This window comes from Mytilus californianus, unplaced genomic scaffold, assembly GCF_021869535.1.
Source record: "Mytilus californianus isolate M0D057914Y unplaced genomic scaffold, xbMytCali1.0.p SCAF_7, whole genome shotgun sequence".
Taxonomy (NCBI): Eukaryota; Metazoa; Mollusca; class Bivalvia; order Mytilida; family Mytilidae; genus Mytilus; species Mytilus californianus.
In genome coordinates this window covers 72,004,494-72,076,582 of record NW_026262723.1, presented here as the reverse complement: position 1 = coordinate 72,076,582, position 72,089 = coordinate 72,004,494, and the positions used below count along the sequence as shown (strand labels likewise).

Genomic DNA, 72,089 nt, shown 5'->3' with positions numbered 1-72,089 from the left:
TACTTATTCGGAACTGCTTAGACATGAAATGATGTCACAAGACACATGCAACCAGTCACGGCTTTTATAGAACGAGTTGCTCTTCATACACCTTTGACACATAGTCCCACAATGCCCTAATGTTCTAAAGCATAATACAAAATATCTTAAAGTCCAGTATAAAAGAAATAACATAACTAATAATTTTAACCAAAAAATTTGATATGAAAAAAAACCACAGATATTAAAGTTTACATTCATTACAAATGACAGGAACTATATTTGTAGACAATCGATTACGAGCGACCAAACAGGTCATTTTTTGAAAATCAGATCATTTCGTCTTTTTCTATTTTGTTCTTTGAGTCTCATTTTTGCTTTTTTTTTACTTTATTATTCATGACATGAAACCTTAACTTCATGTTCTAAATCATGTACGTGTGCATTGTGATTCAATGAAAAAATATGGGGTAAACGTCAATGAGACAGCCACCTAGTGACAGAAATAACCAAAAGACATGTGCTCGGTTTGACGGTAAACCAGATATATGCGAGATTCCCTCACAGGAGAAAGGAAGAAAGACCATTCACAATTTGTCTTACATTTGTTTTTCTCTCTTTTTATTAAATAAAAAAAAAAAACCTTTCAAATGTTGAGTTCATATGATAATAATATTCCCTGTGGAACAACCCCACCCCCTTTCTTTTTTTTTGTGCTCTCCAATTTCAACCCTCAAATAAGGCTTTCCAATGTAATTAAAATTAAAACCTTGCTTTCTAACCAATCTATTCATGTACCGGACCGGGAACTTTCCTTATTCAATAAGAAAATCTACAGTGCCGTTATATAAATGCATGTTGTCTGCTTGGAGTCCCGCACGAAAAGAAAGAAATAGCCTAACTCCAAGATACTACATTCTTGCATCACGTGATTTTTGCCACATGGAGCTTACATTAGAATGAATACCGAATATGGAAAGTGAAACTACAATTCGAAACATAAAGTCCGAAGGCACATAGAAGGAAAAGAAGGTTTGTTTTTTACAAAGGGTGCCGGGGTAATCTTCTCTGTGTTCATAATATACATGAAATATTTGCCACTGCCCCTTGTCTGTTCTATAAATTCTAACACTGAGTTTTCTATCTGTTGCATGCCAAGAAATCCTCTCTAAAAATTCCGGTGGACTTCCTACGGCACCTATTAGTTGTTAAAGATTTGATTTCATTCAACAAATTAATTTATGACCTGCATGTATGTGTCGCTTAGAACACGGCCATATACCAAATGGTCAATATTAATCATCCATGTAATTTGCTCTATGGGATGTTTGCAAAATTTCAACGGAGGCAATTTCTTGGCATGACGAGACAGCATCTCAGCGATAAAATAATATGTTTGAAAGAACTATGCACTTGGCTACCTTTTTTTCTTCAATTCGTTTTTAAAACGTCTTGGTTTCTTCAATTTGAATAATAGAAAATAAAACTATATACCAAACGAAAACTGGATAAAGTGAGAAACAAGTTTCTTTCATTGGTGAAAATTACTGCTTCATTGCTTGTCTCAGAGTTCGAACTCTACACGTGGTAGGTAGCTTGGTTCGACTCCAATCTTAATTGACTAAGATTGACAGTTTCCTTGTCGAAGGTCAGTGGTTCTCTCCGGGCGTCCCAGCTTTCTACACACAAAAAAGCTGTGCGCCAAGACATAGCAAATAATGATAAAAGTGGCGTTAAAGACCAACAATGAATACATCAATCATTGTATATCTTAGACGTTTCACACACATATCATAGTTTTGTTAAACACGAATCTATTTATTTGAAATTGAATTTGACAATAGCAATTTTCCCGCATCGTATAATGGTGAATCCGGATAACACTGTAATATGTGCCGCTGGACATGAACAAGCTTAACTTCTAATAATTTTTGAATAACTAGAAGAATAGATGAGTTTTAAAGCAGAACAATTTAAATTTTTGTCAGCTATTTTAGGGGAAAGCAATACATAATGAAAAGATATTCAAGATTTCCAAGGATAAGGCAACATTGAAGGGGCCTGTCTTTAAAGGTTGGTGTGTCCATCATATTACATATGTGGCAACCTTTTGTTTAAGGCTTAAAACAAATTAGACTTTTCAAAGTTATTCAAGTTCCATTACTAACTTAATGTCGACACTTTATAATGTAGAATATCTATTTTAAACAGAAAAGGGTAATTTCTATTTCAAAAGATTGCAAAATTTCTGAGAATGAATAGAGCAGTCCCTATTCGAATGCAGCATTCGCTAACTTAGTAGACATGTCTTTGACAAGCAATACTTTGAACCATTGACAGTGTTTTTAACGATCCTATGCGCAAAAATGACAAAATTAAAAAACAGAGTACTGTCCCTGCTAACCTAAAGAGTGTAGGTTTCAGCTCGACAGTTCCCAATGAAGAAATTTTTTTTTCAGTTAAAAAATTTGAGGTACATAGTCTACAAAATGAAACAAACGTTGAAAATCTGATGCTCGTCTTGGCGTATACTCAAGAATTTACTTATTCGGAACTGCTTAGACATGAAATGATGTCACAAGACACATGCAACCAGTCACGGCTTTTATAGAACGAGTTGCTCTTCATACACCTTTGACACATAGTCCCACAATGCCCTAATGTTCTAAAGCATAATACAAAATATCTTAAAGTCCAGTATAAAAGAAATAACATAACTAATAATTTTAACCAAAAAATTTGATATGAAAAAAAACCACAGATATTAAAGTTTACATTCATTACAAATGACAGGAACTATATTTGTAGACAATCGATTACGAGCGACCAAACAGGTCATTTTTTGAAAATCAGATCATTTCGTCTTTTTCTATTTTGTTCTTTGAGTCTCATTTTTGCTTTTTTTTTACTTTATTATTCATGACATGAAACCTTAACTTCATGTTCTAAATCATGTACGTGTGCATTGTGATTCAATGAAAAAATATGGGGTAAACGTCAATGAGACAGCCACGTAGTGACAGAAATAACCAAAAGACATGTGCTCGGTTTGACGGTAAACCAGATATATGCGAGATTCCCTCACAGGAGAAAGGAAGAAAGACCATTCACAATTTGTCTTACATTTGTTTTTCTCTCTTTTTATTAAATAAAAAAAAAAAACCTTTCAAATGTTGAGTTCATATGATAATAATATTCCCTGTGGAACAACCCCACCCCCTTTCTTTTTTTTTTGTGCTCTCCAATTTCAACCCTCAAATAAGGCTTTCCAATGTAATTAAAATTAAAACCTTGCTTTCTAACCAATCTATTCATGTACCGGACCGGGAACTTTCTTTATTCAATAAGAAAATCTACAGTGCCGTTATATAAATGCATGTTGTCTGCTTGGAGTCCCCGCACGAAAAGAAAGAAATAGCCTAACTCCAAGATACTACATTCTTGCATCACGTGATTTTTGCCACGTGGAGCTTACATTAGAATGAATACCGAATATGGAAAGTGAAACTACAATTCGAAACATAAAGTCCGAAGGCACATAGAAGAAAAAGAAGGTTTTTTTTTTACAAAGGGTGCCGGGGTAATCTTCTCTGTGTTCATAATATACATGAAATATTTGCCACTGCCCCTTGTCTGTTCTATAAATTCTAACACTGAGTTTTCTATCTGTTGCATGCCAAGAAATCCTCTCTAAAAATTCCGGTGGACTTCCTACGGCACCTATTAGTTGTTAAAGATTTGATTTCATTCAACAAATTAATTTATGACCTGCATGTATGTGTCGCTTAGAACACGGCCATATACCAAATGGTCAATATTAATCATCCATGTAATTTGCTCTATGGGATGTTTGCAAAATTTCAACGGAGGCAATTTCTTGGCATGACGAGACAGCATCTCAGCGATAAAATAATATGTTTGAAAGAACTATGCACTTGGCTACCTTTTTTTCTTCAATTCGTTTTTAAAACGTCTTGGTTTCTTCAATTTGAATAATAGAAAATAAAACTATATACCAAACGAAAACTGGATAAAGTGAGAAACAAGTTTCTTTCATTGGTGAAAATTACTGCTTCATTGCTTATCTCAGAGTTCGAACTCTACACGTGGTAGGTAGCTTGGTTCGACTCCAATCTTAATTGACTAAGATTGACAGTTTCCTTGTCGAAGGTCAGTGGTTCTCTCCGGGCGTCCCAGCTTTCTACACACAAAAAAGCTGTGCGCCAAGACATAGCAAATAATGATAAAAGTGGCGTTAAAGACCAACAATGAATACATCAATCATTGTATATCTTAGACGTTTCACACACATATCATAGTTTTGTTAAACACGAATCTATTTATTTGAAATTGAATTTGACAATAGCAATTTTCCCGCATCGTATAATGGTGAATCCGGATAACACTGTAATATGTGCCGCTGGACATGAACAAGCTTAACTTCTAATAATTTTTGAATAACTAGAAGAATAGATGAGTTTTAAAGCAGAACAATTTAAATTTTTGTCAGCTATTTTAGGGGAAAGCAATACATAATGAAAAGATATTCAAGATTTCCAAGGATAAGGCAACATTGAAGGGGCCTGTCTTTAAAGGTTGGTGTGTCCATCATATTACATATGTGGCAACCTTTTGTTTAAGGCTTAAAACAAATTAGACTTTTCAAAGTTATTCAAGTTCCATTACTAACTTAATGTCGACACTTTATAATGTAGAATATCTATTTTAAACAGAAAAGGGTAATTTCTATTTCAAAAGATTGCAAAATTTCTGAGAATGAATAGAGCAGTCCCTATTCGAATGCAGCATTCGCTAACTTAGTAGACATGTCTTTGACAAGCAATACTTTGAACCATTGACAGTGTTTTTAACGATCCTATGCGCAAAAATGACAAAATTAAAAAACAGAGTACTGTCCCTGCTAACCTAAAGAGTGTAGGTTTCAGCTCGACAGTTCCCAATGAAGACATTTTTTTTTCAGTTAAAAAATTTGAGGTACATAGTCTACAAAATGAAACAAACGTTGAAAATCTGATGCTCGTCTTGGCGTATACTCAAGAATTTACTTATTCGGAACTGCTTAGACATGAAATGATGTCACAAGACACATGCAACCAGTCACGGCTTTTATAGAACGAGTTGCTCTTCATACACCTTTGACACATAGTCCCACAATGCCCTAATGTTCTAAAGCATAATACAAAATATCTTAAAGTCCAGTATAAAAGAAATAACATAACTAATAATTTTAACCAAAAAATTTGATATGAAAAAAAACCACAGATATTAAAGTTTACATTCATTACAAATGACAGGAACTATATTTGTAGACAATCGATTACGAGCGACCAAACAGGTCATTTTTTGAAAATCAGATCATTTCGTCTTTTTCTATTTTGTTCTTTGAGTCTCATTTTTGCTTTTTTTTTACTTTATTATTCATGACATGAAACCTTAACTTCATGTTCTAAATCATGTACGTGTGCATTGTGATTCAATGAAAAAATATGGGGTAAACGTCAATGAGACAGCCACGTAGTGACAGAAATAACCAAAAGACATGTGCTCGGTTTGACGGTAAACCAGATATATGCGAGATTCCCTCACAGGAGAAAGGAAGAAAGACCATTCACAATTTGTCTTACATTTGTTTTTCTCTCTTTTTATTAAATAAAAAAAAAAAAACCTTTCAAATGTTGAGTTCATATGATAATAATATTCCCTGTGGAACAACCCCACCCCCTTTCTTTTTTTTTTGTGCTCTCCAATTTCAACCCTCAAATAAGGCTTTCCAATGTAATTAAAATTAAAACCTTGCTTTCTAACCAATCTATTCATGTACCGGACCGGGAACTTTCTTTATTCAATAAGAAAATCTACAGTGCCGTTATATAAATGCATGTTGTCTGCTTGGAGTCCCCGCACGAAAAGAAAGAAATAGCCTAACTCCAAGATACTACATTCTTGCATCACGTGATTTTTGCCACGTGGAGCTTACATTAGAATGAATACCGAATATGGAAAGTGAAACTACAATTCGAAACATAAAGTCCGAAGGCACATAGAAGAAAAAGAAGGTTTTTTTTTTACAAAGGGTGCCGGGGTAATCTTCTCTGTGTTCATAATATACATGAAATATTTGCCACTGCCCCTTGTCTGTTCTATAAATTCTAACACTGAGTTTTCTATCTGTTGCATGCCAAGAAATCCTCTCTAAAAATTCCGGTGGACTTCCTACGGCACCTATTAGTTGTTAAAGATTTGATTTCATTCAACAAATTAATTTATGACCTGCATGTATGTGTCGCTTAGAACACGGCCATATACCAAATGGTCAATATTAATCATCCATGTAATTTGCTCTATGGGATGTTTGCAAAATTTCAACGGAGGCAATTTCTTGGCATGACGAGACAGCATCTCAGCGATAAAATAATATGTTTGAAAGAACTATGCACTTGGCTACCTTTTTTTCTTCAATTCGTTTTTAAAACGTCTTGGTTTCTTCAATTTGAATAATAGAAAATAAAACTATATACCAAACGAAAACTGGATAAAGTGAGAAACAAGTTTCTTTCATTGGTGAAAATTACTGCTTCATTGCTTATCTCAGAGTTCGAACTCTACACGTGGTAGGTAGCTTGGTTCGACTCCAATCTTAATTGACTAAGATTGACAGTTTCCTTGTCGAAGGTCAGTGGTTCTCTCCGGGCGTCCCAGCTTTCTACACACAAAAAAGCTGTGCGCCAAGACATAGCAAATAATGATAAAAGTGGCGTTAAAGACCAACAATGAATACATCAATCATTGTATATCTTAGACGTTTCACACACATATCATAGTTTTGTTAAACACGAATCTATTTATTTGAAATTGAATTTGACAATAGCAATTTTCCCGCATCGTATAATGGTGAATCCGGATAACACTGTAATATGTGCCGCTGGACATGAACAAGCTTAACTTCTAATAATTTTTGAATAACTAGAAGAATAGATGAGTTTTAAAGCAGAACAATTTAAATTTTTGTCAGCTATTTTAGGGGAAAGCAATACATAATGAAAAGATATTCAAGATTTCCAAGGATAAGGCAACATTGAAGGGGCCTGTCTTTAAAGGTTGGTGTGTCCATCATATTACATATGTGGCAACCTTTTGTTTAAGGCTTAAAACAAATTAGACTTTTCAAAGTTATTCAAGTTCCATTACTAACTTAATGTCGACACTTTATAATGTAGAATATCTATTTTAAACAGAAAAGGGTAATTTCTATTTCAAAAGATTGCAAAATTTCTGAGAATGAATAGAGCAGTCCCTATTCGAATGCAGCATTCGCTAACTTAGTAGACATGTCTTTGACAAGCAATACTTTGAACCATTGACAGTGTTTTTAACGATCCTATGCGCAAAAATGACAAAATTAAAAAACAGAGTACTGTCCCTGCTAACCTAAAGAGTGTAGGTTTCAGCTCGACAGTTCCCAATGAAGACATTTTTTTTTCAGTTAAAAAATTTGAGGTACATAGTCTACAAAATGAAACAAACGTTGAAAATCTGATGCTCGTCTTGGCGTATACTCAAGAATTTACTTATTCGGAACTGCTTAGACATGAAATGATGTCACAAGACACATGCAACCAGTCACGGCTTTTATAGAACGAGTTGCTCTTCATACACCTTTGACACATAGTCCCACAATGCCCTAATGTTCTAAAGCATAATACAAAATATCTTAAAGTCCAGTATAAAAGAAATAACATAACTAATAATTTTAACCAAAAAATTTGATATGAAAAAAACCACAGATATTAAAGTTTACATTCATTACAAATGACAGGAACTATATTTGTAGACAATCGATTACGAGCGACCAAACAGGTCATTTTTTGAAAATCAGATCATTTCGTCTTTTTCTATTTTGTTCTTTGAGTCTCATTTTTGCTTTTTTTTTACTTTATTATTCATGACATGAAACCTTAACTTCATGTTCTAAATCATGTACGTGTGCATTGTGATTCAATGAAAAAATATGGGGTAAACGTCAATGAGACAGCCACGTAGTGACAGAAATAACCAAAAGACATGTGCTCGGTTTGACGGTAAACCAGATATATGCGAGATTCCCTCACAGGAGAAAGGAAGAAAGACCATTCACAATTTGTCTTACATTTGTTTTTCTCTCTTTTTATTAAATAAAAAAAAAAAAACCTTTCAAATGTTGAGTTCATATGATAATAATATTCCCTGTGGAACAACCCCACCCCCTTTCTTTTTTTTTTGTGCTCTCCAATTTCAACCCTCAAATAAGGCTTTCCAATGTAATTAAAATTAAAACCTTGCTTTCTAACCAATCTATTCATGTACCGGACCGGGAACTTTCTTTATTCAATAAGAAAATCTACAGTGCCGTTATATAAATGCATGTTGTCTGCTTGGAGTCCCCGCACGAAAAGAAAGAAATAGCCTAACTCCAAGATACTACATTCTTGCATCACGTGATTTTTGCCACGTGGAGCTTACATTAGAATGAATACCGAATATGGAAAGTGAAACTACAATTCGAAACATAAAGTCCGAAGGCACATAGAAGAAAAAGAAGGTTTTTTTTTTACAAAGGGTGCCGGGGTAATCTTCTCTGTGTTCATAATATACATGAAATATTTGCCACTGCCCCTTGTCTGTTCTATAAATTCTAACACTGAGTTTTCTATCTGTTGCATGCCAAGAAATCCTCTCTAAAAATTCCGGTGGACTTCCTACGGCACCTATTAGTTGTTAAAGATTTGATTTCATTCAACAAATTAATTTATGACCTGCATGTATGTGTCGCTTAGAACACGGCCATATACCAAATGGTCAATATTAATCATCCATGTAATTTGCTCTATGGGATGTTTGCAAAATTTCAACGGAGGCAATTTCTTGGCATGACGAGACAGCATCTCAGCGATAAAATAATATGTTTGAAAGAACTATGCACTTGGCTACCTTTTTTTCTTCAATTCGTTTTTAAAACGTCTTGGTTTCTTCAATTTGAATAATAGAAAATAAAACTATATACCAAACGAAAACTGGATAAAGTGAGAAACAAGTTTCTTTCATTGGTGAAAATTACTGCTTCATTGCTTATCTCAGAGTTCGAACTCTACACGTGGTAGGTAGCTTGGTTCGACTCCAATCTTAATTGACTAAGATTGACAGTTTCCTTGTCGAAGGTCAGTGGTTCTCTCCGGGCGTCCCAGCTTTCTACACACAAAAAAGCTGTGCGCCAAGACATAGCAAATAATGATAAAAGTGGCGTTAAAGACCAACAATGAATACATCAATCATTGTATATCTTAGACGTTTCACACACATATCATAGTTTTGTTAAACACGAATCTATTTATTTGAAATTGAATTTGACAATAGCAATTTTCCCGCATCGTATAATGGTGAATCCGGATAACACTGTAATATGTGCCGCTGGACATGAACAAGCTTAACTTCTAATAATTTTTGAATAACTAGAAGAATAGATGAGTTTTAAAGCAGAACAATTTAAATTTTTGTCAGCTATTTTAGGGGAAAGCAATACATAATGAAAAGATATTCAAGATTTCCAAGGATAAGGCAACATTGAAGGGGCCTGTCTTTAAAGGTTGGTGTGTCCATCATATTACATATGTGGCAACCTTTTGTTTAAGGCTTAAAACAAATTAGACTTTTCAAAGTTATTCAAGTTCCATTACTAACTTAATGTCGACACTTTATAATGTAGAATATCTATTTTAAACAGAAAAGGGTAATTTCTATTTCAAAAGATTGCAAAATTTCTGAGAATGAATAGAGCAGTCCCTATTCGAATGCAGCATTCGCTAACTTAGTAGACATGTCTTTGACAAGCAATACTTTGAACCATTGACAGTGTTTTTAACGATCCTATGCGCAAAAATGACAAAATTAAAAAACAGAGTACTGTCCCTGCTAACCTAAAGAGTGTAGGTTTCAGCTCGACAGTTCCCAATGAAGACATTTTTTTTTCAGTTAAAAAATTTGAGGTACATAGTCTACAAAATGAAACAAACGTTGAAAATCTGATGCTCGTCTTGGCGTATACTCAAGAATTTACTTATTCGGAACTGCTTAGACATGAAATGATGTCACAAGACACATGCAACCAGTCACGGCTTTTATAGAACGAGTTGCTCTTCATACACCTTTGACACATAGTCCCACAATGCCCTAATGTTCTAAAGCATAATACAAAATATCTTAAAGTCCAGTATAAAAGAAATAACATAACTAATAATTTTAACCAAAAAATTTGATATGAAAAAAAACCACAGATATTAAAGTTTACATTCATTACAAATGACAGGAACTATATTTGTAGACAATCGATTACGAGCGACCAAACAGGTCATTTTTTGAAAATCAGATCATTTCGTCTTTTTCTATTTTGTTCTTTGAGTCTCATTTTTGCTTTTTTTTTACTTTATTATTCATGACATGAAACCTTAACTTCATGTTCTAAATCATGTACGTGTGCATTGTGATTCAATGAAAAAATATGGGGTAAACGTCAATGAGACAGCCACGTAGTGACAGAAATAACCAAAAGACATGTGCTCGGTTTGACGGTAAACCAGATATATGCGAGATTCCCTCACAGGAGAAAGGAAGAAAGACCATTCACAATTTGTCTTACATTTGTTTTTCTCTCTTTTTATTAAATAAAAAAAAAAAACCTTTCAAATGTTGAGTTCATATGATAATAATATTCCCTGTGGAACAACCCCACCCCCTTTCTTTTTTTTTTGTGCTCTCCAATTTCAACCCTCAAATAAGGCTTTCCAATGTAATTAAAATTAAAACCTTGCTTTCTAACCAATCTATTCATGTACCGGACCGGGAACTTTCTTTATTCAATAAGAAAATCTACAGTGCCGTTATATAAATGCATGTTGTCTGCTTGGAGTCCCCGCACGAAAAGAAAGAAATAGCCTAACTCCAAGATACTACATTCTTGCATCACGTGATTTTTGCCACGTGGAGCTTACATTAGAATGAATACCGAATATGGAAAGTGAAACTACAATTCGAAACATAAAGTCCGAAGGCACATAGAAGAAAAAGAAGGTTTTTTTTTTACAAAGGGTGCCGGGGTAATCTTCTCTGTGTTCATAATATACATGAAATATTTGCCACTGCCCCTTGTCTGTTCTATAAATTCTAACACTGAGTTTTCTATCTGTTGCATGCCAAGAAATCCTCTCTAAAAATTCCGGTGGACTTCCTACGGCACCTATTAGTTGTTAAAGATTTGATTTCATTCAACAAATTAATTTATGACCTGCATGTATGTGTCGCTTAGAACACGGCCATATACCAAATGGTCAATATTAATCATCCATGTAATTTGCTCTATGGGATGTTTGCAAAATTTCAACGGAGGCAATTTCTTGGCATGACGAGACAGCATCTCAGCGATAAAATAATATGTTTGAAAGAACTATGCACTTGGCTACCTTTTTTTCTTCAATTCGTTTTTAAAACGTCTTGGTTTCTTCAATTTGAATAATAGAAAATAAAACTATATACCAAACGAAAACTGGATAAAGTGAGAAACAAGTTTCTTTCATTGGTGAAAATTACTGCTTCATTGCTTATCTCAGAGTTCGAACTCTACACGTGGTAGGTAGCTTGGTTCGACTCCAATCTTAATTGACTAAGATTGACAGTTTCCTTGTCGAAGGTCAGTGGTTCTCTCCGGGCGTCCCAGCTTTCTACACACAAAAAAGCTGTGCGCCAAGACATAGCAAATAATGATAAAAGTGGCGTTAAAGACCAACAATGAATACATCAATCATTGTATATCTTAGACGTTTCACACACATATCATAGTTTTGTTAAACACGAATCTATTTATTTGAAATTGAATTTGACAATAGCAATTTTCCCGCATCGTATAATGGTGAATCCGGATAACACTGTAATATGTGCCGCTGGACATGAACAAGCTTAACTTCTAATAATTTTTGAATAACTAGAAGAATAGATGAGTTTTAAAGCAGAACAATTTAAATTTTTGTCAGCTATTTTAGGGGAAAGCAATACATAATGAAAAGATATTCAAGATTTCCAAGGATAAGGCAACATTGAAGGGGCCTGTCTTTAAAGGTTGGTGTGTCCATCATATTACATATGTGGCAACCTTTTGTTTAAGGCTTAAAACAAATTAGACTTTTCAAAGTTATTCAAGTTCCATTACTAACTTAATGTCGACACTTTATAATGTAGAATATCTATTTTAAACAGAAAAGGGTAATTTCTATTTCAAAAGATTGCAAAATTTCTGAGAATGAATAGAGCAGTCCCTATTCGAATGCAGCATTCGCTAACTTAGTAGACATGTCTTTGACAAGCAATACTTTGAACCATTGACAGTGTTTTTAACGATCCTATGCGCAAAAATGACAAAATTAAAAAACAGAGTACTGTCCCTGCTAACCTAAAGAGTGTAGGTTTCAGCTCGACAGTTCCCAATGAAGACATTTTTTTTTCAGTTAAAAAATTTGAGGTACATAGTCTACAAAATGAAACAAACGTTGAAAATCTGATGCTCGTCTTGGCGTATACTCAAGAATTTACTTATTCGGAACTGCTTAGACATGAAATGATGTCACAAGACACATGCAACCAGTCACGGCTTTTATAGAACGAGTTGCTCTTCATACACCTTTGACACATAGTCCCACAATGCCCTAATGTTCTAAAGCATAATACAAAATATCTTAAAGTCCAGTATAAAAGAAATAACATAACTAATAATTTTAACCAAAAAATTTGATATGAAAAAAAACCACAGATATTAAAGTTTACATTCATTACAAATGACAGGAACTATATTTGTAGACAATCGATTACGAGCGACCAAACAGGTCATTTTTTGAAAATCAGATCATTTCGTCTTTTTCTATTTTGTTCTTTGAGTCTCATTTTTGCTTTTTTTTTACTTTATTATTCATGACATGAAACCTTAACTTCATGTTCTAAATCATGTACGTGTGCATTGTGATTCAATGAAAAAATATGGGGTAAACGTCAATGAGACAGCCACGTAGTGACAGAAATAACCAAAAGACATGTGCTCGGTTTGACGGTAAACCAGATATATGCGAGATTCCCTCACAGGAGAAAGGAAGAAAGACCATTCACAATTTGTCTTACATTTGTTTTTCTCTCTTTTTATTAAATAAAAAAAAAAAACCTTTCAAATGTTGAGTTCATATGATAATAATATTCCCTGTGGAACAACCCCACCCCCTTTCTTTTTTTTTTGTGCTCTCCAATTTCAACCCTCAAATAAGGCTTTCCAATGTAATTAAAATTAAAACCTTGCTTTCTAACCAATCTATTCATGTACCGGACCGGGAACTTTCTTTATTCAATAAGAAAATCTACAGTGCCGTTATATAAATGCATGTTGTCTGCTTGGAGTCCCCGCACGAAAAGAAAGAAATAGCCTAACTCCAAGATACTACATTCTTGCATCACGTGATTTTTGCCACGTGGAGCTTACATTAGAATGAATACCGAATATGGAAAGTGAAACTACAATTCGAAACATAAAGTCCGAAGGCACATAGAAGAAAAAGAAGGTTTTTTTTTTACAAAGGGTGCCGGGGTAATCTTCTCTGTGTTCATAATATACATGAAATATTTGCCACTGCCCCTTGTCTGTTCTATAAATTCTAACACTGAGTTTTCTATCTGTTGCATGCCAAGAAATCCTCTCTAAAAATTCCGGTGGACTTCCTACGGCACCTATTAGTTGTTAAAGATTTGATTTCATTCAACAAATTAATTTATGACCTGCATGTATGTGTCGCTTAGAACACGGCCATATACCAAATGGTCAATATTAATCATCCATGTAATTTGCTCTATGGGATGTTTGCAAAATTTCAACGGAGGCAATTTCTTGGCATGACGAGACAGCATCTCAGCGATAAAATAATATGTTTGAAAGAACTATGCACTTGGCTACCTTTTTTTCTTCAATTCGTTTTTAAAACGTCTTGGTTTCTTCAATTTGAATAATAGAAAATAAAACTATATACCAAACGAAAACTGGATAAAGTGAGAAACAAGTTTCTTTCATTGGTGAAAATTACTGCTTCATTGCTTATCTCAGAGTTCGAACTCTACACGTGGTAGGTAGCTTGGTTCGACTCCAATCTTAATTGACTAAGATTGACAGTTTCCTTGTCGAAGGTCAGTGGTTCTCTCCGGGCGTCCCAGCTTTCTACACACAAAAAAGCTGTGCGCCAAGACATAGCAAATAATGATAAAAGTGGCGTTAAAGACCAACAATGAATACATCAATCATTGTATATCTTAGACGTTTCACACACATATCATAGTTTTGTTAAACACGAATCTATTTATTTGAAATTGAATTTGACAATAGCAATTTTCCCGCATCGTATAATGGTGAATCCGGATAACACTGTAATATGTGCCGCTGGACATGAACAAGCTTAACTTCTAATAATTTTTGAATAACTAGAAGAATAGATGAGTTTTAAAGCAGAACAATTTAAATTTTTGTCAGCTATTTTAGGGGAAAGCAATACATAATGAAAAGATATTCAAGATTTCCAAGGATAAGGCAACATTGAAGGGGCCTGTCTTTAAAGGTTGGTGTGTCCATCATATTACATATGTGGCAACCTTTTGTTTAAGGCTTAAAACAAATTAGACTTTTCAAAGTTATTCAAGTTCCATTACTAACTTAATGTCGACACTTTATAATGTAGAATATCTATTTTAAACAGAAAAGGGTAATTTCTATTTCAAAAGATTGCAAAATTTCTGAGAATGAATAGAGCAGTCCCTATTCGAATGCAGCATTCGCTAACTTAGTAGACATGTCTTTGACAAGCAATACTTTGAACCATTGACAGTGTTTTTAACGATCCTATGCGCAAAAATGACAAAATTAAAAAACAGAGTACTGTCCCTGCTAACCTAAAGAGTGTAGGTTTCAGCTCGACAGTTCCCAATGAAGACATTTTTTTTTCAGTTAAAAAATTTGAGGTACATAGTCTACAAAATGAAACAAACGTTGAAAATCTGATGCTCGTCTTGGCGTATACTCAAGAATTTACTTATTCGGAACTGCTTAGACATGAAATGATGTCACAAGACACATGCAACCAGTCACGGCTTTTATAGAACGAGTTGCTCTTCATACACCTTTGACACATAGTCCCACAATGCCCTAATGTTCTAAAGCATAATACAAAATATCTTAAAGTCCAGTATAAAAGAAATAACATAACTAATAATTTTAACCAAAAAATTTGATATGAAAAAAAACCACAGATATTAAAGTTTACATTCATTACAAATGACAGGAACTATATTTGTAGACAATCGATTACGAGCGACCAAACAGGTCATTTTTTGAAAATCAGATCATTTCGTCTTTTTCTATTTTGTTCTTTGAGTCTCATTTTTGCTTTTTTTTTACTTTATTATTCATGACATGAAACCTTAACTTCATGTTCTAAATCATGTACGTGTGCATTGTGATTCAATGAAAAAATATGGGGTAAACGTCAATGAGACAGCCACGTAGTGACAGAAATAACCAAAAGACATGTGCTCGGTTTGACGGTAAACCAGATATATGCGAGATTCCCTCACAGGAGAAAGGAAGAAAGACCATTCACAATTTGTCTTACATTTGTTTTTCTCTCTTTTTATTAAATAAAAAAAAAAAACCTTTCAAATGTTGAGTTCATATGATAATAATATTCCCTGTGGAACAACCCCACCCCCTTTCTTTTTTTTTTGTGCTCTCCAATTTCAACCCTCAAATAAGGCTTTCCAATGTAATTAAAATTAAAACCTTGCTTTCTAACCAATCTATTCATGTACCGGACCGGGAACTTTCTTTATTCAATAAGAAAATCTACAGTGCCGTTATATAAATGCATGTTGTCTGCTTGGAGTCCCCGCACGAAAAGAAAGAAATAGCCTAACTCCAAGATACTACATTCTTGCATCACGTGATTTTTGCCACGTGGAGCTTACATTAGAATGAATACCGAATATGGAAAGTGAAACTACAATTCGAAACATAAAGTCCGAAGGCACATAGAAGAAAAAGAAGGTTTTTTTTTTACAAAGGGTGCCGGGGTAATCTTCTCTGTGTTCATAATATACATGAAATATTTGCCACTGCCCCTTGTCTGTTCTATAAATTCTAACACTGAGTTTTCTATCTGTTGCATGCCAAGAAATCCTCTCTAAAAATTCCGGTGGACTTCCTACGGCACCTATTAGTTGTTAAAGATTTGATTTCATTCAACAAATTAATTTATGACCTGCATGTATGTGTCGCTTAGAACACGGCCATATACCAAATGGTCAATATTAATCATCCATGTAATTTGCTCTATGGGATGTTTGCAAAATTTCAACGGAGGCAATTTCTTGGCATGACGAGACAGCATCTCAGCGATAAAATAATATGTTTGAAAGAACTATGCACTTGGCTACCTTTTTTTCTTCAATTCGTTTTTAAAACGTCTTGGTTTCTTCAATTTGAATAATAGAAAATAAAACTATATACCAAACGAAAACTGGATAAAGTGAGAAACAAGTTTCTTTCATTGGTGAAAATTACTGCTTCATTGCTTATCTCAGAGTTCGAACTCTACACGTGGTAGGTAGCTTGGTTCGACTCCAATCTTAATTGACTAAGATTGACAGTTTCCTTGTCGAAGGTCAGTGGTTCTCTCCGGGCGTCCCAGCTTTCTACACACAAAAAAGCTGTGCGCCAAGACATAGCAAATAATGATAAAAGTGGCGTTAAAGACCAACAATGAATACATCAATCATTGTATATCTTAGACGTTTCACACACATATCATAGTTTTGTTAAACACGAATCTATTTATTTGAAATTGAATTTGACAATAGCAATTTTCCCGCATCGTATAATGGTGAATCCGGATAACACTGTAATATGTGCCGCTGGACATGAACAAGCTTAACTTCTAATAATTTTTGAATAACTAGAAGAATAGATGAGTTTTAAAGCAGAACAATTTAAATTTTTGTCAGCTATTTTAGGGGAAAGCAATACATAATGAAAAGATATTCAAGATTTCCAAGGATAAGGCAACATTGAAGGGGCCTGTCTTTAAAGGTTGGTGTGTCCATCATATTACATATGTGGCAACCTTTTGTTTAAGGCTTAAAACAAATTAGACTTTTCAAAGTTATTCAAGTTCCATTACTAACTTAATGTCGACACTTTATAATGTAGAATATCTATTTTAAACAGAAAAGGGTAATTTCTATTTCAAAAGATTGCAAAATTTCTGAGAATGAATAGAGCAGTCCCTATTCGAATGCAGCATTCGCTAACTTAGTAGACATGTCTTTGACAAGCAATACTTTGAACCATTGACAGTGTTTTTAACGATCCTATGCGCAAAAATGACAAAATTAAAAAACAGAGTACTGTCCCTGCTAACCTAAAGAGTGTAGGTTTCAGCTCGACAGTTCCCAATGAAGACATTTTTTTTTCAGTTAAAAAATTTGAGGTACATAGTCTACAAAATGAAACAAACGTTGAAAATCTGATGCTCGTCTTGGCGTATACTCAAGAATTTACTTATTCGGAACTGCTTAGACATGAAATGATGTCACAAGACACATGCAACCAGTCACGGCTTTTATAGAACGAGTTGCTCTTCATACACCTTTGACACATAGTCCCACAATGCCCTAATGTTCTAAAGCATAATACAAAATATCTTAAAGTCCAGTATAAAAGAAATAACATAACTAATAATTTTAACCAAAAAATTTGATATGAAAAAAAACCACAGATATTAAAGTTTACATTCATTACAAATGACAGGAACTATATTTGTAGACAATCGATTACGAGCGACCAAACAGGTCATTTTTTGAAAATCAGATCATTTCGTCTTTTTCTATTTTGTTCTTTGAGTCTCATTTTTGCTTTTTTTTTACTTTATTATTCATGACATGAAACCTTAACTTCATGTTCTAAATCATGTACGTGTGCATTGTGATTCAATGAAAAAATATGGGGTAAACGTCAATGAGACAGCCACGTAGTGACAGAAATAACCAAAAGACATGTGCTCGGTTTGACGGTAAACCAGATATATGCGAGATTCCCTCACAGGAGAAAGGAAGAAAGACCATTCACAATTTGTCTTACATTTGTTTTTCTCTCTTTTTATTAAATAAAAAAAAAAAACCTTTCAAATGTTGAGTTCATATGATAATAATATTCCCTGTGGAACAACCCCACCCCCTTTCTTTTTTTTTTGTGCTCTCCAATTTCAACCCTCAAATAAGGCTTTCCAATGTAATTAAAATTAAAACCTTGCTTTCTAACCAATCTATTCATGTACCGGACCGGGAACTTTCTTTATTCAATAAGAAAATCTACAGTGCCGTTATATAAATGCATGTTGTCTGCTTGGAGTCCCCGCACGAAAAGAAAGAAATAGCCTAACTCCAAGATACTACATTCTTGCATCACGTGATTTTTGCCACGTGGAGCTTACATTAGAATGAATACCGAATATGGAAAGTGAAACTACAATTCGAAACATAAAGTCCGAAGGCACATAGAAGAAAAAGAAGGTTTTTTTTTTACAAAGGGTGCCGGGGTAATCTTCTCTGTGTTCATAATATACATGAAATATTTGCCACTGCCCCTTGTCTGTTCTATAAATTCTAACACTGAGTTTTCTATCTGTTGCATGCCAAGAAATCCTCTCTAAAAATTCCGGTGGACCTCCTACGGCACCTATTAGTTGTTAAAGATTTGATTTCATTCAACAAATTAATTTATGACCTGCATGTATGTGTCGCTTAGAACACGGCCATATACCAAATGGTCAATATTAATCATCCATGTAATTTGCTCTATGGGATGTTTGCAAAATTTCAACGGAGGCAATTTCTTGGCATGATCACATTCGACCGGTCAAGACTATTTATTTTTTATTTATGTATGCGTTATAATTATAAATATTATGATTACCAAATGATTATAATCGACATGTAACCTGGGATTAGTATTCGTATAAAATTTATTATGTCCCGCGTGTAACATATAAAATACAGTTATATTTTAAGGACACGACACCTGGCCTGCAATACACTTAGAATCCTTATCTAATTACTTTATTATTTATAGCACATATAATTTTGCCGAGGTCAGGTACGACTTCACATTCTTGTGTTTACATTTAATTATATGCGGTCAGGGCATATAGATCTATATCTTGTTTATATTTTTTCACGGTTGTAATGGCGATCGTACTACGACGACGCCTAGGAGTCGCGTCACAAACTAAGGCAGATAATCGGAAAAACCTGTCTATATGTTTCTATCGTGTAACGTTTCAATTGCAGTTACATTTTTTGGGTTCTGATGTAGGGAGCGTTTGTTATTTAAAAAAGAATTATGGTTGAAGTCTCGTTTATAAGATATCTTATAAAGTATATAAGATATCTCATATAATTTGCTTTATTAGATATCTTATAAACTATATAAGATATCTCATAGAGTATATAAGATATCTTATATGCTTTGTAAGATATCTCATATAGTTTATAAGATATCTTGTATAGTTTATAAGATATCTTATAAGATAAGATAAGATAAGAATTTTATTAATCTAATCAAGAACCCATAAAGGGCATCATTTACAACAATATTAAGCACAATTTGATTGGAAAAAAGAAAAACTAGATCCTAATATAATACTATCATATTATGGACAGGATCAGAGCCTAACACATCATGTGTCTTACATAACTATAACAATAATTTCATAATAATTAAATATTATTTTATATATTTTGTATCCACCTGGATCTTATTTCTAAACACTTAATTATATAATTGCCTAGGCACATAAGAGTTGGTAAATGCTCATTTGTGAACAGCCAGAAATATTTTTTATCCTTGGGTAATTCTTTAAAATTATTACAAAAACTGTTTACTTTATCCCATAATAATTTTCTCTGTTCGTTATATAAAGGACAACTTACTGTGAAATGGGTCTCATCTTCAATAGAATTTGATCCATGTGATAGGCAGTGATGACATAGACGCTGACTTCTCTCTATGTATTTTTCACTATATCTATCTTTCTCAATTTTAAGATCATGTGCACTTATTCTCAATTTACATATAGCTCTTCTTATATTAAAATCTTTAATTGATAAATAAGCCTCCTTTACGAAGTCAGTCTTGAGGTTGAAATAATTTTCTAATTTACTATTACCTTGTGATAAGGTATCAGATCTTTTGACCACCCAAAATGTTTTAAAACTGTTACAAAGTTTACATTTTACAAATTTAATTAATTTATTGAGCTTTGTATTCAAATTTTGTATATCAAGTGATTGAAGGACATATCTCATAGATGAATACCAACAATTAATGTTTCCTGCATCTAAAATTTTATTACAAACATAAGCATCATAAAGTAACCCATCGTCTAATTTGTTAAGCCTGTGTACATATTTTACCATAGATATAATGACAGAAAAATAAAGAGGGAAATCTTGCAACCTCTGATAACACTGCCAAATTTGAGGCTTTTTTTATTTACACCAAGAATATATTTTAGATACCTGAAATGTGATTTTTCCAAATAATCATTTATGTAAATTAATTCAAATAGATAATCACTTTTTTTCTTGCAAGCAGCAGAGTTAATCTTAAAGGTACCCCAGATTTCACTACAATATAATAAAATTGGTTTTATTGTGTGATCATATAAATGGATTGCAGTATCAATACTTGGATTACAAGCTGACATGGATTTTTGTAGTTTAAATTTTGCCTTTAAGGACTTTTTGAATAGCTCTTCTTTCCCCTGCTGAAAAAGACCACTAGAAGTAAAGACTATCCCTAAATATTTATATCTGTTAACACATTCTATAGCCTCATTATCTAAACAAAGTGATTCCTTCAAAAATTTTCCAGGCTTGTTAAAAATTAAAACTTTTGTTTTGGACAAGTTTACATCTAGACACCAATCAATACAATAAGTGTGCAGTTTATCAAGTCGGTTTTGAAGACCCTGTTTAGTGTTTGATAATATAATAATGTCATCGGCGTACATAAGACAATCAATTCTACGCCCATTGATATTAAAGAACCTTAGTGAGCGCGCTCACATACCCCACGTCCTCACATTGTCATTGGAGAAATAAAATATGTGTAATAAAAAAAAATTGAATCATAATTTCCTGTCAATATGCACATCTACATAGTATGTCCTTATTATCTACAAAGTTTCATGAAATTATGTTGTGTGGTTTCAGAGGAGTTGCGATGAAAAACTGTTGCAGAAGTACATTGAAGCAAATAAGTTCAAAGGGGCGTAACTCCTAGAAAAAATATTGAATCATAATTTCCTGTCGAAATGCACATCTACATAGTATGACCTTATTATCTACAAAGTTTCATGAAATTCTGTTGTGTGGTTTCAGAGGAGTTGTGATGACAAACTGTTGCAGTAGTACATTGAAGCAAATAAGTTCAAAGGGGTGTAACTCCTAGAAAAAAAATTGAACCGTAACTTCCTGTCGATATGCACATCTACATAGTATGTCCTTATTATCTAAAAAGGTTTCATGAAATTCTGTTGTGTGGTATCAGAGGAGTTGCGATGACAAACTGTTGCAGTAGTACATTAAAGTAAATAAGTTCAAAGGGGCGTAACTCCTAGAAAAAAAATTGAACCGTAATTTCCTGTCGATATGCACATCTACATAGTATGTCCTTATTATCTAAAAAGGTTTCATGAAATTCTGTTGTGTGGTATCAGAGGAGTTGCGATGACAAACTGTTGCATAGTACATTGAAGCAAATAAGTTCAAAGGGGCGTAACTCCTAGAAAAAAAATTGAACCGTAATTTCCTGTCGATATGCACATCTACATAGTATGTCCTTATTATCTAAAAAGGTTTCATGAAATTCTGTTGTGTGGTATCAGAGGAGTTGCGATGACAAACTGTTGCATAGTACATTGAAGCAAATAAGTTCAAAGGGGCGTAACTCCTAGAAAAAAAATTGAACCGTAATTTCCTGTCGATATACACAACTACATAGTATGTCCTTATTATCTCAAAAGGTTTCGTGAAATTCTGTTGTGTGGTTTGAGAGAAGTTGCGATGACAAGAAACAGGACTGACGGACTGACGGACTGACGGACAGACGGACGGACGGACGGGTCAAAAACATTATACCCTCCGCACCTCGTTGCGTGGGGAATAATAAACAGCATCTGGACTCGACTCAAATCTTGGAGGCAAATCGTTAATGAAAAGCTTAAATAAATTTGGGCTTAGAACATCCCCTTGCCTTACCCCAACTAGCGAGCTGAATGATGGCGTTAGTACATTACCCACTTTCACCGACATTTCATTTTTTCTGTACATATCTTTTTAAATAGTATAAAATTTTCCAGATATGTTATTTTCCAATAATTTGTATTTAATACCACAGTGTATGACCCTATCAAAAGCCTTTTTAAAGTCCACAAAGCAAGCATGAATTGTTCCCCCTTTTCTGTTAGTATATTAATCTAATATGGTTTTTAAAACAAACATATGGTCAGATGTTCTGCTCTTTTTTGAAAAACCAACCTGACATGGATGAATTATATTATTTTTATCAAGATGAATGTCAAGTCTTTTATTAAGAATACTGTTAAATAATTTTCCAATGCATGAATTAATTGCTATGCCTCTGTAATTTTCAGGTTTACTAGGACTCCCTGCTTTAAAAATTGGACATAAATAAGACAATGACCATTTGCGAGGGTATGTTCCAGAGCAGAATATCAAGTTAAAAAGTTTCTGCAAAACAGGTGCAAATATACTACCCCCTGATTTCAATATCTCGTTTGGGATACCATCTAGTCCTGCAGCTTTATTATTCTTTAGTTTATATATAGCATCCAAAATTTCTTTTATGGTTATTTTGTAATCCAGTTCACAAAAAGTTGGATTATTTTCTAATTTTTTTACTTTCTTGTTAATTTCCTCTAATCTGTCTTTAAATTTGTCAGAGTTGAGATTTAAAGATTGAAAATATGAAAACCAGACGTTAGTTTGAATAGAATGTTCTGGACCATCCGAATTGTCTTCTTTTAATTCTTTGATGAGATTCCAATAACTCTTTGGATTATTATCCCTTAGATTATCCAGACTCTCAAGAATGTTTTGTTTAAATTTCCTTTGTTTATATTTACGTAGCTTATTATACTCCCTATAACATTTATAGTAAGACCCTTTTATAATTGGGTCCCAGGGGAATTTTGATAACAGCTCACCTTTAGAAATAAGGCTTTTACGTGTTTGTACCAGGTCTTTGTCAAACCATTTTTTGTTTTTGTATTTACGTGCAACTTTTTTCTTGGTTTTACGGAATATTAAACATTTACTGGCAGCATTATCTATTATATCAAAACATTCATTAGCTGCCTTTTCAATATAGTCCTCTGAAAGATTAAATTTTGTGTCTCAAAATTTTTTGATACTGTTTCTAATAATTGGCTGGCATAAAGTATCTTGAAGTTTTTGTGTAGAGGTTTCTGACCATATATATTTTCCTGGAAAAAAAATAGTATTGTCTTGCTCCTTAGCTTTATGTGAGTAACTAGCTAACAGGCCAAATGTCAGTTTACAGTGACAGTCTGACAGAGTTGATAAAAAATCAGCAACATGAAAAAATAAAGTATCTTCAATCAAGTCTTCCGACATGATAACATAGTCAACCACACTACTACCTACTGCTTTTATACAAGTGTATTTACCATGAGAATCGCCCCACATTCTCCCATTTAAAATACGTAATTTGGACGCAATACACAAGTCCAGAAGTTGTTTACCTCTTGAACCTACTTTCATATCATAACTACATCTCTTTTCTTGAATAATATCACAACTATAATTATCATACATTGGTATATGTGTATCATTAACATCATTTATTATAAAATCTGGCTCTGACCCTGTCCTTGCATTTAAGTCCCCACACAATATAATACTACCTTGATGGCTAAAATTTATGATATCTTTTTCTATGTTTTCTAGTGTGTCATCTTCTGATTGATCAACATAAAATGAAGTAGCTGGTATAATATATGCCAAACATAGGAATATATCTGTACTTAGATTAAAATAATGTTTATCAAACTGTAACCATTGATAATCTTTACATGTATTTATCAAAATCTTGATGCCCTTGCGAACTTCATATTTGATCAAAATATCTAAGCCCCATAGTATCTAGAGTTAGCTGATTGTTGACTACAAATAGGGTAATAGTTAAAACCCTCAATATTGACTGTAGTGTTATAACCTACATGGGTCTCAGTTAATAGTATAACATCATAGTTTCTTATCTCTTGAAGAAAAAGGGGATCTGTTATTTTATCATGATGCTTTGAAATAAGCCCACCTATGTTCCAAACACAAAATGTTATGTTGTGAAAAAAATTATTTCTTTTTTGACTGGTCATAATTGCTTTTTTAATAGTAATCTTTTAAAATTCCCTCTCACCACTGGTTAATTGTACAATAATCTTTTATTAACTTTGACAGTCAGCTTTTGGGCAGGTAATATGAATATGAAATCCTTGTAAAATAATAAAACTCTTTTCCCTCTTATAAAATAACAAACTCCTCTAACTAAGGAAAGGCAAAAATGAAATTATCTTTTTATTGTCCTATATAAATGACAATTTAAGTTTAGATAAAACAAGAAAGCAAAACAAAATCTAGCTACAATTGTTTACAAAATATCAAACAAATCTTAATTATAACTGGCAACTTTATCTTCTTTACTAAAAAAAGCTAAATACAAATGTATCAGCATATTAAGGCTGCCCATATCCACGACCCCGACTTTGATAATTGTTATAAGTGTTATAACCGCGACCACGATATCCACCACGCCCACGATATCCACCACGTCCACGATATCCGCCTCTTGATCCATTATTCAGGTTAACATTGCTGTTATAAAAAGGTCTACGTTTTGGTAGATCTAGTGCTTCATCAACTATATCCCGAATATTTGCTGCAAACACGTTTACACCTTGATCTGAAAGGTGATATTTATCATCCTCACTAAGAAATTTAGGGATTGCTCTGCCTTTATTTGCTAGATTACTGTGATCACACAGATATACTTTTTCGGTATCAAAGTATTCCTGCTTCAATAAAGCAATTATCAACTGACCTTTCATATTGAAGCTTTCGTTGTCAGCTCTAGGTGTTGGTGTAGATAAGATAACTTTTGAAGATGGATATAAATCACATGTTAAAGATATAATTTCCTTCATTTTGTTAACACAAATTTCTGCACTTTTTTCACGTAGATCATTTGTTAAGGAGTGAAACGCAATTATATCAGGTGCATGCTCAATTTCTCGCAAACTTTTCTCGGTATCAGGTAATGTGTAAGCAATTCGCTTCTCCATTGTAAATTTTTGATGACAATTTAGATACATCGATTCTTTCAATATTTGACGTTCCAATTAATATAACATGTGGTTCGTCTGCATTATTTTGACGCAAGTTGCTTTGTGTAGATCGTCTAGTTCTTGATGGAACATCCTGAAAATGCGCTGCACCATCATCTCTACATGCATGTTGTTTGAGACTGTATAGCTCATCATCTTTTTCTTCTAATCTAGATTTCATTTCATTGCATGATCTTACTAAAGTTTTAAGTTTATCATCTTTCTCATGTATTGTAGTTTCTAATTTATTAATTTCAAACTCAAATTGCTTCTGTGATTTGTTATGGTTCACCTTTTGAAGCTCAGACTGAGATGTTTGCTGATCAAGTTTTGACTGTAACTGAAACTTGTCCAATTCTGTTGTGTGTTTAACCTGTTGTAATGACATCTTCAAATCAGAGTTTTCATGCTCCAGTGTATTTAATTTGTTGAAAAATTTCTGATCACATGCATTTGTGGAATCAGATTTGGCAACTTGAATTTTGGAAACACTTTCAAGTACTTTTGCAAGTTTATTATCATTTTCCTTTAGGTGATTAAGATATGAATCTTCCATTGTTTTCATTTTAGCTGAAAAAAGTTCAGATTGTTTTGTACAAATCTTATCTAGAGCAAGTACGAAGAAGTTTTCCATTCTCTCTAACATTTTCTCAGGTCTAAAATGTGTTACTGACCATTCATTATTTTGGTTGCTTGCTTGAGGTTCACTGTTATTGTTTAAATCACCTCTGTTTTCAAATAATTGTTTTCCATGTGTTTGGTCATTATTAACTTTGTCCTCATTTGAGTCATTGTCATGTTTACCTGATTCACTGGTAACATCAGTGTTTGCCTCGTTGCCCTCTGCTACAGTGCTAGGTGTATCATGCTGGACAACCCGGTCACCATTGAACTCTTTAATTTTATTAATCAGTGCAATTAGGATGGGAAAGTCATGTTGAACAAATTTGTCTTTGGCCTTACCCTGAGTCTGAATCACCCCAGTGTTAATAAAGAATGTTATTTTGTAGAGAAGGGGGGTTTCTGAATCATGTGTATGCTTCGTTGAGATTTCAATACATATGGCTGTATTACCTCCTGCATTCTAATTCCAATCAGCTGGATCGTCAAACCACCTTATATCATGTTCAGCGGAATTACCAAGATGATCATAATACCATACATGAAGAGTTTTGATCCACAAGAGAATTCGATCAACTTTCACACGAAAGGCAACCATGTTTGCCTTGTCCTCATATAGATTTATGTCTATCGACTCATATTTAGTTCGTTTGGCCTTATCGCCTGCTGGCGTTTTTAACTTTGTAGGTTTACATTCAGGAGGATATTCTGAGTAAATGCTATCCAGATTAAGGTCGTTGGACTCTTCAATTGTTTTGATAATAGTTTCAATTGTTATTTCATTGTCCGCCATTTTGTTTATGTGCGATACACGCTGATCAGTTGAACCAAGATATATGCAGGTTAATCAATAAAATGTTCAAGCGACACACTTACATTGGGTTAGTTCATATAATTAATATCAATTTAACTAATTTTCATGATGTTATGCTGTCGGGAAACGTGGAAGTAGGCAGCATTTTTCTCTGCTAAATTTCCATTGCCGCTTTCTAGTCAAGGGCAGATAACAGTTTATAAGATATCTTAAATAGTTTATAAGATATCTTATAAAGAAAATTATATGAGATATCTTATAAATTATATGAGATATCTTATGAACTATATAAGATATCTTATAAAGTATATAAGATATCTTATAAACTATATATGATATCTTATAAGCTATATGAGATATCTTATAAAGTTTATTAGATATCTTGAAGTTAGAATAAATAGTAAAACGGCTTGCCATAGAAATGGGTATATTTGATATTACCGTAAAAATCTTTATAACACAGATTTTTGGCTGTTTTGATAGTGTTATCAGTCACGTAAAGTAGTGCTATTTAGGTCATACTAAAAAGTACCTGTATAATAATTGTTTACCTTTGAAACGTATCATACTGCAAGTTATCTCAGTATAACGATATTATAATAGCTATTTTTGAAATGGATTTTATTATCAATACGCTTTAATACAGCAATGGGTGACATTTTTAATCAAACTGACATTACTCTCACATTTGTGTTTATATTTACTTTGATAGCTATTGGATTATATCGTAGACATCTAAGATCGAAGGATCAACCTCCAGGACCATGGGGACTTCCATTTGTCGGATATCTTCCATTTCTCGGCAAAAATCCACCAAGGAAGTGTACGTGCCTGGCCAAGACGTACGGTGATATATTCCGCATTCGATTGGGTAGCTGGCCAACAATAGTTTTAAATAGTAGCGCGGCAATTCGAGAAGCATTAGTTGAACAATCAGAAACATTTTCTGATAGACCAGACTTTTTTTCATGTAAAGTTGTAAACAATATGCGAAGCCTCGGTTTTGGGTCCTACACCCCAAGATGGCGCTTGCATAGTAAAATAGCTTCAACTGTACTTCGTGAATTTGCATCCCCGAATAAACCAACGACGGAGAAAGTTATAATGATGGAAGCAGAAAAACTTACAGAATATTTTCTAGAAAATACACATACACATTTTGATCCACACGAGGAAATATTTTTTGCAATAGGGAGTGTTATATATCAAATATGTTGTGGAATGGACAAAGATTGTAGGAACGACAAAGGCTATATAAATCTAATCAAGAACACTAAAATGATGCAAGAATTTGCTGGTGCTGGAAATCCAATAGATGTCATGCCTTGGTTGCGATATGTTATTCCTAGTAAAGCTACAAGATTTGTAGAAATTCTGCAAACTCTGATTGTATCTACTGATACGATTATGAATGAACATTTACAAACATTTGATGAGAAATACCTTCGAGATGTTGCAGATGGTCTTATATTTGCGGAGAAAAAATATTGCAGAAACCCGAAAAAAAACCAAGGGATCACAAAAAGTGATATATTCTCAACACTACAAGATTTTCTTGGTGCAGGTTTCGATACTTCATCATCAACCCTCGAATGGATTATTTTATCTTTGGGACATTATCAACATATTCAAGAGTTAGTTCAACAAGAAATTGATTCTGTTATTGGTACCAGAAGTGTGAGTTTAGATGACATGGGTAAGTTACCGTTTACAGAAGCGACAATACTCGAGACTCAAAGGGTATCGCCAGTAGTTCCTATAGGAATACCTCATGCAACGTCAAAGGATACCGTACTTAGAAATTATAGGATAAAAAGAGGCACTGTAGTGCTGTGTAATTTTTATGGGACAACAAGGGACTCAAAGGTATGGAGAAATCCTGAGGTGTTCACACCGGAAAGATTTTTAGATGATCAGAACTTTATAAATTCATCAATTGAAAACAAACTATTGACATTTGGTGCTGGACGTCGACGTTGCCCAGGAGATTTTATTGCTAAAATGGAACTGTTTTTATTTGTTGTAAATATATTTCAAAAATGTAAGATCAAATTAATTTCGGAAGCCAATTTTGAGGGGGTTTTTGGTCTTACATACAGTCCTAGATCCTATACAATTAAAGTATTTCACAGATAAAAAGTTGAACGGTTTAATGGTTTTTGTTCAGTTATCAGAAAGTGGTTTTCACATAAAATTGTGCCGTTTGCTCTCAGTTAAACGGAACATTATGCGTTAAGTCATTCCTTTGAATAAAAACAGGTGTATGCTGGCGACAAACACTGTAAAGATTCACAGAAAATTGTGCCGTTTGCACTCTGTTAAACGAAAAAGTATGCATTAAGTCATTCCTTTGAATAAAAACAGGTGTATCCCAGCGACAAAAACTGTAAAGATGAATCTTCGATTTCATACTGTTTCAATAAACGTCAATATATCGAAAACTAAGAATTATTATATAATTGCTTGAATACTGATTTGGCATTGTGTTGATTATGGCTCATTTATTATCTATGCAATCTCAAATGAAACCAACTGAGAAAAGCTGAAACAATACAATCATAATTTAAAATAATTTAATTTGTTCTTGCTTGCTTAACGTCCAGTGACAAATATTCCAAGCAAGAGGTAAATATGTTCTGGCATGTAGGTCAATCCGGATGAAAGGTGAACTTTGTATTTTTCTGTACCCTTAAATTAGTGGTTAACATACACCCACGAAATTCTAAAAACATAGAAATATTTTCGTTATGTTTGTAATCAATTGCCATTGAATAAGATTGTATATATTAGCAATTTATTATTGAAACTTAACAACTGCTCATATTCAATTGTTTATATTTACAGTAGGTGTATTCATGTAAATCTTTTATTGGCTGACAGATTCCGTCATATGCTTTTATTTCGTATTAAAGTAACCCTTGCAGTGGATAGCAACCCATGTCGCATGAAACAAAACTCATCAAAGATAACAGGACTATAAACTTGTACGCCAGGAGACTCACCGGTGATGCTCGAATCAAAAAAATTCAAAGACCAAATCAAGAACGAAGCTGAAGATGACCCGAAAATTGAAACAACTCAAAATTATTAAATTATGGTTTCCACTTACCTAATCAATCAACACCATTTTTCGCATTGTGCGTGTACTTCACGCAAACCGATCATGCTTTAAAAATGAAAATTTTATTCATTCGGAAAAAGAAGTTGATAATATATCTTGAAAAATGGATAAATGATATAAATGTAATAAATATATAACAATTATTTATTATCCTTTGATATACATGTACAATAATGATTTAAATTTGATAAATATTTTACGAGCAATCTTCATGCTAATTTCAGCTATATGGCGTATAATAAATTTGATTTAAAATGGAATGATTATTATACTGCCTTCATTTCACTTGACAATTTTTGCCAAAGTTTTGTCTTTAAAGTTTTACTTCCGGATTCAAAATGTGAATAATATATACTTCTTTTATTTCGAAAATCTGTAAATATAAGAATTGAATGCTATTTTTGAAAATTTACATGAAATGAAAGCAAGAAACGTTTTCGCGCTTGGTCGCTTGCTTTCTTTCGTATAAATTTAAAAAAAACAGCATTCAGTTATCTAGTACAATACAGCATATTCCTACTGTAAATTGATAGATAAAATAATAAAACTGCAAATCTACGTACAGTTTGTGTTAGTATTTATTAATACAAAAGTTCATTAATTTAAATAAATCGGAATGATGTTTGTTACTTTGTGTTGCACATCCAGGATGAAAACCATTCAAAAGTGTTTAATAAATAAAGAAAATTAAATTGCTGTTAGTCATCAGGAGCAGTGTGGGATGAATATGGAACGCCACAGCTGTCTTATGTGGAACTCTGATATTACTTTATGTTGTTTTATTATTACTTGATGATATTTTTACTTAATATAGTTTTAACATTACGTAATGATGTTTTGATATATCTCAATATGGAATAGTCATTACTTAATGATATTTCGATATTACACGATATGGTTTCGTATTGACTTGATATAGTTTTGTCATTACTCAATATGGTTTTGTCATTACTCGATGTGGTTTCACCATTATTTAATGTGGTTGTGTCATTAGTCAATGTGGTTTTAACATTACTTAATGTGAATGTGACTTGACGTTATGTAGTTGTTTCATTACATGATGTGGTTTTGTTATTTTGTAATGATGATTTGCCTATTCTTTATATGGTTTTAACATTACGTAATGATGTTTCAAAATTTGACGATTTTACACTACATGATGTGTTTGTGTCATTATTTGATGTGGTCCTGTCATTCTTTGATGGGGTTATCCCATTACTTGACGAGGTAAAATCACGTGACTAGTTCGGAAAAACCTGTTCTATTTTTAGATAGATTTACATGTTGTATGTGCCTTGGATGAGTGTGGCCATCCATCGAATTAGAGTTCAAATTAAAGTTCGGGTTACTGTTTGAGTTAAACTTTGAGTTAGTCTTCGATTTCGAATTCAAGTCATTATTAGAATTAAAGTTTTAGTTAGCATTGAGTTTCGAGTTGGACTTCGAGTTTGAGTCACATTTAAAGGTAGAGTTCTAGTTACAACATTAAATTTGAGTCACTTTTTGAGGTAGAGTTTGAGTAAGATTCGAATTTTAAGTCTCATTTAGAACATAATTAAGATTTTGAGTTGAAATTCGAGCTATCTTATATGAGTTCGTAATTAAATTTTCTATCGCGGAACAAGGACTTTTGCTCGGGCTTCCGAAAAGAGGGCTCCGGGGTATGCGTACAAAAGATAAACAATGTTACAGTATACAAAACGCAACATAGAAGTTGAAATAAAGTTAGATGTGGTGTGATTGACAATGAGACAACTATCCACCAGAGTTTAAATGCAGTGGATGTAAGAAATCATATATAGGCAACCGTACAGCCTTCACCACACCGTATAGTCAGCTACAAAAGGCCACCATGCACCATGTGAAAAAATTCAAACGAAAAAACAAACGGTCTTATTCATAAATAAACAATCTACAAAAAAACATGACACACATTTATACAACGACAACAATTGAACTTCATGCTCCTTACTTGGGGCAGGTACATAAAGAAAGTGCACGTGGCGGCGTTTTACATATATGTGAGCGCTAAATCCTAACCTTACATCGGACTGTTACAGTTGTGTAACAGCACAACACGAGAAAAAAAATGTAAACTAGACAAAGTGATGCCCCCGCACTCAACTCATTTAACCGCTTATACCCCAAAAATGACCAAAAAAAAGTTTAATTATCTCCCAAAAGAGCAAAAGATAATAAAAATAAAAACCCTGACCACATGCACACCTTCAATATATGTACAAACAGACAGTAAAGAGAAAACTTCCTAGGATTCAAACTGTAGGAGGAGTTATGCGGACGGACGGACGGACAGGGGTAAAACAATATACCCCCCAACTTTCAGTTGCGGTGGCATACAAAACAGTTTCATTTGGCTGATTCAATAGATCGGTATGACTGGGTAATATAAATCCATCGGGGGTGATCTCGGATGCTCCAGAAAGGCACCCGTCGTGTTATTCGAGAAAGTACAAACCCAGTGATTTGGTTTTATTTGGTAGCTTACATTCAAGAAAAAGATGACGGTATTATGGTTACGACCACTGGAACATGTCCGTCGTCACATGTGAAAGAGATATTCCAAAAAGTTTATTTTTCAATTAGTGCGAGGTAGATCAGGGAATTCAATTGATTACAAATAAAAGATTGATATTCGTATAAGTTCAAATGATCATTTACGCTAATAAAAATTCGAAGAATTCTTATTTTATAGTATTGATGCTTTGTCGCTTAGTCCGAGCCCCCCTCCCCCCGTTTCCCTATAACTTTAGTGTGAGTTGATTTTAAGTGTTTCATTTGTTAACAATAAAGTTCAAGTCTTTTGATTTGTGTCGAGCCTGCGACATCAATGTAGCGGCAGTGAGACACAACAAACCTATATTTCGTCGTCGATAGTGGCGTCGGCGTCTCCATCTCCATTTTATTATTTCTATTGAGTTTAACCTTTCATTATACATGTTACTAAACATGTATGCCATCATAATTTTGTACTTTTAGAATATCATACTGTATTTGTTTACCTCGACTATTGTATCTGTATTTATATTGTATGTTTCTCTGTAAACTTGTATTTAGTTTTTAGAGAATAAAGTATCTATCTATCTATCTATAGATCGTTAGGTTTCTAGTTTTTTACATTTTTCATTTCGGGACCTTTTATAGCTTACTATAGGGTATGGGTTTTGCTCATTGTTGAAAACCATACAGTTTTGTTTTAGTTAAATAAAACCGAATTAAACTGTTTTGACATGATAAATTTGTAAACCTCCATGAAGTGTTTTAAAACTTGTATAGGAGTTATTCCTCAATTTCAAGAAAAAGCATCTACAGAAAAACATTTTGTTTTTTCATTTTTTTTACCGATAAATGTATAGATAAATGTACAGCCGATCAACATGACGCTTTTACACTTACAGCAGCAATATCAGGCGAGACACACGGTTCCGTGAAATATTTTACAAATTTATTACAAAAATACTGCTTCCGTTTGAGAACTTAGGATAAAAACAACAGGACCAAGTGGTTTGGGGATATCCCAATTATGTCCGAAATACTGTAAACTTTTTAATACTTTTTTTCTTATTATTGTCTGCCGTTCCCCTTTTTCATACCAAATAACTCTGAACAACAACTCGAACTTTAACTCAACGGATAGCGATACCCATCCAAAGCACATTAAACAAACGATATATTGAAATCTGTTTAAAAATAGAACATATTTTTTCCGAATTGGTCACGTGGTTTTACCTCATCAAGTAATGGGATAACCACATCAAAGAATGGCAGAACCACATCAAAGAATGAAAGGACCACATCAAATAATGAAACAAACACACCATGTAGTGTAAAATCGTCAAATTTTGAAACATCATTACGTAATGTTAAAACCATATAAAGAATAGGCAAATCATCATTACGAAATAACAAAACCACATCATGTAATGAAACAACTACATAACGTTAAGTCACATTCACATCAAGTAATGTTAAAACCACATTGACTAATGACACAACCACATTAAATAATGGTGAAACCACATCGAGTAATGACAAAACCATATTGAGTAATGACAAAACTATATCAAGTCAATACGAAACCATATCGTGTAATATCGAAATATCATTAAGTAAATAAATGACTATTCCATATTGAGTTATATCAAAACATCATTACGTAATGTCAAAACCATATTAAGTAAAGACAAAATATCATCAAGTAATAATAAAACAACATAAAGTATATCAGAGTTCCACATAAGACAGCTGTGGCGTTCCATAGAAGAATATTGAGACATTTTACTTCTTCGACTGAAAATTTCGGCAAATTGACTTATTTGTAGATCTTCTCTTGCTGATTAATTTTGCTATTTAAAGTGTCTATCAATGTATTATAGTTTTCAGGATAATAAGCTAATACGCAAAAAATTGGAAGAATTCGTCAATACTGAAGATTTCTGCCATGTTGATTTATTTGCATATCTTGTTTTTCTGATCATTTTTGCTGTATAAAAGTTTCTAATTTTAAATATTTCAAGATATTGGGCAATAAATTGCTTCGCCGAGCGCAGCTGGATACGACCGCAGAGGTCCAACCATGAACAGTTGGGGCAAAAAAGGACACAATATTCGCGCTTGATACAGGTCTGAATTTGTATTGTAATTAAATATTTGACACATAATAGGTTTCTGACACAGAATAACTGTAGTCAAAGAACTTAGAATTGGTTATATGATTTGTATTTATATTCATTTTTTTTGCTTTTGTGCAATACACTATGCTGTTGCGAATTGACACCCACCCACCCCCCCAAAAAAAAAAATTACCTTCCCCCCTTTTTTTTTGGCAAAAAAATAATTCTTTTTAATTTCTGAAATCTTGAGGAGAAAAAATTGTCCCCACCCCCCAATTTTTTTTAACCTCCCCCCCCCTTTTTCCAAAAAAAAATTCTTTCCCTCAAGATATGGTCATAATCTCAATTCAAATTTCCAATGGAGTTTGCAACCATAATAACCCATTTAAATACATCATAAAAGTCTTAAAATAGAAAATGACATACATGATCATGGCTAAAATTAATATACCTTCATCAACATTTTTAAAATAGTAACTTCTAAAAATAAATTGACAGCTAATCACCTCAAGACAATACAACATTTCTTTATAACATAACCATTGTAAGGGAGGTAACTCTTAATGCCAAAATACCCCAAACAAAAGATAGTGATCACAAATAAACAAATGTATTACCACTTAACCCTTTGATATACACTATTATTATATTATATATACTTCCATCACAGTATTTGATGTTTCTAGAAACAACTAAAAAATTATTCATACTAGAACTAGCAGACAACTTTACTTAATTTAAAAGCAATGTAAGGGAGGTAGTTCAAATATAACCAGGAAACCCTTGTTTTTCTCCCCTTTTTACCCCTAATTCCTAAACGGTTTGAGCCATAACCCCCAAATCCAATCCTTACCATCCCTTTGTGGTATGGAAACTTGTGGTACAATTTCAGAGAGATCCATACACTGTTCCACCAGTTATTGTCTGGAAACTAGAAAAATGCTTATTTTGCCCCCTTTTTGGCCCCTAATTCCTAAACTGTTGGGACCTTAACCCCCATAAAATCAATCCCAACCTTCATTTTGTGGTTTCAAACCTTGTGTATAGATTTCATAGATTTCTATTTACTTATACTAAAGTTATTGTCCGGAAACCAAATGTCTTCGGACGACGCTGACGCTGATGCCGACGCCGACGACGACGTGATACCAATATACGACCGCAAACTGATAAAAAAAAATGTCATTTATGGGCAATAACTCCTATAAAAGTCGTCTGACAGTTTTGATTTGAATAACAATAGGTAGATCTCTGAACATTTAATTTATTTTCTACTCCTATCAGATTTTCTCTATATATAGCAGTTTTCGAAATAATAGACAAAACTTGCATTTTACTCTCATGTTCTATTTAGCCATGTTGACAATGTTGGTTGGTAGGCAGAGTCATTGGACAGATTTTTAAACCAGATACCCCAAAGATGATTGTGGCTAACTTTGGTTGAATTTGGCTCAATAGTTTTAGAGCAGAAGATTTTTTGTAAAAGATAATGGAAGACGACGACAACAGATGACAGACGCCAAGTGATGAGAAAAGCACACAGGGCCATTTGGTGGTTCAGGTAAACTAATAAAAAAACAAACTAACCAAACAAACAAACAAAAAATCATCCCTTAAATAACCACTGAATACAGTGACTTTTGCCAGCTCCTTATCCAACCCGTCTCAAAAATGCAATAAGACATATTCTAAAGAAAACCAAAATATTGTAAATAAAACAGAACAACAATAACTGAGTTAAAAAAAACTGTTGACACAGAGATATGTTTCGCCGGTCAGCATAAAATTAAGAAAAAGACAATCTGATGGACTACAACATTGTTTATTAATTCAGTTGCTGGACCATGATCTAGATCCATTATCGTTTATCTAAAGATACTTTGGAGTTTGAGAATTATTTAAGTATTTTGGATGACAGGCAGATATCTTTATCTCTTAAATTTCGAACTCTGAACATGAAATTTCCAATAGAAACTGGAAGATGGCAAAACATAGAAAGAGAAACAGAAAGTGTGTATTGTGTAATTTAGATGCCATTGGTGATGAATACCATTACATTTTTAATTGTTCAGCTTTTGATAACTGTAGAAAACAATGTATTGCATTTCATTATAGAAATAGACCGAACAGGTTGAATTTTATGACTTAATGAATTCCAAAAAATGTACAGAACTGAATGAACTATGTAAACTTATCAAGGAGATCAATAATAAATTGAACTTTTCTGAGTGAACAATTGTGAATGCCTCTATCTACTTTCGTACATTATTTATTTATGTAATTGTATTGAAATATGTATAATTATCTCTTTACCTTTGTAATTTGGTTTGTGAAAATAAAGAATATATATATATATACAAAATATCATTGATTTATCACAAGTAGATCCTATTAAACTAACTTAAGCAGAAAACTTAATATTGAAAATTGCTAATTAATTCAAAGTCAATGGACCATGACCTCGGGGGCAGGGGCTAAAAATAGTCCTCAAACTGATATGTACTAATAATAATACATCTATCACAAGTAGTTCCTATCAAACTAACTTAAGCAGAAAACTCGTCCCCGAAGCCATCGCTGGAAAAACAATCCCTATGTTTCACTTTGTGTGAATTTCGTTGCAGGCGAGACAAAAAAACAGAGGAACATCCAAGATCTGGATTAAAATTTTGCCCCTGCTTCTTACACTGTAAATTAATTACAACGAGAAAAATCAACAATCTAAATGATCTTCACCCTTAAGAGGTGAGGAAAATGGAAGTGATCAGATTGCATTTGGCTTGAACTGATCATTGAATTACTGCTTCATTTGCTTCATTGATGTTCATCAAATAATATCATGTTTAAAAAAATTCCAAGGGTTAAATATCATTTTCTGACTGAATATGTTACATGTATCATGTTTTACAGCTTTGGGTGTCATTGCAGCAGTAAATCAACTATCATCAGTAACTATTCTGAAATGATCATTATCCGGAAACTTAACATTATATGTTATAAACATTGTTGTTGACACTGTCATTTCATTTAAAAGTACTCCCTACAACTGTATGTTTCTCTTTGCTACATTTGTTGTTGGTCAGAAACTTAAAATAGCATGTATAGTTTGGAGGCTTTCACAATCACATTCAAAGTTAAGTGAACTGTGAAACTGGGGTCAAAACTATAAATTGGCAGATATTTTTAAAAATTTACAGCGTAATGAACATGTGTACTAAATTTCAAGTATCAACTTCATGGTAAACAACCTTGACATAAACTTTATCCTGATACAAGACAGATGGACAAACGGAATAACAGATGGATGGATGAACAGAATAACAGATAGATGGACGAACAGAATAACAGATGGATGGACGAACAGAATCACAGATAGATGGATAAACAGAATAACAGATGGATGGACGAACAGAATAACAGATAGATGGACGAACAGAATAACAGATGGATGGACGAACAGAATAACAGATGGATGGACGAACAGAATAACAAATGGATGGATGAACAGAATAACAGATGGATGGATGAACAGAATAACAGATGGACAGAATAACAGATAGATGGACGAACAGAATAACAGATGGATGGATGAACAGAATAACAGATGGATGGATGAACAGAATAACAGATGGACAGAATAACAGATAGATGGACGAACAGAATAACAGATGGATGGATGAACAGAATAACAGATGGATGGACAAACAGAATAACAGATGGATGGACGAACAGAATAACAGATGGACAGAATAACAGATAGATGGACGAACAGAATAACAGATGGATGGATGAACAGAATAACAGATGGATGGACAAACAGAATAACAGATGGATGGACGAACAGAATAACAGATGGATGGATGAACAGAATAACAGATGGATGGACGAACAGAATAACAGATGGATGGATGAACAGAATAACAGATGGACAGAAAAACAGTTGGATTGACGAACAGAATAACAGATGGATGGACGAACAGAATAACAGATGGATGGACGAACAGAATAACAGACGGATGGACTAACAGAATGACAGATAGATGGACGAACAGAATAACAGATGGATGGACGAACAGAATAACAGATGGATGGATGAACAGAATAACAGATGGATGGACGAACAGAATAACAGATGGATGGACGAACAGAATAACAGATGGATGGATGAACAGAATAACAGATGGACAGAAAAAACAGATGGATGGACGAACAGAATAACAGATGGATGGACGAACAGAATAACAGATGGATGGACGAACAGAATAACAGACGGATGGACAAACAGAATAACAGATGGATTGACGAACAGAATAACAGACGGATGGACGAACAGAATAACAGATGGATGTACGAACAGAATAAGATAGATGGATGAACAGAATAACAGATGGATGGACAAACAGAATAACAGATGGATGGACGAACAGAATAACAGATGCATGGATGAACAGAATAACAGATGGATGAACAAACAGAATAACAGATGGATGGACGAACAGAATAACAGATGGACAGAATAACAGATAGATGGACGAACAGAATAACAGATGGATGGATGAACAGAATAACAGATGGATGGACAAACAGAATAACAGATGGATGGACGAACAGAATAACAGATGGATGGACGAACAGAATAACAGATAGATGGACGAACAGAATAACAGATGGATGGATGAACAGAATAACAGATGGATGGACAAACAGAATAACAGATGGATGGACGAACAGAATAACAGATGGATGGATGAACAGAATAACAGATGGACAGAAAAACAGATGGATGGACGAACAGAATAACAGACAGATGGACAAACAGAATAACAGATGGATGGACGAACAGAATAACAGACTAATGGATGAACAGAATAACAGATAGATGGACAAACAGAATAACAGATGGATGGACGAACAGAATAACAGATGGATGGACGAACAGAATAACAGATGGATGGGCGAACAGAATAACAGATGGATGGACGAACAGAATAACAGATGGATGGACGAACAGAATAACAGATAGATGGACGAACAGAATAACAGATGGATGGATGAACAGAATAACAGATGGATGGACAAACAGAATAACAGATGGATGGACGAACAGAATAACAGATGGATGGATGAACAGAATAACAGATGGACAGAAAAACAGATGGATGGACGAACAGAATAACAGACAGATGGACAAACAGAATAACAGATGGATGGACGAACAGAATAACAGACTAATGGACGAACAGAATAACAGATAGATGGACAAACAGAATAACAGATGGATGGACGAACAGAATAACAGATGGATGGACGAACAGAATAACAGATGGATGGGCGAACAGAATAACAGATGGATGGACGAACGGACCAGAAAACATTTTTCTTTCCACAAACTTTAATAAAATAAAAGAGTGAAAAATAATGTGGTTAAAAATCATTTAATCAATAAATGACAAAAACTAATAGATATAATCACATCTTTTTACAATGTACATATACATAGACAATTTAGCCTGTTCTTTTACAGCATATATGGTAGCTATGGAAGGCATTGTTTAAATAAGGGACAAACACATAAAAATAATTTAAGTTTTGAGTTCATATCTATGATCACACTTGTTTTACAATACAGCAACACCTGAACAGCCAAAAAACTAGATTGCACTTCAGTAAACAAATAAAAATCTAACACGTAAGGGCCAGTGATTACATCGTGGAAACAAAACAATCATGTACATGTATGAATCAATATTTGTACATATTTATCTTAAATTCAAATACTCATATGAAAAAACTCGAGCTTATCGAAAAATTTTGGAGGTTTGACTCTAGAAGCATTTTGCAGACCAAATCTACAACCAGTAAACATTTGTGCAAAAGATATTTAATTATGGATGCCATTTCTAATGGCAACAGATATGCACAATTAAATGTGTAAACTGAACATAAACCATTTTTTTAATCTACAATGATGTAGAATTCAACAAAACAGGAAAAGATGTTACAATTTTTGTTATAATATAAAGTAAACAAAAATACTAATTAATCAACAACTCTATTGAAATGTGTATCATCCTGCACAATTATAACAAATTCCTAAAAAAAAAATTCTGGCTGAAGCATATTAGTGTTTCTTTAAAGGTGTAATAGGAAGTAAACAAAAATGCATTCAAACATGATTTAAACTCCAAATTTTACATCATTTACTTGTAGTATATCTATATCTATATTTTTTTGTTTTCTGTTTGGTATTAAATTGATATGTAAGATCCATTTTTTACATCTGGTGATCAATTTATTTGGCAATCGCCAATGGCAGTCAGCAGGGTTTAAGAACATCAGTTGTTCGACCTGTTAGTCAAATGCGTTTTGTTAAAATATACTTTTTCACTTTTTGGTCTTTTGGAAAATGTTGTTTGTGCTGTATTTAGACCCCTCTACCAAGAAATTTGTTTTACATGCACACGTATGAAAATTGCGGTTTTTATCCAACACAATCATAGGTTTGAACTTTGTTTTCAATTTAGACTTGTTTATATATATATATATGTAGTATATCCAGTTTCAATTATATCTGCTAATTTTTTTAAGGGTAAAAAGCAATGGGAGAGGGGGACACAGGAGTGCTCATTTCCAAAATCCTGCCTTTTTTCAGTAAGTTTTCCAACTTCCCACCTTTTCTGCCTTCTTCCCAGATCCCACTTTTGTTACCCTCTATATCCCACATCCTAAAAGCTGTCACCCCCCTCAGCAATCAAAACCAGCTGTCTTCAATCAGAACTTGATATCCTATGCTAATCAATCATAATCAGTTGAAGCTAAGGATTTTTTTGGTTATTGAAATATTTATGTCAGAAATTTACAACTATACAAACTAAAATATAATTTTTTATTAAAACAATATAGCTGTGAATGTGAACTACAAACCACATAAGCTGAAAAGAAAGCAAAGGAGAACATGTCAGAAATTATTTATCTAATCTCTTTATCAGTTTGGAGCTCTGGAATTAAGCTTAGCATTACATTTCAAGACTACAAATGATATTACATATTATACAACCTTTTCATACATGTTATACAGTATTAAATGTATGTTCATATGTATTATACATAGATTACAGGCATTTCTGTACATTTGTAAGTAGAACCATAATTGTTAAAAAGAATTGTTGAATAAATCATCGCCTTTTTTCTTTTAAATGTTAAAATAGTTCATGCTTGAAGGTCTGTGAATGTCTAATTTTGGTCCCAATATCACAAGGTACTTTATTGAATACACCAGAAGTATTACATTCTGATATGTATAGTATTCAAAAATGATAAATCATTTTTTTCTCTTATTTGCTTCAAGTAAAGGATTTCTTTTTAACATTATCAAAACCTGCCGTTGTTAAGGCATATCTAGGACTTAATTCACTTCAAAAATATATTGGAGAAGGCATATTTAGGATTTGACTTACTTCAAAAACATATTGGAAACTCCTTCTGAACACAAGATGTATCAGAGAGCTACAATAATGTAGTATCCTTATTTAACAATGGTTTAATGGTTCAAGGACGTGAACAATCTTGTGCAAAAACAAAATTAATTTCAAAATATTAAATGCTTTTTGTTGTTTGAATCACAAATTTTATAATTATGACACACTGACATCATTTGCTACTTGATATGTTAATACACACTCATTTTTGTATTGATCAGATGTATAAAATAGTAATTGGGAAAAGTGGTGTATTCATTGATTATTGTTTGCATTATGTCCAATGGCAAATATTTCATGCATGTTCAGGATGAAGGAAATTGGTGTAAATTCTTTTAATTGACTTTCAAGGATAATATAAAATCTTTATAAAGCTGGTCATTTACAGTATTTATATTAAAGACAAACACAATTTATGCAGTTATAATGTGATAAAACTAACTAAACTTTAATAATAAAAAATCTACTAAAAATTCTCATTATGCTTCAAATCTCTTGTAAAAATAATATACAAATTGCCTGTCACACTTCACAATAAAAGTTTTTCATATTTTATTTTACTGCACATATGTATGTATCATTCTCAATGAAAATAATCAAATTACAAGAAAATATATAGATACAAATACAAAATGTAAAGGAAACTCTTAAAGATAAATTGCAAGGTTAAATTATTTTTTTTCACATATTATTATTAATTTTTTTCCTTTTGAGACAGATATTAGTATTCACATGAACTCAGGTATTTTAGGCTTATGCCATATTGTCAACATGAAAAAAAATGTATTCTTAGCATATGGCTATTACACTTGATATCTCACATAATTAACTTATTTCACCTATCTCATTAACCTTATCTACAATTAGTTCCCTTCACTGCAAGGTATCGTGTAGGAAATCCATTTTGTTTTTGATCTCAATTTTTTGCTAAAAATGTTTGGGTAGATCAAACAACCCTGTTATGTTTTTTAATATAAATGTGTTGTATTTTCATTTAAAAAATATCCTCTACCTTTTAATTTGGCAATATACAAAACTATTTTCAATTGTAAAGTTATCTAAAGATTTAACTGTCACAGTTAAGATCTACCCTTTTATTTGGGAAGAAATGACAATAGTAAAAAAAAAATTGAAATCTTTAAAAAATTTACAAAATCTATACTTTCCACAAAAAATGGAGAATTTGTGAAATGGACATATACTATAATGATTCTACAGAATTCACTTAACAAACATTTGACTCTCTGGTTTTCATACAACGCTATGAATAATGGACATTATATTATACTCAATCAAAAACTGCTCCACAGTTTGGACATCTTCTTTGTCTCATTGCTAAACAGCACAAAAGTCCTAATGGGAAAAATAATATGGCACAAAGCACTCCAAGACATGTGTAATCCTCTTCTAACACCCCTACCTGTAATTAAAAGTACACAGTTAAAATTTAATTGATATGAACAATATGTCATGTATCTGGCTAAAGAGTAACTGAATGTGTATGATCCTTGGTTATTTGTGTTCTTGGGTTGCTGTTTCATTGACATTTATGCAATCTGCCCCAGCACTACATATGTAAGTACATACTAAAATAGTTGAGTTGTTATTTCCACTAATTTTTTTTTTTTACAAATATGCCTTTAAAACTGTTGTCAACCTTGTCACATTTGAGTTTGTATGACAGGTCTTGATTGAAGACCCATTTTTATTTATTTTTTTCATTTTCCTATTTTTGTATTCATTTCTAAGAATACTCCTTTTTTCTTCTTGTTTTTTAGCTGTCAAGTTCATCACAACCAAATTAACTAAAACTTTTTAATTTGATTTATAACACACTAAAATATTTACCAAAATTACAAAAGTTCAGTCCAGAACAATTATCAATGCATTAAGCATTAATAAAGTATTAGCATTTTGTGTGTATTTCAGAACTAGATGCCATCTGATCAACCATTGAGATTACCTCCAAAAAACTGTTGATGGTCATTTGGCCTGATATTAACATAAATAGACAGACATATTTGTGCAATATTTTTTCTAAGTACGTTTGATTAAAATTGAGAATGGAAATGAGGAATTTGTCAAAGAGACAACAACCTGACCAAAGAGCAGAAAAACAGCCGAAGGCCACCAATGGGTCTTCAACACAGCGAGAAAATCCTGCACCCGAAGGCGGGCTTTAGCTGGACCCTAAACAAAAATGTGTACTAGTTGATTGTATGATATAGATTAAAAAGAATATGTAAATCATCGTTTTATCAGTATATAATAGATTTTTTGTGGGCCAAATTAGTCAATGAAATGGTTCTTCCTGGTGGTTCCCTTGTTTCATTTTTCACTTTTTAAATTCTTTTCCTTTAAATAACCATCCCTTGATGTATTCCTTGATACACCATTTGTTTTTTGGCCAGGTCATTATCATTGCTGTAAATATACTGTATTTGAAGTATAATCTTACCCTACATGCAGGACAACCTCCAACAACCACTACATGTGTAGGTGGTTGCTGTGCTACTATAATCTGTTGCTGCGACGATGAACTTTGACCAGTATATCCAGCTGGTCCAACATATCCTCCAGCAGGATATCCCTGTCCTGGAGGTCCAGCATATCCTGGTTGTGGGGGATATGTTGTTGGATTGTATCCCTGTGATGGGTCTCTATGATATCTTGGATCATAGGCTCCAGCTGGTTTTTGATGAGGGTCATTAAATGCCCCTGCTGGAGGTGGAATGGCACCATAGGCTCTATTGGCTACAATGAAAGAAAATAAGTATTTGAAAAATTGAAACATAGCAGTTCTCATTGCAGATCACATACTGTAAATTGAGAAATTTTTGTATGCATTTTATATTATTGCCAATGTTACAATGGCAAAAAATTCAGGAAATGCTGCATACAAATACCTGTATTGCTATCGAAAGTTCAAATACATGTTTTTGTTTTTGCAAAACCTATCCTGTGCCAAATTTTGCAATAATAAAATCATTGCAAAATTCTGAATTTACAGTATATTAAAGTTTAACTATGAATCTTTCTAAGGAGATCATTATCCTATTTGTTCATTTTTCTTCTTTATTAAAGTTTGCTGACCAGAAATTTAGAAAGTACTTTATATCTATCAAATAACATGCTCCAATTTTTATGCCAAAATTAATTTTTCTATTTTCTTCAATTGTGCATGCTATAGGTAGATTTCCTTCTTTTTGTGTTTTCTATTACTGCTGGTTTTCATACATAGCAACTAGATTAATTACATTAATATTTTAAGGCTTAGATGGGTATTCACCACTTGTAATTGTAATCTATTTTTTCAGTAAAATAAATAAATTGCTAAAGTATGTCATCCTTTTTTTTTTCATACATTCTTTGCCATCAAATATTAAATAATAATCATAATTTCATGTTTTATCATGTTTATTGCAGATATGCTGTATTTCATTCCTATTTGTCTGTTGTTTTCAGTTCTATTATATCAATTTTACCTTGACCTTGAAGTCCCTCCCTTTCTGCATATGGTGGAGGCTGGTCAGACATTTTGCATTAAATTTCCTGAAGAAAAAAATTTAGAGTCAGAATGAATTTTTTAAATATTACTGATATCTTATATGGTACAAAATTTCGGATTAGGAAAATTAATACAATTGGGTGTGAACTGTGCTGAATGATTAATTTTCATTAAACTGAACTGCATCATGGGTTAAATGATGGAACATTTCAGTAGACACGAAATCAATATTGTCATAACTAAAGAAAGAAACCTACAATGTAAGAAGTACATGTGTATCACAAATTGTAAGTGAATACATGTACATTTGTAAAAAGAACAGGGTGATTTCAAGAGCTGTCAAGACCTAAATCCTGATCCTGCTTCTAAACAAGTACCATATGATGAAACTGAAAATCATCCTGAGACAAAAAACTCTTTTTACCACCAAACAAAGAACTACAAAAATACAATCAAACGTGGCAACAACTTGAAATGTTTCTCAGAATTACAATTAATGTGACTTTAACTATGTTCTGTTTTTTTTTAGAGTTGTTGGCCGTTTTGGTGTATTTATTTTTTAGTTTATTTGAGTAAAGCTATGAAGCCCATTACAGGCAGATTCAGGCAGAAGGGGGGGGGAAGAGTTCCTGTGTCAACCCTAATTCTGGAAAATATAATTTGTTTGCAAAAGAAATGTTAAAATATGAGCAATAACATGAACAAGCATTCTGAGAGTATTGCATGGCAATACATAGTCCCCTACCGGGTAAAAATTCATTAAACTGGAACAAAAAGCTAACTTGTTCTATAACTTGTCATGGTGTAAACAAAAAGAAAATATCAAGTCAATATCTTCAAGCATGACTAAAAACAGTGTGGAAAACTGATTAAATGAGTGAATTTTTCAAGTCCAAGGACCATAACTCTGCACAAAATTATCAGACCGAAACAAAATTTCGAACTTGATCTGTATAACTTGTCATGATAAAACTATATACCAATTATCAATCAATATCTTCAAGCATGATGAAAAAAAGTGTGGAAAACACTTTAACATTAGATATGATTAATAGTTCTCTAAAATTAGATATGATGTAATACAGTGTTTATCTATTTTCAAATTATAATCAAATAAAGTTAATAGTTCCAAATATTTTTTTCTTTTATTTGTCACAAACTAATATAGATTTGTAACTTATCTATAAAATGTCAACAATTTTTATCTACACAATGAAATGTAATACATACATTAATAATAAAAATAGATTATAATCTAATTAAAGGATTTCACTTCATAATTTTTTTTTATATATATATATCATGTATATAGCATTCAGAAAATTAGTTTATACAAATAACAAACAAACCTGCCAAAAAATTCTTAAAAATAATTTACTAAAGAATGTCTTTTAAAAAATGAGTTATCTCCCTTTGTACAGAAATATGGTTTAACATAGTACTCTAACATTAGATATGGTCCAGAGTTATGGTCCATAACTCTGGACTAAATCATCAGACCAGAACAAAATTCGAATTTGATCTATAACTTGTCATGACAAAACTATTTACCAAATATCAAATCAATATCTTCAAGAACGAACAAAAAAAGTGTGGAAAACTGATTTGCCGGACTGACGGATGGACAGACAGACGGATAGAGTGCAAACCTTAAGTCCCCTTCGACTTCGTCAGTAGGGGACTAATAACAAAAATAATAATGACTGTAGTATTAAATTTGGTTTTGTGGAACATTCTTGTCATTCTGTGGTTAAAAGATTCTTCCCCAAACATGCCAAAAGACAAGTTGTCCCAGGATCAGAATGATTTATATACCATTTGAATTATTATAGCCCAAACGTGTAGTTATAATTCAATAAAATGCTTCGCTGGGCGCAGCTTGATACGACCGCAGAGGTCGAACCCTGAACAGTTGGGGCAAGTATGGACACAACATTCAAGTTTGATACAGCTCTGAATTTGGATTGTGATTAAATATTTGACACAGCATAGGTTTCTGACACAGAAAGAATGTGGTCTAAGAACTTCAATTTTTTTAATTTACCTATTATGGTCCAATGTCCAAAATCAAAATACATGGTTAGATTCAGCATATCAAAGAACCCCATATATTCAATTTTTGTTGAAATCAAACAAAGTTTAATTTTGGACCCCAACTTGGACAAACTTGAAAACTGGTCCCATAATCAAAAATCTAAACACATGTTTAGATTCAGCATATCAAAGAACCCCAATAATTCAATTTTTTATGAAATCAAACAAAGTTTAATTTTAGACCCTTTTGACCTCAATATGAACCAATTTGATAGCGGGTCCACAAATAAAAAATCTAAATACATGGTTAGATTCAGCATATCAAATAACCCCAAGAATTCAATTTTTGATGAAATCAAACAAAGTTTAATTTTGGACCCTTTTGACCTCAATGTGGACAAAGTTGATAACGGGGCCCAAAAATCAAAAATCTAAATACATGGTTAGATTCAGCATATCAAAGAACCCCATATATTCAATTTTTGTTGATATCAAACAAAGTTTAATTTTGGACCCCGATTTGGACCAACTTGAAAACTGGGCCCATAATCAAAAATCTAAATTCATGTTTAGATTCAGCATATCAAAGAACCCTAAAAATTCAATTTTTGTTAAAATCAAACTAAGTTTAATTTTGGACCCTTTTGACCTTAATGTAGACCAATTTAAAAAACGGGACCAAAAAATTAAAAATCTAAAAACACGGTTAGATTTGGCATATCAAAGAACCCCAATAATTCAATTTTTGATGAAATCAAACAAAGTTTAATTTTGGACCCTTTTGACCTCAATATGAACCAATTTGATAGCGGGCCCACAAAATAAAAAATCTAAACACATGGTAAGATTCAGCATATCAAAGAACCCCATATATTCAATTTTTGTTGAAATCAAACAAAGTTTAATTTTGGACCCCAAATTGGACCAACTTGAAAAGTGGGCCAAAAATCTAAAATCTAAATACATGTTTAGATTCAGCATATCAAAGAACCCCATATATTCAATTTTTGTTGAAATCAAACAAAGTTTAATTTTGGACCCCAACTTGGACCAACTTGAAAACTGGTCCCATAATAAAAACTCTAAACACATGTTTAGATTCAGCATATCAAAGAACCCTAAAAATTCAATTTTTGTTAAAATCAAACTAAGTTTAATTTTGGACCCTTTTGACCTTAATGTAGACCAATTTAAAAAACGGGACCCAAAATTAAAAATCTAAATACACGGTTAGATTTGGCATATCAAAGAACCCCAATAATTCAATTTTTGATGAAATCAAACAAAGTTTAATTTTGGACCCTTTTGACCTCAATATGAACCAATTTGATAACGGGCCCACAAATAAAAAATCTAAATACATGGTAAGATTCAGCCTATCAAAGAACCCCATATATTCAATTTTTGTTGAAATCAAACAAAGTTTAATTTTGGACCCTAATTTGGACCAACTTGAAAACTGGGCCAAAAATCTAAAATATAAATACATGTTTAGATTCAGCATATCAAAGAACCCCATATATTCAATTTTTGTTGAAATCAAACAAAGTTTAATTTTGGACCCCAACTTGGACCAACTTGAAAACTGGGCCCATAATCAAAAATCTAAACACATGTTTAGATTCAGCATATCAAAGAACCCCAAGAATTCAATTTTTGTTAAAATCAAACTAAGTTTAATTTTGGACCCTTTGGACCTTAATGTAGACCAATTTAAAAACGGGACCCAAAATTAAAAATCTAAATACACGGTTAGATTTGGCATATCAAAGAACCCCAATAATTCAATTTTTGATGAAATCAAACAAAGTTTAATTTTGGACCCTTTTGACCTCAATATGACCCAATTTGATAGCGGGTCCACAAATAAAAAATCTAAATACATGGTTAGATTCAGCATATGAAAGAACCCCATATATTCAATTTTTGTTGAAATCAAACAAAGTTTAATTTTGGACCCCGATTTGGACCAACTTGAAAACTGGGCCCATAATCAAAAATCTAAATTCATGTTTAGATTCAGCTTATCAAAGAACCCTAAAAATTCAATTTTTGTTAAAATCAAACTAAGTTTAATTTTGGACCCTTTTGACCTTAATGTAGACCAATTTGAAAACGGAACCAAAAATTAAGAATCTAAATACACGGTTAGATTCGGCATATCAAAGAACCCCAATAATTCAATTTTTGATGAAATCAAACAAAGTTAAATTTTGGACCCTTTGGACCTCAATGTGGACCAATTTAAGAACGGGGCCCAAAATCCAAAAACTTAATACACGGTTAGATTCAGCATATTAAAGAACCCCAAGAATTCAAGAATAAAACCCCATTGAAATTGATCAAGAAATAAGCAATTTATACAAAGTATCTTCTTTTGCACAATACTGTGCAATTGAATATTTCTTGCTATTGTGCAATACTGTACAATTGACAATTTCTTGCTATTGCGCAATATTGTGCTATTGGATATTTCTTGCTATTGCGCAATACTGTGCAATTGAAGATTTCTTGCTATTGCGCAATACTGTGCAATTGAAGATTTCTTGCAATTGTGCAATACTGTGCAATTGAAAATTTCTTGCTATTGCACAATACTTATTATAAAATAATTTACACATCCTGTTTGGTGTGTATCTCCTACCATATCATTATTATTTGCTTTTAAATATTAATCAGAAATAACCAACTTAAAATGGAAAATTTTAAAAGAAAAAAAAAAGGAAAAAAAGAAAAAAAAAAATCCCCCCCCCAAATTTTTTGAACCCCCTTATGATTCATCACCCCCAAACTCAATCCCAGCCTTCCCGTTGTGGTATTGTACCTTGCAGTACAATTTCAGAGAGATCCATACACTTGAACACAAGTTATTGTCTGGAAACTAGAAAAATGCTTATTTTTGGCCCCTTTTTGGCCCCCAATTCCTAAACGTTTCGGGCAATTACCCCCAAACTCAATTCCAGCTTTCCCTTTGTGATATGGAACCTTGTAGTACAATTTCAGAAATATCCAAACACTTACACACAAGTTATTGTCATGAAACTAGAAAAATGCTTGTTTTTTGCCCCTTTTTTGGCCCCTAATTCCTAAAATTTTGAGGCAATTACCCCCAAAATCAATTACAGCCTTCCCTTTGTGATATGGAAACTTGTGGTACAATGTCAGAGAGATCCATACACTTACACACAAGTTATTGTCTGGAAGTTACAAAAATGCTTATTTTTGGCCCCTTTTTGGCCCCTAATTCCTTAACTGTTGGTACCATAACCCCCAAAATCAATCCCAACCTTCCTTTCGTGGTATTGAACCTTATGGTAAAATTTCATGGAGATCCATTCACTTAAACTAAAGTTAGAGTGCGAAAACCAATGTGTCTTCGGACGACGCCAGACAACGACGACGACGACGACGACGACGCCAACGTCATACCAATATACGACCAAAAAATTTTCAATTTTTGCGGTCGTATAAAAATGGGTATTTATATCCCAAATTGATTAAAATAAAGATGTAATGGTTTAAGTTTTTTTATGCTTTAATATCAGTGTTGTGTATGTTTATTGTGTAAATGTATGTATTTGTCGGTTATAACAGCTCAAAGAGTTCATATTATACTTTTGAGACCTGCCAACTTTAAATAAAGCTTTTGAATTTGAATTGAACCCATCCATAATTGGCATAAAGGTTACTGGTTTCCAACATTTGAAATCTGGGGGTGGGGGGAAAAGGGGGTACTGGTCTTCTTCTTCAAGTTAGTGGCCATCATCAACTGGTATATATATATTTTTTGGTCTTTTCGAAAATGTTGTTTGTGCTGTATTTAGACCCCTCTAACAAGAAATTTGTTTTGCATGCACACGTATAAAAATTGCGGTTTTTATCCAACGCAATCATAGGTTTGAACGTTGTTTTCAATTTAGACTTGTATATATATATATAATCCTGCCACATTTTTGGAGTGCACGCATGAAATTTTTGAAATTGATTAAAAACAAGCATTCTGAGAGTATTGCCTGGCAATACATAGTCCACTTCTGGTTAAAAATTCATTGTACTGGAACAATATGCTAACTTGATCTAATAATTATTAACTTGTCATGGTGTAAACTATAGAACAAATATCAAGACAACTATGATCTTCAAGCATGACGAAAAAAAATGTGGAAAATTGATTATTTGAGTGAATTTTCTAAGTCCAAGGACTATAACTCTGCACAAAATCATCAGACCGGAACAAAATTCGAACTTGATCTGTAACTTGTCATGATCAAACTATATACCAATCATCAAATCAATACATAGTCCACTACTGGTTAAAAATTCATTGTACTGGAACAATATGCTAACTTGATCTATGACTTGTCATGGTGTAAACTATAGAACAAATATCAAATTAATATCTTCAAGCATGACGAAAAAAAGTGAGGAAAACTGATTATTTGAGTGAATTTTCTAAGTCCAAGGACCATAACTCTGCACAAAATCATTAGACAGGAACAAAATTTGAACTTGATCTGTAACTTGTCATGATAAAACTATATACCAATCATCAAATCAATATCTTCAAGCATGACAAATCATCAAATCAATATCTTCAAGCATGACAAAATAAAGTGCGGAAAACTGATTATTTGAGTGAATTTTCTAAGTTCAAGGACCATAACTCTGCACAAAATCGTCAGACCGGAAAAAAAATTTGAACTTGATTTGTAACTTGTCATTATTAAACAATACACCAAATATCAAATCAATATCTTCAAGCACGAAGAAAAAAAGTGTGGAAAACTGATTTGTCCGACTGACGGATTGAAAGACAGCTAGACAGACAGACAGATGGACAAACGAAGTGCAAACTTAAAGTCCCCTTCGACTTCGTTGGTAGGGGACTAATAAAAAGCAGGTGATATTTTATGTATACTGTCAATACAGGTGCAAGTAATAAAAAAAACATGTGGTGTAGCCAGATCTACTGAGAATGGGTTGACCTTCTACCAATTTATACAATGAGTTAAAACTTGAACAAACAAATATGTGTAGTACATACCGTCATACGCACTGCAGATCAACAGCAATAAAGAAGAGGAAGTTTTTTAAAAAAATGTGTAATTTTTCACTTTTGATTTCCGTCCATAATTATTCTTTTCTTTAAAATTGTATATCAGAGTACAGAAAAGAGATGAAAGCTGCAAATTATTTTCTTTACCTTAAGTGACAATGTCTTCTTTTATAAATGCTTTAAATAATATAGATTTTCATAACCACCTGATGAGGGTGTCACAAGACCGACATAAACAAATAAATTATCTCCCTTTTGCGTTTAACAAAATAATTTGGGATGGTGTGTTATATTACCGCTAAATTGACAGTCATTTGGGTAGTCTGAACACCAAAATAGAAAGATCAACATTAGAGTAAACAGTAGTTTACCGATGTTAAATCTCATAAATTCTTTATTCAATTAAGAGGAAACAAGGAAATACCAAAAATGCACACAAGAGTTGTTATAGTCTTATTCTTAAAATCAGTGATGCACCGAAATGGAAATACGAATAGTTTCACTAAAATAATTTATTATGTTTTTGCATATATAACTGAGTGTATCAAACTGAGACATTTATACACATGTCTCTGACTGTATATAACAAATACAAATCATAACAAAATACAAATATGTTCTTGTTTCTAAACTCATTTACAATAAATGGTTAAGACCTATTGCATATATATAATAATATCAGAGACATATATTATAAGTTATCTACGTTCATATCCGTAGATATGGATATTTTAACACCCTGAAGTATCCAAGTACACCCTGAGGCGCAGCCGAAGGGTGTACAGGGTACTGAAGGGTGTTAAAATATCCATATCTACGGATATGAACGTAGATAACGAATTTATCCCCGGTCTTAGTCTAAATCTTGCGATTTTTAGAGAAATTCGACCACAAAGTTTAACGTAAAAGCAACGTTTTTTTCATTTTTTAAATATCTTTTATTGAAATTTGGGAATTTGACATATTTTTTACGGGGTGTAGGGTACTACCTTTGGTAGAACCCTACAGGTAGACAAATATAAGACGTTTTTAAACTAGAGACAGAGAAACTGAAATGGGTCGAATTTGGCGCGCAATGTTGTGAGAGTTACATCATAAACGGTGTGACGTCAACGTGGGTCATTTGCATAGCTAGGTCAGTAGCAGTAGGACAACCGGATGTGCCTTTTTGGCCAAAATGTGATTCGGCGGCGCTCAGTAGTCCTACGCCGAAAATTGGACTATTTTGCGTCGGCCGACGTCAAAAGAAAAATGGCGCGCTTTTGTAATTTTTTTTCGTTCGTTTGCGGCAAAGTACCGACGATAAATACTGTTGATTGTAAGCACATTTATATGAGAAAAATATATGAATTTACATATTATTTTCATTTTTGAACATTAAAATAAAAGGAAATCTCATTTTTTTATATCTGAACATAGAATTTCGGATATTGATTTTCTGCACTGTAGGATAAAATGGCTATATTAAAAATAGGAACAAAAAAATACCTATCCTTCGATTTTCTAAAAATTTTTACATCCTATTCTCGCTAGATTTTGGCATCGAAATTGTAAAGAACAGGAGTGTTCAAGCCAAGGCAAAAATTTGTTCCCATTTTAATGCAGGAGTCTCATTTTTTCTAAGTTTTTCATAGCAAGTGCGGTAGATTTAGAAATTGTTAGCGTTTTAGTGTAAATATGAAGTATTAAGTGCACTGAAGTGAAATGATGAATCCTTGGTACCTATATTCCTTGAAATAAAACCATATGTAATGAAAAAATTAATTTAAAAAAAAAAATTCTAGAAATAGTTGTGGAATATTTTTTTGTCCTTTTCTCGCTAACGTTACGGCTCGGCCTCAATAAGTAGCAAATTCCAAAAATTGGTCGCCTCAAATTTTTTCATACATTTCTGCAATAATCCTGGGTAAATATTGTATGCTTTTTTAGAATTTTAGACAAATCTATCGATTAGATATGGAGAAAAACAATATTGATTTTAAGAGTATACATCACGGAGGGGTGACTTGGTTTTTCACCTTTTCATTTAAAAAACTTTTTTTTTATGAAATTCTTCGCCTCAATTTTTTTCAAATTTAATTCTTATGTTCCTGAATATATAAAGCATATCTGGTTTAAAATTTGTCTAATTCTACGGAGCAGAAAAAATGTAATGACAACATGAATTTTGGGTTCCGACCAGTCACAACATAACGTCAGAAAGGGGCGGCGGTCGGACATAAAACACTAAGACTGCTATTACATTCCAGCTGTAACTATTTTGTTTCTTTTCCAAATGTTCAGAAAATTATTATCTTTCCCTTTCAAAACCATAATAAATCGTACCGCTTTAATTAAACCGGAATTATTTGGTATTCGTACCGCAAGAGGACTGAATTGTACATATTATATTTCCTTCGTTTCCGGTAGAAAAAAAATTGTTGGTGGCTGTAAAATTTTTCCGATAATCTTTTTAGAATCAAAACGCCAATCGATCGCACTATCCTGAACTTCCTCAGTAACAACCCAATCGATCGCACTAACCTGAACTTCCTCAGTAAAAAGAACGCTACACGTAATTTGTCAATAGCGTTCTTGTCAGTAATTTTATCTGCTGGTTGTTCTTCAAACTTGTAGTTGTAATATTTAATCAGCGCTCATTTTCTCTTTACCTTTCAACTGTTTTTTTAATAATAGAACACGTTTACACTTAGAAATCAGGTTAACACTTATTGAAAATCTGATCGTATATATATTGGTGATTTTATTGGTAGTTCCTTTGACTTAAGAAGAACAGGTTTTGATACAGTGTGTGTGTGGTTTAATATTTTAATTTTGTTGTGGCTCTGATTCTGACTGAGGCTTATTATGATATAGTGATATATATTTTATATTGTAATGTTTCATTGTTGACTTAATTACTTCAATCATTCTACTTGATTTATATGGGTCCTGTAATTCATGTAATTTGGTAAATAAAATATTCTATTCCATTCTATATTAAAAAGATAAATTGGATACTTTTGAAATACTATTTTTTTTGCTATAAAAAATACATATATTTAAAATGAGCTTTCAGTTCAACGTGGAAGATTTCCCACCCCTCATTAACCCAGTTGACAAAATGGGCATCCAAAAATCTCTTAATAATTTTAAATTCTCCAATAAGTTACCAAAAAATTTTGTTGATACTAAACTAGCTGTAACAGTAAATAATCCAATTGCTAAAACAGAAACTAACAGAAATTCAAAACAAATTTTGAGACCAAAGGCTAAAAATTGTACTACTGCAAAGCTGTGTCCAGTTTCTAATATTGGTAGCAGCTTAAAATATGTTCCCAAAATCAACATGAATACTTGTAGTACTGTGTCTGACTTTTACACAGTTTATACAAAAAATTTCTTTGATTTATTATCAATCTCTGACATGAAAGAAAACTGTCATTATGATAAAATGCATGAACCAGGAGAAATTCCTCATGAAAAGAAAAACATAATTCCAGCTAATCACAGACTTCATAATATAAATGATAAAAGAAAAAATCTTCATATCCAAGCCTTTGGTAAATCTCTAACATTTAATACATTCTATAAAACTATATCAATAACAACCCTCAAATCATTTGTTGAAAAACACACTGGAATAAAAAAAAAACAACAACATTTTAGGTTAAAAAATGGTCTCACATTATCCACCATGAAGCCAGTCATTTGTGAAGATGGTCTGAAAATTGATTTATATCAACCTGGATTGGGGGGTGTTAAAGGTTCAAATTTTCACCCTGAAAGAGAATGTGGTCCATGCAGAATATGCCAAAAACACAGCATTTATTCTTATCGCCATTTGGTAAAAAATGAACAATCTGACATAGCTATAAATTATATACAACAAAAATATGGACTTATTGAAAATGACTGTATTTGCAAGGCTTGTTTTCTTAAGTCAGAGAGAGTAGCCAGTAGCAAGAGAAATGAGCAAGATGTACCAATTATTAAAAAGAAAAAGGTTCAATGTACATTACATTCTCTAAAGATGTGCTCCCCTGACATATCTCATTTACGTCCCTCGCCCATTTCTCTTGATAAAATAAATTCTGTTTTTGACACAAATATGACTGATTATGAAGGATTTGAGATTTTTCTTTGTGATTCCCATTTTATGAAGGCTACAAGGTTTGAATCCTCACATGACAAATGCACAATCTGTAACTCTATTTTAAAGAGAAAATACAAATTGAGGTTTGACAAGATGGACAAATTACTTTACTACTTTCAAGACAAAAATTTGACCCCTGTTGATTTATCTAAAAATTTAGATATATGCAAACAATGTTTTTCTTCTATAACAAACTTTTTTGATAGTGATGCTTTTGTTGAGATATTAAGCCGTGAAAAGATCATAGACATTTTGACAAAAGCCAGTAACAGCTCCCTTCCAATCTATTTTGATAATAATAGTACTAAATGTTTTGAAAAACTTGTTATTAAAATTTGCAATGATCTTCTGGAGAGAAAGGCACTTCTTATTTCAGACATTGTGCAGTGTTATAAAGATTTTGGGGGGAATTTTGTCTCAGATCAGTTGAGAAATCAAAACCGTTTATTATGTAACAAATTAAACACATTATTCGGTGATTCCATCAACTGTAAATATGACCGACAAGGTACTATAATACTAATGAAAGGACTTAATATTGTTTCCTGTCTTATTGATTCATTAGCTGAATTGAAGAAATTTAAAACATGTACTTCACATGATGAAAATACACTTGAAGAAAAAGTACAAATTGATGATGCAAATGTTTTGAAAAAAGCTGCAGAAATTATCAAATTAAAAATACAAACATCTTGTAAAAATATTAAAAATAGTACAAATAGAAACTTGTCAAATTTTAAATTTCACAACTTCATCGAGAATACTATTGACCCAATATTGTGGAATTTCTTGTGTGCCTTAATAGGACAAGAAACAGAATTACAGCTTCCTTTTGGGGAGAATTCAATAAGTGATGATTCTGTTGAGTTTTCTCAAATTTTTAATATTTGTTGTTGTTTAATCTTCAACAGAGATTCTAAATGTAACAAATTTCAAATGTTAATAGCTGACATCATTGACAAGTTTACCAATTCCTCTACTGATTGCTTTAACCTTTTAAATAAATTTGGTATATGTGTTTCTAAACAGACTTATGAGAGATATCAAACTCAAATTGTCGAAGAAAGGAAATCCAATTCAGTAAATTCCTCAAAATGTCAGTTCCAAATAGCATCTGTAGATAATATTAACAAAAGATCATCTTATTCTGCTGTTAAGTCTACAGATGCTCATCGTGGTTTTGATGGAACCTCTATTCAATTGGTTATACCGAAGCCTTCAATAGAGTTATTGCCCGAGGAAAAGCAACAGTATTTAAAAGGAAATATATATTTGTATGGTAAAGATGAGTATCGTTCCATCAATTTATTTCAAGATAATGATTCCAAAGTTATTTCCCTTTACAAATCAATTGCCATTTTGATGAATTATTGTTTACTTACATCTGAAAGAGATAATGATGGTATTTGCACTTCTGATATTGAAAAAATTATGGAAAACTGTCTAACAAATACAGTAATGGATCAATCTCTGAGAGAAATATTATCAGATCCTTATTACTTAAGTGATGAAAACTTTTCTAAAGTTTCAAAATTTTCTCCAGATGAGCACATTAACCATGAATTGTATCTTTTTAATACCAGAAGAGAGGCAGATTTATTAGATTTAGCTGCTATATCATTTGCTACAGGTTGCTGTATTTATATATATGAAATAAACACAAACAATCCCTTAAACCAAAATCATTTACTCCTTAAGAAGAAAATAAATCCCATGTTTTTAACTAATCATTCTTTCCACATTATGGAGGTTGATGGAAAATATTGTCCTTTAATTAATCATAGGTTATACTTTGACAGTGGTATTTTTCTCATGTCAAAGAATATAACTGATGTTTCAGATTTCAGAAAGTATAATGGTTTTCATAAAAAATTGTCGAGTATTGCAGCCATTTGCACTGAAGTAATGAAAGATTCTGAAATTCAGCAATTTGCTCGAAACAGAAAAAGAAAACCAGAAGATCTTCATTTCTCTAATCAGTCTATAATTAATTTAGGAAATTTTGTTAATAAAGTTACTCTAGAACATTCAAATAATAACAGACAGGAATCTAATTTAAAAAAAACTTTCAATGTAAATGATTTTGAAAAATCAGAATCTGAAATTGCAGTGGCCCAAAGCTGTGCTTCTACTTTTTTCGAATATTGTTTTTGTAAACTGCCCTGTCCAAATAGCCATTCACAATCCCCTGGTATTCAAGATTTTATAAGTAAAAAAACTAACAATACTCTAATTGAAAAATCTGAGGTAAAATATCTGTCTTTGTTAGACGAACAATGTGACAATAAAGATACTGTCAAACATTCATTAGAGATACTTCATCAAAATTTAAATGTCGGTCAGGATATCAACCATTTAGTTGTTGTTGGTGATGGAAAGACCTATGACCTCTTAGTAAAGCTAAAAGGGGAATATGGATCAGAACTTGATTGGGTCCTCCCTTTTCCAGGCGACTGGCACATACTAAAAAATTATCAGAGGATGCTTATGAAGTTGTATCTTGATGCTGGTCTCAAAGACTTCATTGAAATTTTCCATCAAGGTGCAACTGCAAATTCAGTTATACAGGCTGTGAACTTTGATAAAACACATAATTTTTTGTTGCAATTCTGGGAATCCCTTTTTCGTTTTCAAATAGAAACTGTTATTAAATATTTTCATTTTAATCATGAACAAAATGACCATTTTATTCATATTAAAAGAGTATCTGACATTTTATCAGATGATACACTTTCCCCTCTAGAGAAAATACAAAAAGAAATGCAATTTTTCCAAAAATTTTCATTTGAATATGAAGAATTATTGGGTCAGCTTTGTGAGGAAAATGAAAACTGGAGATTTTGGAATACATTCTTAAGTAAGCACTGCTTTACTTACATTGCATATTTCATTGCTATACGTTCTGGTAACTGGGAACTTCGTTACTTTTGTATTAAAGAAGTGACCAAAATTACACAAATTACTGAAAGCAAATATTATGCACGACTTTTACCATATCATATAGCGGACTTGAAAAATTTTCCAGCTGGCATAATAAAAAAGTTTGAAGAAGGTGCTTTTGTTGTAAACATATCCGGCAGAAACATTCATAGTCAGGGGTTGGATGAAGCACACGAGAGTTGTATCAATCGTGAAGTTAAGGGTGCAATGAGAACTTTTTCCTCTGCTGCATTGTCAAAACTGGTTCATTATCTTCCCCATAGAGCTAAAGTGCTAACAAACTTAAAAAAAGAACTTTCATTCAATAAGCCGGACCTTCACAAAACTGCAGTTACTAGGACAACTTTTGAAGAAGAAAACATACTTTTATATGTACATCATCTCAGGCAAAGCCATTTAGTGCAATTTGAGCACAAAACTTTATCACATTTTTTCAATGATAAAATAATTCTGACAAAATTACAAAAAGATGACCTTTTATCATATGAAAATGTAGCTACTACTCATTTGATGACATACATAAAATCTTGTATGACTGACTTTAAATTTAGATATAATAAAACCAAAAAAATTACTGGATTTTCATTTAAACCACAAACTGTTTCTTATGTTAAAAAAGAATTAAAAGATCAACGTTTAGAAAATTCGTTACTAAGGAAACAAATTTCCTGGTCAAAAAATCAAAACATACCAGTTTCAGATTTTCAACAATTTATTGCTTTACCGAAAGCCATTGTTGACTCTGATGGCTTACCGTATAAAGGTGACAAATCAAAAACTTTAAAAATTTTCCGTTCACGATACCCAGATTCTTTCACAAATATTTTAACTGAAACTCCTCAATGTGTAGTTATAGATGGGATGTTTATTTTACATACCAAACCCTTGTTATCTTCACATAAAACTTTCACTGATTATATTATTTACCTTTACAAAAAATGCATATTACCCTATTTTGATAATAATAATACAGTTGAAGTGCATCTGGTTTTTGATGATCAGTCCCCTCCACTTTCCCCAAAGGACATTGAGCGAAACAGACGTGATTTAAAAAATGAAAATACTTCTGGCGTTTCTTTTACCAAATCTTCCAAACTACCCTCAGACTGGTTGAAGTTTTTGACAAATAGAAACAACAAAAAACAATTGGTTTTATTAATAAGTGAACAGTTTTTATTACTTTCACAAAATTCAATCAAATTAAATCAAACATTTGTTGTTGGTGGTGGTTTTGACAATTCTTCTTTATCAAAATGTGTTGTCCAAAATGAGATAAGAATAATCAAGAATTTTCAAACTAATATATCAGAAGGGGACAGTCGAGTATGGTTACACACTGAAAAATCTTTGTGTGATACTGTGCTTATTTATTCGCCAGACAATGACACATACAACATTGGTTTACCATTTATACAAACTTTAGACAAACAGGTTTTTGTTCAACTTACTTTTAAGAAGGATGTCATATATTTAAACATGAATAAGCTTATTCATTCCATGAAAAATGATCCAGATTTGCAATGCCTTTCAAACGACAATCATGACAATATACCTTCAATTTTTCAAATGTTGTATATTGTTACTGGATGTGATTATGTATCTTTTTTTAGGGACCATGGTAAAACTTCTTTCTATCAGATATTTTTCAAATATCCAGATTTTATTACTTCCAATAATATTGTAAAGGGGTGGTTGGGAATATTAAGTGATAGTGATAACACAGAAAATGAAGGATTTCTTGCTTTTTTACGTTTAGTTGGGTGTGAATATTGGAGGAAATGTTCCTCTGCCTTCTTAAAGGATAGGATCGAATCTCCTCATTATTTATTTCAATCTGTTTTTGTAGAAACACTAAGCCCGTTAGAAAATCACTTTATTTGGCTTTCAAAAATTAGAGATGCACTGTACTGTCCAGTTCCATCTGAAGAATTTTTTCTGCCATCAAATGATGCGTTATTCTTACACTGGAAAAGATCTTGTTGGGTTAAACTTGTATGGCAGCAAGCTAATCAAAATTTTGTGCATTATCCAATTTTGAATGACCATGGATGGAAGATTGAAAAAAATGTACTAAGCATTGTTTGGGACTCTGACGAAAATTTAGAAAAAATATCAAACAATATAAAATTATGGACAGCTGGGTGTGGGTGTTTAAAATCTAATTGTAGTGGCAATCAGTGTGGATGTAGAAAGCAAAGAAAGTCATGCGGTCCTGGATGTAAATGTGGACAGTCTTGTTTAAATTCAAATGGCCCTACAATGTTACCTTCAGGTGATGCAAATATCCAACAACCCAACGAGAAAACCCTAGTTGAACACCTTTACGACTCTGAATCAGACACTGACACGGACTCGGATAATATGACATTTAATGACTTTTTTCTTGAATTTGAGAATCTTGGCATTAATTTAGTTGAACTGGATGAATCAGATTTACAAACTGTCATCACAGATTTCAAAACACATGTTTGAAATAATTCCATTCAAATAATGATATTTTTACAAAAACAACTTTAGTCCAAATATCACATATCACATGTATCAGCAAAACATCTTTCAGTAGGTTGTAGCTATACACTTGAATTCATCTGTTTTCACATTCTGAAAGCAGAATATATTCAAATATAATTTTTGGTGAGAAAAATTTTATTTACATAATAGTTCCGACTTAGCTGGTAAATAACAATATCTGTTGTATTAGTAGAGTTGGTGAGAATCGTATAAAAAATATAGATACAGTATGTGTCAGTATTAATGAGTAATGTTGTATTGTATGCTCATATTTACAATTATACTGTAAACTTAAATTCCACTTTTTTAATAAAAAAAAAAATCTTCTTTCATTATGAAGAAAAAAAAAAAAAAAAGTTGATGAATGGGTTTATATGACCAAGTCCAAGTCACACCTCCACGCGGTATCAACTGGAAACTCTTTACTCAGTAAAGTGGCCAACGTGACAGGGCCAAATTTAATTTATATATTTCATGTGGGCTTTTTATGTGCTTCATGTTGAAAGTTTTCTCAAATACTATATGTGCTTCATGTTGACAGTTTTTTTCAAACAGTTTGTGTGCTTTAGGTTGAGAGTTTTTTTTTCTAATTTGTTTGTGTGCTACAGGTTGAAATTTTTCTCAAACACTTTATGTGCCTCATATTGACAGTTTTTTTTTTAAAGTTTATGTGCTTCAGGTTGACATTTATCAAATAGTTTTTATGTGCTTCAGGTTGACTGTTTCTCAAATAGTTTATGTGCTTCACATTGACAGTGTTCACAAATAGTTTATGTGCTTCATGTTGGCAGTTTTCTCAAATAGTTCTTTTTTTTCATGTTGACAGATTTCTCAAATAGTTTATGTCCTCATACTGACATTTTTTTTCAAATAGTTTGTGTGCCTCATGTTGACAGTTTTTTTTCAAATAGTTTATGTGCTTCATGTTGACAGTGTTCTCAAATAGTTTTAGTGCTTCATGTTGACAGTTTTCTCAAATAGTTCATTTGTGTTGACAGTGTTCTCAAATAGTTTAAGTGCTTCATGTTGACAGTGTTCTCAAATAGTTTATGTGCTTCATGTTGACAGTTTTCTCAAATAGTTCATTTTTTCATGTTGACAGATTTCTCAAATAGTTTATGTGCTTCATACTGACATTTGATTTCAAATAGTTTGTGTGCCTTATGTTGACAGTTTTTTTTCAAATAGTTTGTGTGCTTCAGGTTGACATTTTTCTCAAATAGTTTATGTGCTTCACGACGACAGTGTTCTCAAATAGTTTATGTGCTTCATGTTGACAGTGTTTCTCAAATAGTTTATGTGCTTCACGTTGACAGTGTTCTCAAATAGTTTAAGTGCTTCACGTTGACAGTGTTCTCAAATAGTTTATGTGCTTCATGTTGACAGTGTTCTCAAATAGTTTTAGTGCTTCATGTTGACAGTTTTCTCAAATAGTTCATTTGTGTTTTGTGTTGACAGTGTTCTCAAATAGTTTAAGTGCTTCATGTTGACAGTGTTTCTCAAATAGTTTATGTGCTTCACGTTGACAGTGTTCTCAAATAGTTTATGTGCTTCATGTTGACAGTTTTCTCAAATAGTTCATTTTTTTCATGTTGACAGATTTCTCAAATAGTTTATGTGCTTCATACTGACATTTTTTTTCAAATAGTTTGTGTGCCTCATGTTGACAGTTTTTTTTTTCAAATAGTCTGTGTGCTTCAGGTTGACATTTTTCTCAAATAGTTTATGTGCTTCATGACGACAGTGTTCTCAAATAGTTTATGTGCTTCATGTTGACAGTGTTTTTCAAATAGTTTATGTGCTTCACGTTGACAGTGTTCTCAAATAGTTTAAGTGCTTCACGTTGACAGTGTTCTCAAATAGTTTTAGTGCTTCATGTTGACAGTTTTCTCAAATAGTTCATTTGTGTTTTGTGTTGACAGTGTTCTCAAATAGTTTAAGTGCTTCATGTTGACAGTGTTTCTCAAATAGTTTATGTGCTTCATGTTGACAGTTTTCTCAAATAGTTCATTTTTTTCATGTTGACAGATTTCTCAAATAGTTTATGTGCTTCATACTGACATTTTTTTTCAAATAGTTTGTGTGCCTCATGTTGACAGTTTTTTTTTTCAAATAGTTTATGTGCTTCACGTTGACAGTGTTCTCAAATAGTTTATGTGCTTCACGTTGACAGTGTTCTCAAAAAGTTTGAGTGCTTCATGTTGACAGTTTTCTCAAATAGTTCATTTGTGTTTTGTGTTGACAGTGTTCTCAAATAGTTTATGTGCTTCACGTTGACAGTGTTCACAAATAGTTTATGTGCTTCATGTTGACAGTTTTCTCAAATAGTTCATTTGTGTTTTGTGTTGACAATTTTCTCAAGTCCTATGTTGAGTCAGCGCTTGCCAGAAGGAATTAATTTTCTAAATCACAGAGTAAAATATGAGAATCAGTATATTATAATTTACATGATATTTATACTACTTACTTTTCATGTGTTTCAATCTCAAACTTATTCTTTTTTGCACATTTTTTTTTTCTGAAGGAAAACAATTATTTACTGCTTAATGACAGTTTTAACCTATATTAATTTTTATATAAGTGAATATTAAAAACATAGTTGGGTACATTTACTTACCATTACCACAATCTGAAATCTGGTTGATCAATTTCAATCCATGTTCAGAATAAATCAAAGGACTTGACTGCACATTAATGTATGAAACTTCTGTAAAATATAAAACTTCATGATAATTTGACGAAAAAAATAGTTTCAAGTGCTGGATAGATATTCTGTTTAAGCTGAGAATATAAAAAATATTAACATCTAATTATTTACTCTTGATATAAAAAAAATAAACATACTGTATTCAAAAACATTTTATTGAAGTTGAAAATATTCTTATATTACTCATTTAAATATTTTGATATTGTAAGGGTTATTTCCCCTTGACCTAAAATCTGACATGCACTCTTTATGGACATTGGTAATGTGTTTTAACGCATATTGTAATAATTTAAACGTCCCTGATACACATGTTAAAATAAGGTAATATTCCCAAAGTACTCCTTTTAAATGTTTTGATATTGTAAGAGTTATTTCCCCTTTACCTGACATATTTTTAAGGACATAGTTGAAATGTTTTAACCTCATATTTAATTACTTTACATTTCCCTGATATACATCTTAAAAATAATGCATCTTATTTCCAACATATCTTTAATAGGAGAAAATTTATTAATAATAAAAGTACACAATCACAACTTGTTAAGACTCTAAACAGTAAATGACCATTTTAAATTTATAATTTTACAGCATAGATAATTAAATAAACATAATTTGTGAAACAATTTTACATACAATGATAATACTATTTTGGACTGCATTTCCCTATCTTTTAGAAATCTGTTCAGCCTTTAACACTATTTAAATAAGTAAGAATTAGTATGAAAAAAGCTGTATTATTGGAAATAATACCACATCTTATTTTCATATAAATCTTAATCAAGGTTTATAAATCATAATTAGGCCTCAATCTGCCTATTCTTTGAAAAATATTAACCTTATCAAATATTTCCCTTTTTTCACTATCTTTCATAATTCTCTGTACATAATTCTTGAATATTTCATGTGTCAGTATGTGCTTCAAGATATACATCTTCTAATCTCATCCAAATCACATTGTAATACTTGTCGCTGAACATTGTCCAATTTGAAATAATAACTCTAGCTGCAAAACATTAAAAATAAAATGAATGGAGACATTTTAAAAGTTTGTTAGAAAGTTACCAGAAATTGATATAAATTTTTACTAGGAAATAAATATACATTCAAACCACAATCTGTAAATAGGAATTTTCCAATAAAAAATGCTTATATCAGTATTCCTGATGTAGAGGACAAGAGACAATTTTCAGTACTCATCCATATGCCCTTTGGTCTCTGGTATAAAGTTATCTCATTGGGAACAATGCCACAAGTACTCATTTTATAATATTATTGTAAAATATTTTTTGGTAGTCAGTTGAGAATTCTTAGTAAGCCCTATATGTGGGAGAGTACTTATACATCCCTCTTCCTTACATTAAATGACTCTTTTTACTCAATTGCATAACATGATATTTTTTTACATTGTTTACTTAAAACACTATTTTTCTGAAATTTAATACATTATATTTGGTGGTAAAGCATATTTTGTAACAAGTAAAATAAAATAAGGTATACTAATTTCCTGATGGAAATTGACATAAATTTATATCACGGTAATGAAATCTAAATACACAATAATAAGTCTATTATATTTAAAAAAGAAATGTTTACCCTTTCAAATATTTCCTGTTTTTCACTGTATTTCCTTATTCTCTGTATTCTATGAGTCAGTATATGTGCTTCCAGATATATATCTTTTGATCTCATCCAAATCACATTGTAATACTTGCCGCTGAACACTGTCCAATTTGAAATAATAACTCTAGCTGCAAAACATTAAAAATAAAATGAATGGAGACATTTATATCAAAACTTTGTTAGAAAGTTTATACCAGAAATTGATATAAATTCTTACTAGGAAATAAATATACTTTCAAACCACAATCTGTAAATAAGAATTTTACGATAAAAAATGCTTATATCAGTATTCCTTATGTAGAGGACAAGAGACAATTTTCAGTACTCATCCATATGCCCTTTGGTCTCTGGTATAAAGTTATCTCATTGGGAACAATGCCACAAGTACTCATTTTATAATATTATTGTAAAATATTTTTTGGTAGTCAGTTGAGAATTCTTAGTAAGCCCTATATGTGGGAGAGTACTTATACATCCCTCTTCCTTACATTAAATGACTCTTTTTACTCAATTTGCACAACATGATATTTTTTTACATTGTTTACTTTAAACACTATTTTTCTGACATTTAATACATTATATTTGGTTGTAAAGCATATTTTGTAACAAGTAATATAAAATAAGGTATACTAATTTCCTGATGGAAATTGACATAAATTTATATCACGGTAATGAAATCTAAATACACCATAATAAGTCTATTATATTTAAAAAAGAAATGTTTACCCTTTCAAATATTTCCTGTTTTTCACTGTATTTCCTTATTCTCTTTATTCTATGAGTCAGTATATGTGCTTCCAGATATATATCTTTTGATCTCATCCAAATCACATTGTAATACTTGCCGCTGAACACAGTCCAATTTGAAATAATAACTCTAGCTGCAAAACATTAAAAATAAAATGAATGGAGACATATCAAAAGTTTGTTAGAAAGTTACCAGAAATTGATATAAATTCTTACTAGGAAATAAATATACTTTCAAACCACAATCTGTAAATAAGAATTTTACGATAAAAAATGCTTATATCAGTATTCCTTATGTAGAGGACAAGAGACAATTTTCAGTACTCATCCATATGCCCTTTGGTCTCTGGTATAAAGTTATCTCATTGGGAACAATGCCACAAGTACTCATTTTATAATATTATTGTAAAATATTTTTTGGTAGTCAGTTGAGAATTCTTAGTAAGCCCTATATGTGGGAGAGTACTTATACATCCCTCTTCCTTACATTAAATGACTCTTTTTACTCAATTTGCACAACATGATATTTTTTTACATTGTTTACTCTAAACACTATTTTTCTGACATTTAATACATTATATTTGGTTGTAAAACATATTTTCTAATAAGTAATATAAAATAAGGTATACTAATTTCCTGATGGAAATTGACATAAATTTATATCACAGTAATGAAATCTAAATACACCATAATAAGTCTATTATATTTAAAAAAGAAATGTTTACCCTTTCAAATATTTCCTGTTTTTCACTGTCTTTCCTTATTCTCTTTATTCTATGAGTCAGTATATGTGCTTCCAGATATATATCTTTTGATCTCATCCAAATCACATTGTAATACTTGCCGCTGAACACTGTCCAATTTGAAATTATAACTCTAGCTGCAAAACATTAAAAATAAAATGAATGGAGACATATCAAAACTTTGTTAGAAAGTTACCAGAAATTGATATAAATTCTTACTAGGAAATAAATATACTTTCAAACCACAATCTGTAAATAAGAATTTTACGATAAAAAATGCTTATATCAGTATTCCTGATGTAGAGGACAAGAGACAATTTTAAGTACTCATCCATATGCCCTTTGGTCTCTGGTATAAAGTTATCTCATTGGGAACAATGCCACAAGTACTCATTTTATAATATTATTGTAAAATATTTGTTGGTAGTCAGTTGAGAATTCTTAGTAAGCCCTATATCATGTATATGTGGGAGAGTACTTATACATCCCTCTTCCTTACATTAAATGACTCTTTTTACTCAATTTGCACAACATGATATTTTTTTACATTGTTTACTTTAAACACTATTTTTCTGAAATTTAATACATTATATTTGGTTGTAAAGCATATTTTGTAACAAGTAATATAAAATAAGGTATACTAATTTCCTGATGGAAATTGACATAAATTTATATCACGGTAATGAAATCTAAATACACCATAATAAGTCTATTATATTTAAAAAAGAAATGTTTACCCTTTCAAATATTTCCTGTTTTTCACTGTATTTCCTTATTCTCTGTATTCTATGAGTCAGTATATGTGCTTCCAGATATATATCTTTTGATCTCATCCAAATCACATTGTAATACTTGCCGCTGAACACTGTCCAATTTGAAATAATAACTCTAGCTGCAAAACATTAAAAATAAAATGAATGGAGACATATCAAAAGTTTGTTAGAAAGTTACCAGAAATTGATATAAATTCTTACTAGGAAATAGATATACTTTCAAACCACAATCTGTAAATAAGAATTTTACGATAAAAAATGCTTATATCAGTATTCCTGATGTAGAGGACAAGAGACAATTTTAAGTACTCATCCATATGCCCTTTGGTCTCTGGTATAAAGTTATCTCATTGGGAACAATGCCACAAGTACTCATTTTATAATATTATTGTAAAATATTTTTTGGTAGTCAGTTGAGAATTCTTAGTAAGCCCTATATGTGGGAGAGTACTTATACATCCCTCTTCCTTACATTAAATGACTCTTTTTACTCAATTGCATAACATGATATTTTTTTACATTGTTTACTTAAAACACTATTTTTCTGACATTTAATACATTATATTTGGTGGTAAAGCATATTTTGTAACAAGTAATATAAAATAAGGTATACTAATTTCCTGATGGAAATTGACATAAATTTATATCACGGTAATGAAATCTAAATACACCATAATAAGTCTATTATATTTAAAAAAGAAATGTTTACCCTTTCAAATATTTCCTGTTTTTCACTGTCTTTCCTTATTCTCTTTATTCTATGAGTCAGTATATGTGCTACCAGATATATATCTTTTGATCTCATCCAAATCACATTGTAATACTTGCCGCTGAACACAGTCCAATTTGAAATTATAACTCTAGCTGCAAAACATTAAAAATAAAATGGATGGAGACATATCAAAAGTTTGTTAGAAAGTTACCAGAAATTGATATAAATTCTTACTAGGAAATAAATATACTTTCAAACCACAATCTGTAAATAAGAATTTTACGATAAAAAATGCTTACCGTATTTATTCTAATAAACGCCCCGGGGGCGAAGACAATTTCCAAAAGGGGGGCGTCAATTAGAGAAACGAATTTCGTACCTTACTTCATTGACCTTTAACTGAATTTTGTTGAAACAGACTATAGTTACCTACACGTGTTTCTAATTGTCTCCATAATCTTTAAATAGCGTTTATCGGTAATTTGACTTCATCAAATATTTTGTTAAAATTTTCGAATGAACAAGCGTGCACATCAATGGAACATAATTTCAACAGCTCAATAAGGGGATATCATGTATACAAAAGTATCTGGAGTTATGCAATCGGTGACAAACTAAGATGTGAACAAGAGGAAGATAATCCAAACGATAAATTTGCCGTCAAACTCGTCTTTGTCATTGGAAATGAAGAAAAATGTGTAGGCCACGTGCCGATCGAACATAGTAAAATCTTCAACTTTTTCTTAAAAAGAGGAGGCAAAATCAACGCGACTGTGACTGGAAGCAAGTTTTTTAATATCGGACTTGAAATACCTTGCCTATACACATTTTCCGGGAACAATACTGATATTGAAAAACTAAAAAAATTACTGAAATAGAACAAGGATTTTAATAGTAAGACCAAAATAATGGAATCGAAATCGTCAACACATAAAAATAAATATACGTTTAGTTTTAAACTTAAAGTTATAAAATTTGCCGAAGAAAAAGGGAAACATGCTGCAGCAAAATTTTACAATGTTGACAGAAAACGTGTGCGCGAATGGTCCCAAAATAAATGTAAAATTGAAAGTGGATCAAAAAATCAGAAAAGACTACCAGGTGCTGGACGGCCTGTTAAGTACAAGGAAATTGATCAAAAATTGATGATATGGTTTAAGGAGAAACGAAGTGCGGGAATTCGCGTGACAGGAAAAGCAATGCGAATTGAAGCATTGAGACTTCACAAGGAGAATGGAAGCCAATCGTTTAAGGCATCTCTTGGGTGGTTTAATAAATTTAAAAAGCGTCATAGAATTACGTTCCGACGAGCAACGCATGTAGCCCAACACTCAAAATCAATTGTTGATGACCGCATTGACAAATTTCTAAACTTTGTAATCCGTATGAGACGGTTTCGAGGGTATGCTACAAGTGAAATCGGGAATATGGACGAAACTCCTGTATGGTTTGAAATGCCAGGGAAATCCACATTAGCAGAATGTGGAGAGAGAGAGATACGTATGGCATCAACCGGACACGAAAAAGAAAAATTGACAGTCACGCTAGCTGCATATGCTGATGGCACAAAGCTGCCTCCTTTAGTTCATTTACCCGGTGTTCGTCCACTTCCAAAAAATGAAATACCAAACGGTGTTGTTGTATACATGTGTGGTTCAGGAAAGAAATCTTGGGCCAATGAGGATAGTATCAACTTTTGGTTGAAAAGAGTGTGGGGATTAAACAATCAGAAACGGCGATTACTTGTATGGGATGCATTTAGAGCACATATCACTCCGAGAGTAAAGGAATCAGTACGAATGAAGTACAATTCGGACATGGCTGTAATTCCCGGAGGCTGCACTTCAAAATTACAACCAGCTGATGTTTCGTGGAATAGGCCATTTAAATCATACATATCGGAAATGTATGACGAATGGTTATTTAATGGACCTGTTGAGAGAACCAAAGGTGGCAACAGACGGGCCCCTTCAAAGTCCGTAATTCTTAGTTGGATTAAAAAAGCATGGGATTCTATCACTCCAGAAATTATACGAAAATCGTTTAAAAAGTGTGGGATCTCGAATGAGTTGGACGGAAGTGAAGATCATTTATTTCAAAATGACCACGATGATGATAATGATCCTTTCGAAGGGTTCGACGTGGAAGATGTCGAAATGGATGAGGAAATGTTGGCTAACGTTTCAGCGTACGACGAAGAAGCCATGGAAGTTAGCGAGAGTGAGGGTGAAATAGATTCTGACCTCAATGAGGCTACAGAATCAGACTATGATAGTCCTGGTCACTGAAAACAATAACATTTGATGTATAAATTTATTCAATATTAGTTTAGAAATGCATGCCTGTTTATAACGTTGA

The 72,089-nt window shown here is 32.3% G+C and overlaps 2 protein-coding genes across 3 annotated transcripts; one reads left to right on the top strand and one right to left on the bottom strand.

Annotated features, from left to right (window-relative positions):
* Positions 1–27,638: 27,638 nt before the first annotated feature.
* On the top strand, positions 27,639–29,404 carry LOC127707969 (cytochrome P450 1A1-like). The gene has a single exon (XM_052212739.1). The coding sequence runs from the start codon at positions 27,664–27,666 to the stop codon at positions 29,149–29,151; it is 1,488 nt and encodes a 495-aa protein (XP_052068699.1). The 5' UTR covers positions 27,639–27,663; the 3' UTR covers positions 29,152–29,404.
* A 10,782-nt stretch (positions 29,405–40,186) lies between these two features.
* LOC127710201 (brain protein I3-like) lies at positions 40,187–53,097 on the bottom strand. Of its 2 annotated transcripts, none has more exons than XM_052215959.1 (4): positions 52,991–53,097; positions 45,731–45,797; positions 44,704–44,999; positions 40,187–43,665 (listed from the first exon to the last, which is right to left on the bottom strand). In XM_052215959.1, exons 2-4 carry the CDS (start codon positions 45,780–45,782, stop codon positions 43,534–43,536), a joined length of 480 nt encoding a protein of 159 aa, XP_052071919.1. In that variant the 5' UTR covers positions 45,783–45,797; positions 52,991–53,097; the 3' UTR covers positions 40,187–43,533. The 2 variants fall into 2 exon arrangements, with proteins under 2 accessions (XP_052071919.1, XP_052071920.1); XM_052215960.1 differs by lacking the exon at positions 52,991–53,097 and adding an exon at positions 52,832–52,896.
* Between the last annotated feature and the right edge of the window lie 18,992 nt (positions 53,098–72,089).

What these genes read in the sequence shown, in the direction of transcription:
- LOC127710201 (XM_052215959.1), bottom strand. Translation starts at nt 45,782, where the DNA reads ATGTCTGACCAGCCTCCACCATATGCAGAAAGGGAGGGACTTCAAGGT. An exon ending in GGAGGGACTTCAAGGTCAAG is followed by an intron (nt 45,000 to 45,730) that starts GTAAAATTGATA and finishes CTTTCATTGTAG; the next exon opens with CCAATAGAGCCTATGGTGCC. An exon ending in GAGGTTGTCCTGCATGTAGG is followed by an intron (nt 43,666 to 44,703) that starts GTAAGATTATAC and finishes TTTTAATTACAG; the next exon opens with GTAGGGGTGTTAGAAGAGGA.
- LOC127707969 (XM_052212739.1), top strand. Translation starts at nt 27,664, where the DNA reads ATGGGTGACATTTTTAATCAAACTGACATTACTCTCACATTTGTGTTT.